At 40.6% G+C, this 60,948-nt stretch overlaps 4 protein-coding genes and 1 long non-coding RNA gene across 5 annotated transcripts; 3 read left to right on the plus strand and 2 right to left on the minus strand.

Moving 5' to 3' along the window:
• Positions 1-1,428: 1,428 nt before the first annotated feature.
• LOC124280925 (SAFB-like transcription modulator) lies at positions 1,429-16,054 on the minus strand. Its single transcript, XM_046716918.1, has 10 exons — positions 15,944-16,054; positions 14,184-14,372; positions 13,037-13,187; positions 6,750-6,913; positions 6,463-6,573; positions 5,891-6,019; positions 5,568-5,726; positions 3,382-3,530; positions 2,496-2,609; positions 1,429-2,382 (listed from the first exon to the last, which is right to left on the minus strand). Exons 4-10 carry the CDS (start codon positions 6,800-6,802, stop codon positions 2,054-2,056), a joined length of 1,044 nt encoding a protein of 347 aa, XP_046572874.1. The 5' UTR covers positions 6,803-6,913; positions 13,037-13,187; positions 14,184-14,372; positions 15,944-16,054; the 3' UTR covers positions 1,429-2,053.
• LOC124280926 lies at positions 3,684-4,289 on the plus strand. The gene is made up of 3 exons (XR_006899797.1): positions 3,684-3,820; positions 3,914-4,049; positions 4,235-4,289. It is a non-coding gene; the product is annotated as an uncharacterized LOC124280926 (long non-coding RNA).
• A 783-nt stretch (positions 16,055-16,837) lies between the features above and the next one.
• On the minus strand, positions 16,838-32,393 carry LOC124280924 (nucleolar protein dao-5-like). Its single transcript, XM_046716917.1, has 6 exons — positions 32,188-32,393; positions 25,654-25,738; positions 20,582-20,607; positions 20,026-20,145; positions 19,145-19,199; positions 16,838-18,267 (listed from the first exon to the last, which is right to left on the minus strand). Exons 1-6 carry the CDS (start codon positions 32,371-32,373, stop codon positions 16,991-16,993), a joined length of 1,749 nt encoding a protein of 582 aa, XP_046572873.1. The 5' UTR covers positions 32,374-32,393; the 3' UTR covers positions 16,838-16,990.
• A 5,425-nt stretch (positions 32,394-37,818) lies between these two features.
• Positions 37,819-41,631, plus strand: LOC124280928 (enoyl-CoA delta isomerase 1, peroxisomal-like). Its single transcript, XM_046716919.1, has 4 exons — positions 37,819-38,152; positions 39,630-39,808; positions 39,987-40,122; positions 40,978-41,631. Exons 1-4 carry the CDS (start codon positions 38,022-38,024, stop codon positions 41,228-41,230), a joined length of 699 nt encoding a protein of 232 aa, XP_046572875.1. The 5' UTR covers positions 37,819-38,021; the 3' UTR covers positions 41,231-41,631.
• Positions 41,632-47,018: 5,387 nt separating this feature from the next.
• LOC124280929 (lysophospholipid acyltransferase 7-like) lies at positions 47,019-56,276 on the plus strand. The gene is made up of 8 exons (XM_046716920.1): positions 47,019-47,250; positions 49,054-49,180; positions 50,426-50,585; positions 51,271-51,422; positions 51,881-52,089; positions 52,457-52,639; positions 54,218-55,761; positions 55,944-56,276. The coding sequence occupies exons 1-7, from the start codon at positions 47,039-47,041 to the stop codon at positions 54,561-54,563; spliced, it is 1,389 nt and encodes a 462-aa protein (XP_046572876.1). The 5' UTR covers positions 47,019-47,038; the 3' UTR covers positions 54,564-55,761; positions 55,944-56,276.
• Positions 56,277-60,948: the final 4,672 nt, after the last annotated feature.

A 60,948-nucleotide genomic window follows, 5' to 3' on the forward strand; every position in this document is an offset into this window, starting at 1 on the left:
GACTACCATGTTTGTGGAATCCTGGGTGGCAGTCTGGGTTGAGCATGCACTTTGTGGTGACAATCTGAGAGGGTAAGCAGCACTCCACTTCTGTGTCCATGAACTTACATCCGTACCCTGTATTTTTACCAATTAATTTTTTCTGAAGTGAAATTTTAAACTAAAAAATAATAACCTTTATAACTTGATAGAGTAAACATTTAACATTGAATATCATTGAAATTACCATGTACTTTAATTACGATAATTGCCTATATTTAAAACAGGTGTTTTTCTGTCCTAAAACAAGTTACCTTATTTTGAAAAGTGAAAGTAATAATTGATTGTTATGTGGCCTATAAATTCGTTACTTATTGTGAAAGGATGAAAGTTTGTAAACTAAGATTCAGGAAAAGTTAGTCAAACTAAAATGCAGTAAAAGTTGCTTTACAAACAAAACATACAGATTTTAGCTGTAATTATCAGTATCCGGCAAGGAGAAGTGTTTATTCAATACAATAAACTCAAAATAATAAAGATTTATTCCAAAATCATATTAATGTTGCCTTTTCAGCTTTTGTCAATTAGCAATCTGAATTGTTGGAAAAAGGTCTGAATCTTTGTGATTTGGGTTCTTCCTGATTATGCATAATTAAAGCTTACTTGATGTGTCAATGTCATCTTGCTATATAACAGAATTGGTATTTTAAGTCAAAACTTAATTTAATTGTGTAGTTTCAGCAGGAGAGGAATAGTTATTTTGGTTAAAAATTCCGTCACATCACATTGTCATCAACATATTCTTTCCTAACGAATAGAAAAGGTTATGGTACTTGTAAAACTGTCAATGGATAAAGCTTCCTTAACTATAGGTTGATTAAATTGATGGCTATACCCTAACCTTTTCTGTAGTATCACATCTTATTTTCAAAATAGGGTGGTTCTTAATTAATGCACAGGTGTATGTATGAAAAGCGGAATATGTGCTGGACATGTGATTCAAAAGGAATCAGGAATTGTTGCTCAGTTGAATACATGCAATAACTACATGAACTAGCATAGCCAGACGTTTGCTGTTTTATAAACCATCCACACAAATGCAGTGTACTGACTTCAAGCCTCAAAATACCAAAGGCCAGAATGGATAACAACATGTAGTCTGTGTTTTAATGTCTGATGCTGCTAGGGCCTCAAAATACTGACATTCTCCAGGCAGAAACTCTTTCCTAGACCCCAATGGCAGCCCATAGGTGGTTACTAGCGAGGAGGTCAGTTCTACCACCTACAATGTTAGTTTAAACAGTCTGAACAAGTACTTCAGTCACATTGCATCTTGTCAACTGGGTATGGTGCACAGAGCGTCATTAGCAATCAGAATCCATCTTCTAATGTATCATATCATTCCTCACCTTGTGGAGATATGTATGATTCCCACAACAAACAAGGAAATACAATGGGATCATTTAATGACTGTCAATGATTGGAAATAAGCTGATCATGGCAACAAACTTAACATTTATAAAATATGACTTTCCTTGAAGACTGAAAAAACCCAACCAAACAGCTGTGACGTGTTGTTCATACAGCTGTTTGTTGGACATGGGAATGAACTAATGTTGACTCAGTTCATACATAAAAGCTGTGAAATATCTCGTACAAAGAATAGAAATTATTTTATACAAAATTCTGTCCAACAGAATCTAAGTGCATTGAGACTTTGTGCTTCAGATGGACATTACAAGTCGTTACAGCACCTTTACATGTTTTTCAGCATGTTCTTGGAGAATAAACTAAGGGCAAGTTTTGAAAGCCCATCATTGTTCAGCTGGCAACAAACAACATACACAATATTGTGAGAACATACAAGGCTGTTCGTGTAAGAAGTTGCAACACACTTGTCATCTGCTCAACTTATGTTCCCTGCGATTCACCTGGTCACATTATCAACAAGTTAGGACATCAATATCATTGTATCATTCCATGATTCTCAGATTATCATATTAAAAAACAACATGTCAGTAACAGTTCAGCAACACCACCTGCTCAGACCATCCATAGGACTACAACACTGCATCTAGAATCTGCGGACCGTTGCTTGTTGCAAATAGCGTGCCTCTGGTTGTCTTGTTATTCCGCCCATCATCATAAGGTTTGTGTTTTGTGGAGTGGAAGCCATGTACAGTCCTGTCCCCCCGATGGTATTGATCATATTTCCACTACCCTCCAGGTTAAACCCTCCCCCTCGGTTACTGTGTGTATCCTGCATTCCACCCATCCACCGGTCACCGCTGCCGCCTCCCCGAGCCCCTGAGTTGCTCACAACACCATGGCCCCAGGAGGGGTCCATCTTGCTACGGTCACTGTTATTTCCCCATGACTCACGTTGACTGGAATTAGCACCATCTGCAAAGTAATTCACAAATACAATGAAATGTTTCGAATATTGGAGGGAATGAGCTAAGTTTGGTCCACATTCAATATTGCAAATTGACAGTCAAATCTAATATGAAACTCACTTGACATTATACCCGATCCATCATCATAATGTTTTGCACGTCTGTCATCTTGCACCCCAGAGCTGCTCTGTCCCAGCCAGACGTCACGTCCACTTGCCACAACCATCCTGGTGTCTGCAACAGCAAGGACTCTGTTAGACAATGCTGTGAGACCACCAGAAATCAGCTCAGATACTGACGACTGAACTTTTACATGGCTCCAACTCCTACACTATAACATTCAACTACAGCTCCGTTTGATACTGGAACAAAAGCTGTCTAAAAAATATAAGTGGTAAATAAGAATGGACAGTCACATTCATGCATGATTTCAAGTCCATAAACATGTGTGCCAGAATATGCTCACAACAGTCTACGACTGACTGCCTGAGTTTGGTTTTACGCCGCTTTTAGCAATATTCCAGCAACATCGAGGCTGGGGACACCAGAAATGGTCTTCACACATTGTACCCATGTGGGGATTCGAACCCGGGTCTTCGGCGTGACGAGCCAACGCTTTAACCACTAGGCTACCCCACCGAGCCAACGCTTTAACCACTAGGCTACCCCACCGCCCCAACAGTCTACGAGTCTACACCACTGTCATATCTTGGTAGATCCCACTTCAAGCTTCGGTATTGAAGCCATACTAACATGCAATCAAGACCGACAACTTGAATGTTTGTACTAATGTAAACATGGAAAATCAAAATATATTGAACTGAATTTATAAAGTTATGCAAACTGATTGTGCCAACTTGTTAATATACACCACACCACATGCACAAAAGAAAAGAAAGAGTTAATGCTTGTGGAATCCTCATTAAACTGGGAAATGGGCTTTTATACTCTATATATGGGGCGCACACTAAAATGTTTTGAAAATACTTCCCATTCCCATTCTTACCTCTATCTGATTTCCAGTCAATCCGAGAACCCTGACGTTGAGGCGATCTATTGTTCCGTCTGTCATCATCTCGACTTCTGTTTAAGTCTCGTCTGTTCTCCTGCGAGCGGTTGAGTGTCCGCGTGTTTCGTCTATCATCTCTTGTGTTTCTAGTTCAGAATAATGCAAAATGGGTAGATGCTCACATATCTACATTAATCATAGCAGCCACATACACTATGTTAACCCTGGATCCGAAATGCACATGGATCTATGTTAATCCCAAAAAGCAGGTGCGCAAGGACCTACGTTAATCGCAACAAGGAGCACAAGGATCTACGTTAATCCCAACAAGCAGACGCACAAGGATCTATGTTAATCCCAATAAGCAGGTGCACAAAGATCTACGTTAATCCCAACAAGCAGGTGCACAAAGATCCACGTTAATCCCAGCAAGCAGGTCAAAAAGGAGTGAGTTATTATTTAACGTCACATCAGCAATATTGCAGCCATATCGTGGTGCACAAGGATCTACATTAATCCCAACAAGTAGGTGCACAAGTATCTACGTTATTCCCAACAAGCAGACGCACAAAGATCCACGTTAATCCCAGCAAGCAGGTGCACAAGTATCTACGTTAATCCCAACAAGCAGGTGCACAAGGATCTATGTTAATCCCAACAAGCAGGTGCACAAAGATCTACGTGCACATGGATCTCGTTAATCCCAACAAGCAGGTGCATAAAGATGTTTGTTAACCCCAACAAGCAGGTGCACAAGGATCCACGTTAACCCCAACAAGCAGGTGCACAAGGATCCACGTTAACCCCAACAAGCAGGTGCACAAGGATCCACTTTAATCCCAACAAGCAGGTGCACAAGGATCCACGTTAATCCCAACAAGCAGGTGCACAAGGATCCACGTTAACCCCAACAAGCAGGTGCACAAGGATCCACGTTAACCCCAACAAGCAGGTGCACAAGGATCCACGTTAATCCCAACAAGCAGGTGCACATAGATCTACGTTAATTCCAACAAGCAGGTGCACAAGGATCTATGTGCACATGGATGTACGTTAATCCAAACTAAAAATTTCATTAATTAAATTAATGAAAGTGAAGGTTGTAGTTTAAGATGATTTAAATGTCAACCTCTCTTGATATCTTGCTCTGTAGTTGTTCAAACACACAAGTATTTTCAAGACTTACTTTGACCTTGACATGAATGTCATGGTGTATGAAATATGCCAAAATATTAATAAGGACAACTCTTGAAAGTCGATGAAGAAACTTCAGTGAACTGTTCTTGAGATATCTTGCTGACAAGCTTAACGTGCAATTTAACATGCTGAAATCTTCAAAGTGTCGCTGTGACCTTGAAAAGGTCACCAAAATCGGTGGGCCCTGCACCTTCCCTAGATAAAGCTTGGTGTCGAATATGAAGAAAATCCAGTGAATGGTACTTGAGATATCTTGCTGACAAGGGTAATATGTAAAGTCCCTTGTGACCTTGAAATGAAGGTCAAGGTCACCAAACCTGACTGGGGCCTTTCTTATACTGTGATGAAACTAGGTACCAGATATGAAAAAAATCTTGTCAACGGTTCTTAAGATATTCCAATTCGTATGTACACACGGAGCTTAATACTATATCCCCCGCTTCGCACTAAACGCGAGGCGGGGGATAACAAGCAGGTGCACAAGGACCTACACAACCCAAACAGAAAGATACACATTGATCAATGTCAATCCCAGAGGCGGACACACATGGATCTACGTTAACCCGAGCAGCCACAAGCATATGTCTGTCAACAAACCCAGCATACACATGGGTACATGGATGTATGTTAATCCAGCCTGCCTATCATGATCACAACATTCCTGAGCATTGTAGAGTACATTTTATAATATTCATAATTCATAATTAGTAAATGGTATACTGTTTCAGAGCAGTGAGTGAGTGAGTTTAGATTTATGCTGTTTTTAGTAGTTTTCCAGCAGTATCACGGTGGGGGACACAAGAAATGGGCTTCACACATTGTACCCATGTGGGGAATTGAGCCCGGGTCTTTGGCGTGACGAGCAAACGCTTTAACCATTAGGTTACCCCACCGCCCCGTTTTAGAGCAGACTGACATGTGTTATTTACTGTTATCAAGTGATTTAGTTTGTAGTTACTGGAAGATTATGCAGCAGTCCCCAATACCTCTGATTATCTGTAAAGCTGTCACCACGTCTTTCTTCTCGACGTTCATTTCTGTCTTCGATGTGTCCTCTGTTAGAACCACGAGTATCTGTATTACGATTATCTCGCCTATCATATCGCCCCACCTTCCTGTCTCCATTGTCAAAGCGACTATCCCTTCTGAAAAAGAGCAAACAGTTTTACTGTTGAGCATGAATTCATTCATCAGCATAAAACTTTAAGGTTGATAGTGTTTTTACCCCGACACTTTCTATATTCACTCAGTAACATTATGCTTAAAACACATCATAACTCTAATGTACACCGAGTGACCAGTTCCTCACCTAGAACCACCATAGTTATCATGTCGATCAGATGTTGGTCGTTTAATGGGTCCACTCCAGTAGTCGTCGTCATGACGACTGGCAAATTTCTCAAATGGTCTCTTAGCTGCCCTGACCTGCTCCTGGAGTCTGAAAATTTGGATGAAATTGTCTTCATTGCATCAATGTACCTAGTTTACTATCAGTGATACATTTATCATGTCAGACTGTTTTATGTCAGGTTTCAAAAACAAAATCCATCGTCTACTGATTATGGAAACAGAGAAGACATCTTAATCCAGATCCCAAGATGTGAACATTACGTTGTACCCATGAGAGTGCCCACTCGCACAAAGCAACCACAAAATTGTACTGCACAAACTTAAAATTTACGCTAAAGTATGGAAATAAATGCTAATGACACAACATCAATCCATGGAAGTTAGACAGTTGTCATGCTACAGGAGATTTGAGCATGTAGTCCTAGATTACAGTAGTCTCACTGGATTTCAGATTTTCAAAAGTTTCCATTGAGGTGTATTTATAAAATTCCTCAATTTCACAAACACTTAAAAGTACCCCCTCCTCCTCACCTGCATTGCTCCTGTCGAAGCTGTTCGATTCTCTGTCTCTCTAGTCTTTCTCGTTCAAGGAGAAGTCTCTCTGTTTCCAAGCGATCTCGCTCAAGCCTTTCTCTCTCTTGTCTGTTTGAACAAGAAATCAGTTTACTAAGTGGAGGTGTATATACAATGTTACAGTCATTTGCAGGAAAATCTTCTGATTAATGACTACTGCCTTTCATTACTCAAGTCTTGTAGACAGTGACAGATACTGGTAGAAAGACCTGCTCATTTGTGAATCATGCTCTATCTATACATACCTCAGTTTCATTTTCTCTTGTTCAAGTCGAAAAGCTTCATCTCGCTGACGCATATGAATTTGCTGCTGTCGTGATCGTTGTCTCTCAAGTTCAGACAGTCTCCTCTGCTCTTCATCACGTAGGGCATTTTCTTTTTTACGGAGGCGTTCTTTTTCCCTCTCAGTCTGAAATACAAACAATGAAAGACAATATACATGTCGATGGTCCTGAATGAAAACCATATTTAGAAACTAGCACATGTATTTACTAATCATGGAATTTCATTGTCAGTAAATTAACAATCCATTTTATTTTCTGAATGTAGTTGTGCACATCATGTACTATAAAACATATAAAAAACATGTCGGGAAACATAACTTCAGAGAACACCTCTCCAGTTGGGTCTAACCTGGGATGTGACAGTAAAAACATCACACTTCTGTTTCAAGGAAGCATCAACAAGAACTAAAGATAAAGTGGTCCTATTCCTCATATAAGGCAGGAAAATTAGTAAAAATATCAAATATGTAATGTTTTAAGTAAAATTGATATTTTATACTTATCCTGACTCATGATCTTTTGCTTATCTCCTTCTTCTATCCGAATGTTAGTGGAACACTTGAATCCCCTGTAGTCCCTAAAGCGGACGTAAAAGTTCACTCACCCACGAGTTACCTCCCTTTTCCCGCGCAAACAGTCATGTGACCAGCCATACTTGTCACTCTCTTCTGAATTTAGTCCATGCACTTGGATCTACTGTGAAATCTGAAGTGTCTTCAGCGGGGAGGTTGGGAGGGCTTGACCTCATGAGTCAGGATAAGTATAAAATATCAATTTTACTGAAAAAATTACACATTTTTCCTTATCCTGACTCATGATCTTTTGCTTATGGAATCCGACGGATTTGTGGTGGGTCCTTAGATACGTCCTGTTGGAAGTTCTTGGAGGTTCTAATCCTGCTGCTTTATAGGCTCTTAGTTACACGGCTCTCATCCAAAACAATATTGTCATTCTTGAGACCTCCACTGAGGTCTCTGTCGACAAGGGGATGAAAATGCACTTGAATTTTCTTCTCCTTGTTTTAGTCTTTTGAAGATATATTTCCAAAGCTCTGACAGGACACAAGGATAAGTCCTGGGTGTCCTCTGGACCGTGGATCGTAGAAAGCGCTGGTACATGGAACTGTCTATCCGGTTGGCCAGATAGTTGATTTTTTGCAATAAAATCCCATCTAAGTCCTAGATGTACTGCAGCACGGTGCCCCGTGTCGAATCTAGTTCATCCAAAATCCAGCGCATGTATCTCTGACATTCGAGCTGCTGTGGCTAGGGCAAGGAGGAACAGAGTTTTCTGTGTAAGTAGCTCAAAGGTAGTATGCTCTAGAGGTTCGTAGGCATCACTCATGAGATGTCGTAGAATTACGTTCAGATCCCAAGCTGGTGCTCTGAATTTCTTTTGCTGGTCTTCCAGTTTAAAAGAGCGTAGCAGAGCAAGTAATTCAGGTACTTTCGTCAGTTTGATGCCAGTCTTCATAGTGATGACTGTACTAATCGCTGCCAGATATGTAGATAACTTCGAACCTTTCAAATGCCTTGTAGCAGGGGTGGAAATAACCCATTGCCCGATGCCCGAGTCCAGTGTTTTTTTCTGTCCGGCAAGCAAATTTGTATATCACACTGTACCGGTGTCCAGTTGATATTCCAATGTTAATTATGTTGTTTATTTAAAAAATCAACAAGAAAACGGCCGGTATAGTGGAAAAATTATCAGGGCAAGTGATGTTACATGTGCCACTGTACCGGAGTACACTAGCAATTTTAAAGTTATTTCCACCCCTGTTGTATATCTAAGGTGACATAGATATTCCGCCACTAGAGGATGAGATGCTTTCATAGCTGTGAAGCCTTTCTGCCTTGCACATTGTTCAAATTTCTGCCATTTGTCATACAAATTGCAAGTTGATCTGCGTAACGCTAAGGTACTGCTTTCGCTGCTCTGGCGGAGTATCCTCTTTTCTTTAGACAAGTTTTGATATGGTCCACACGTGTAACTGGAACATTAGTGGGTTCCCGTGGACTTGCTTGGTGTGCGGTGCCATTCTGGTAGTTTGAGGGTTGGACTTTCGAGTTCTTGTACTAGATCTAGAAACCAGACTCTCGCTGGCCAATAGGGCGTGACCAAAGTCAGTTGTAGCGCCGTGGTCTGTTTGATCTTCAATAGTATTTTCGGTAATAAGATCGGAGGCGGAAACTAGTATGCGTTAAAGTCCTTTTCCATGATATGCTCAGTGCATCTGTTGCCCAGGCTTGAGGATCTGGTACTGGTGAGACGAATGTCTGTAGTCGTTTGTTGAACCTCGTGGCGAACAGGTCTATGCCTGGGGATCCTATTTCCATTATGATGAGCCGAAATGCCTCTGGGTGGAGCATCCATTCCGTGGGTGACGGAGGATTAAGTGGACGAGATAGAGCATCTGCTAGTATGTTCTTAGCTCCTGGTATGTGACATGCCTTTAGCCAGATGTTTGCTTCCTCCATGATGTTGAACTGAAATGTGAGCTGAAGTAGGCTTGGTGATCTCGCTGATCCCTGCCGATTTATGAAGAATGCCACTGTTGATCGGTGAGCTCGACCAAAGTTCTAAGACGTTGATCACGGCTTTCATTTCCAGCAGATTGATGAGAAGATGCTGTTATAGTTTCGACCACTTATCTGATGCTACTTGGTTGTTGAGATGCGCACCCCATCCTTGTAGTGATGCATCTACATAAAGATATGTGTCCAAGACCGGCTCTTGTAAATAGGTCCCTCCGCAGACATTCGACCTGTGAGTCCAATTTCGTTATCAATGCCTCATTGATCGCTCTAGACCTTGCTAACCCGAAGAAAGTTCTCTTTGTTGAGGTGTCGAGTTTTATCCTCCACCTTATAGGCCTTGTTCCGTGAATCATTAACAACTTCATTTTGTCGTCTAAGTCCAGTGCTCTCATGAAGGGATCCATATGATGTAGAGGAAACTTCCTCACGTTGAATGATGGTAGATGTTGATTTTGATAACGAGTTGCTTTCTCAAAAGCTGTGCGTAGGTTCGTAGCCACCTTGGATATCGGTTCAATTGGTGGAATCGAAAGAGAGTTGAAGTCGTCGTTCCACATCTTATATGTGCATGTTTCGTCTGATTCCTTGGAGGGGGACTCTAAGTCCAATCAATTAGCTATCCAAGATGTGACCTCCGCTTCTGAGAAGACGTAGTCACCCTGTTCATCAGATAGTTCCGAGTCAGTTGAACTGTGCCTTCGCCAACCCTCCTTTCGCGGACCTTCATCTCGTGATCCATCCCTTCGCGAACCTTCTCATGATTCTTCCCTTCGTGAACCTACCCTTCGCGAATTCCTCCAAATGTCTGTGAGGGCTGCGGGATCTAGATGTGGAACGGCTGGATCTCGGAAAAGGCTTCCTAGACGTTCGCAGTGGTATCTCTCGTAGTCTCAGGGACGTTCGCGAACCTTCCATCTTCATCCATGATGACCGAGTCGTCTGAGTGTGAGGATCTTCGGGAACGTGAACGTTATCTTCAGTTGTAGACCTGTGAGGCGTAAATGTAGGTTTATCAGGTTTGCGCAGGTCCGAGGGTCTGCGAACGTTGCTTGCCCTCGTAGTGTTCTGCCGTGCCTCTGCTTCCTCGGTGAACCGACGCTCCATCATGGTCATCATCTGCATAGTAAACTGTCTCATAAAGTCGCCCGGATCAAAGTTCTGCGTTGTCTGAAAGCGATGCGGCATGGATTAAGCGTTCGCGAACGCTGAGGTGTTGTGTGTGTCTACTTCGCTGATGTTGTCTCTGATGACAGACGTCTGCGTAGTTGGTGGTTGATCGTCAAACAGCTGAGCAGCTGTCGTAGTTGCAGAAGACGATGGTGTCGTCGTGGAGGTCGATTGCGTCGCCGTTCTGGCAGGTCTAATAGGTAGAAGTATCTAAGGGTCAGCAAACACGTCTGCTTCGTCAGGCAGGACAATCTCTTCATTAAACGACCTCTGATGTGTTGTCTTACTGGGACGAGTTGATTTCGACGACGATCAAGTTGCAGAGGACTTCTTCTGCGTCGCAGATGATGAAGACGTCTTCTTATTCTGTTTTGTTCTCAACTCGGGCGTAGCAGACCACTTCTTAGACCGAGTAACAGACGACTGCCCCTGCAACGTACTCGACAAAGCACCTGAATTATGTATTTCGGCAGTAGCAAACAACATACGGTTACCGGCTTGATCTCCGGATTTATCAACAGTGACTTGTGATGACTTCCTCACCCGATCCATCGCACGTCTATAGATGGAAGACAAATATTGATTAAATTGCAAATTTGATAAATCAATGCAATATCTTCAATGCAAGGTGGAAGAACATGGATTAATGCATGACGGGTATTGGGTGTGTGGATCAGCCACTGATAGTCGGAACCTGCAAACACTGCAAGATTTCATCAAATGTAAACAATAACATAACGATGAAATAAGTCACAAAATACAAATAATTTCTTAATTCTTTTACATATAATGCAAGCTGGTTATAACCGAAAACCATACACAGCGTAATTTGGATAAAAGGATCTAAATGTAAACGATATAATGCCGTATACGGGACTCCAGTGCTCGCCCAACCACCCGCGTGGGCGATGAAGGAGAGAGTGACAAGTATGGCTGGTCACATGACTGTTTGCGGGGGAAAAGGGAGGTAACTCATCGGTGAGTGAACTTTTACGCCGCTTTAGGGAACTACAAGGGATTTAAGTGTTCCACTAACATTTGCATAGAAGGAGATAAGCAAAAGATCATGAGTCAGGATAAGGAAAAATATTAATAATTTGTCTTTTTATTCATAACTTATTGCATTTTTTCCCGATGTGTGATGAGGGTTTACTTTCAGTATTGACTGGTTTATCCTACCATAGTTTGTGGGTAACTGTAGCATTATGTTCAGGTCACATGGGACACTTTGGCGGGAAAGGGGAGGCAACCCACAGGTGAGTGATTTTACGTTTGTTTCAGGGAACAACGGGACTCAAGTTTTCACGTAACCGTCGAAAGGGAAAGGGGCCATAAGCATATAGCATGAGTCACGATAAGGAAAAATTGTAACTTTAAACAAGACAAAGTATATATATGTATCTTTTTTGTGTCAACTACAGTTAGTTTTGTGGCCAGAGTAGTGGCATTATAAGTTTGTTGCTTTGAATAATGTAAATAGAAGTTGTAGGCATTGGAGGTTCATGTAATTTTGCTGCATTTAACAAACCTTATTGAATGACGTTTTGAGTAAAATAAATAAACATAAATCCAGATAAGAAAAGAAACAGTTTTTTATGAGATAGTGTAACAACAGCATTAACTTGCATAATTCAGTACAGATGACCTATCATGACAAGAGGTATGGAGGTTGGAGGTTGGCTTCTGTACTGGGCATACCATTTTGATGCCGATATTAAGATAAGTAGATTGATGCCTATGATATGGATCACTGGATAGTCTGGTCCCGACTCAATTATTTACAGACTGCCGCCATATAGCTGCAATATTGCTGAGTGCGGCGTAAAACTAAACTCACTCACACACTTCTCACTAGTGTTTGGAATTGGTTAAAATCTCATAATTGATGATTGGTTCATTAAACCGATCAATCATCAAAAATAATTGGTTAGCGTCATTTATGAAATTTGTTAATGCACATAAAAATAAGGAAAAAAACATGTAGTTCTTTTGGGGCTTTTGGGCAAAATTTCACATCTTTAAAGATTGACTAGTATGTTAGGAACATAAATTTCTTGGAGCCTTTAAGATAAATTCAGTCATGACTTGAAACAAGCTTGTAGTGCTTACAAAATGTAACAGACAAAACCAACCATGTGAAAAATATTGTTAATGAAAACAAGTGTTCCAAAATTGGTTGTGTTCAATTATGAGAAATTATGATCGATTGCTTGGTCGTTTAGTCACTACGACCAATCTTCGATTATTTCAATTAATTGGACCACCACTACTCCTCACCAGGACTTCGGCTTATCTATGAGACCGGCTTATCCAGTCATAAATGGTAACTCCATGGGTTTTTATCGCACAACTGCCTTTGATTGCATAAACATGCGGAGATTTTACAGGATGTGGGAGAGTGAGTAACAGGATAGGTCTTTGTTTGGGAACAGTTCTGTCAATTTATATTTCCATTCATGCTTCAATGTGTAACAAGAGAGTGCAACATGTAATGCTGGAAAAAATACACAGAAACAGAAATAAAGTTACGAAAAGAGGATGTACCTTGATTTTCTCAAATGAAAGTATATTATCTTAGACTTCCTGGACTGGGAATTGCCCGATTCAGATTTCTTCTTATCCTCTTCTCCACCTTCCTCCCCCATCTCTATTCCCTCCTCTGGCTTTTCAGTCTTCTCTTCTGGTTTCGCCTTCTCTGATGACAGATATTTTGGAATAAGAGTAAAGTGAGCCTTTCACTGCCAGTCTAGTGTAAGTGTGTTTTCAATGTGTCTGCAATTTTCCAAGATACATCAATATGAACAAGTGTTTGCCACTAATATGGCAATGTCCCCCGCCGCTAAAGAAGAATGAAATATTTATAACATATTTACTACTTTATATTTTTGGGTCACATACAAGAAATGACTGGTGTCTGCAAAATCACCCAATGTAGGCTGTTGACATAATGGAAGACACTGGGTGCAATGCTTTATGAGACATCGCGTTTACATAAATTTGAAAAGTGGTCAAAGGTCACCCAAATCAACTGGTGTCTGCATAATCCCCTAATGTAGGCTGTCACCAAATTTGAAGACATTGGGTACAACAAACCATGAAATATCGCATTAACAAGAGTTTCAAAAGTGGTCAAAGTGTCGTGGTGACCTTGAAAATAAGGTCAAGGACACCAAAATCGACTGGTGTCTGCGTAATCCCCCAATGTAGGCTGTCACCAAATTTGAAGACATTATCAAGAATCGTGACGAACGTACATACGGCTGCTGCTGAATACATAGTCCCCCGTTCCGTCCGGGGACAACAAATGAGGATGTAATTCCATAAGAAACAGGTAAGCGTAAATTGCAACTTTCCGGTTTATTATAAAGATGCACATAACTTGCAATCTTGACAGCTATTCATGTTTTGTTTTCCTAAAATGAGATAATGATGACCATTGACTTGTGCATGTAATCAACCAAGTCGATAAGTCTTATACTGAAGCAATGCTTTTCACAACCAGCATAGACGCTGAATCAAGAACTAAGACCAAGAATCCACACAGGCTGAGGTGTGTGACCAATATGATTGAGAGAACAATATTGGTTGCCATGACACTGGATAAACATTAAACTGTTCAATGATAGTGTGTAACCAAACATTTGCCTGGCCCAATGGGAACATGTGCATTAATATCTGATATAGAACACACCTGCAGATTTTGGTGATGTTGATGTCTTAGTACTTGTCGATCGTTTGTCATGTTTCTTTTCTGGGCGCCTATCATCTCTTCTATTGCGGTCATCATGATGTGGAGACCTCCCTGCTGGGCGTCTACTGGATCGACTATCATGGCTTACAGACTTCTTTTCCACCTCTTTCTTCTCTCCATCCTTCTTGACTGCAAAAATGCACATCAATGTTTTAAAGGCACAATGTTATTTTTGACAATTTTTAGGCCTATCTTACTGTTGCATATGCACTCATTTTAGCTTCTTATTGATGCAATAAAAGACTAATTATCCCTTACAACTTGCCTGAAATCGATAATTGAAACTTTGAGGCGAACAGCTTGCCATATATGGAATGTAAACAATTGCTCTGTACAGCGAAAACTGTCGCATGTGGTATTGTCAGTGTTTGCCGAACAGGTTTCAATCACATGTTGACTTATAGGATATTTGTAAAGAGCACTCCAAGGGACATAACTCTATGGGGTTTGCTTGAAATAATGTTTGGCTGGTAGACTGACTGACTGAGTTTGGTTTTACGCCGCTTTTAGCAATATTCCAGCAATATCACGGCGGGGGACACCAGAAATGGGCTTCACTCATTGTACCCATGTGGGGATTTGAACCCGGGTCTTCGGCGTGACGAGCCAACGCTTTAACCACTAGACTACCCCACCGCTCCTTGGCTGGTAGAGGGCACCAGAGTCGATTTAATGCAAGGTTGCATTAATTCAATCGAACTTTATAATTTGATATTGCAACCTTAATACATAGTTTGTGGGGGAATGAATAATATATATTTTTTAATTATCTTTTCATTTAAAAAAACCCTGTTACAAATTGGGGCTCCAGCCCCGGGAAGCAGCAACCCCACCGAAGAGAAAAGAGATTGAAGCAACAGGCTTCCGTTTATTGTTTTTTTTCTTAAAGACATTAGCCAAGCACATTGCATTCACTCACACATTCACACTGACAGAATAGGTAGCAAATAACATGAAGTATATAGTATATAAGGAAAAATGACTAGCACATGATGGATGAAATGACACTTTGGTGTTATGTACTGTGATATAGATTTGGGTGAGAAGTTTAATATGGTGTTATACCGATGGCTTGGTGTGTACTACTGGTCTACAACAGCATTATACAACATTTTTGATAGAATTTAATGTTTTCACTTTTAGAGAAATATCTTGTTTTCTCAATTTAGTATCTATAACTCAACAGTCTCTTAAAACAAGTATTATTTGGAGTGGAAGAAGCAAGTTTGCATTCATAAACATGGAACTTTGCTAGTAATAAAATGCGGTCAGACACCAAATCAGAGATAAAGGGAATACATTATATGGTAGCTTCCCTGAGAGCTGATAGTATTATTGAGAGAAATGCATTATTTATTTTTAGAGAAGTGTGGAGTGATATAGTGCCTTTAAGAAATGGGACAACTAACACCATTCAAACTACACAATACAGTAGATTTGGTTTGCTGATGCTGATAACCTGAGTCACAGATGTATCAGTCATCAAACGACCACATATTAAGTTCAATTTCCAATATTATCTGAAGTAAGCATTCCATCTGAGCATATTTCTATATTACTCAAAACAAGTTAAGGAACAACTACTTTTACAATACCCACAAGTTAAGAAAGATAAACTACAGAAAAAGTGTGTATTCTGTTGAGAAGAATATTTTGGGCCAGTTATTGACTAAGACTGTTAGTTAATTACCAACACGTACCTGATGGTATCTTGTCTTCAGGTTTTTTCACTGCAGCTGCCTTACTGGGCCCACCTGGTTCATTCTTGGCCTAGTCAAACAAGTGAGATACAGCATCAGGAAGGAGGATTCACAAATATACTACTCAGCTCTTTTTAGGGATATTGCGACACTTCAGACAACATGGATACTCCATTCAATGTCCTGAGTGAACTTATAATCCTTCCCAGGGCTCCAGATAAGGGCCGTATCGGCGTATGTACGGCTAAGAAATATGCATGATACGGTAGGAAATAATTTAGAAAACGTAGCAGCTAAGCACCACAGCAATGGTGTTCGGTCTCAGAATCATTTACAGACGTATTTATCTGAAAACGTATTATCTTATTGTTTATTGCCCCATTTATACAAGAGTAGCAATGTTGTGGTGCATATATGAAACGAAACACAAGATTACTGATACTGCATTAAATTCCATTCAGTACTCGAAATGTACTCTTAAGGATTTCCAGTACTCCTATATTGCAAAAATATGGAGTACATACTACTGATGTTGGAAAATTATCTGAAGCGCTGCTTCCTATATCTTCTTATTCAGCTGTTAATGTCCAGTGACAGGCAGGTAACAAGGACAGTCTCTGGTAAGATGAGGCCAGGGATGAAACCACCAAGACACTATCTCTCTTGGCTGACACTGTATCCACTGAGACAGTGGAATACAGCGTGGTGCTATTCAGAGTAATACGAATGCCACTATCAAAACTTGAGTTGAATAGATTCTTTCATAAATTGCCAGAATTTGATTGCTCTGAATTAATTTCTGTTGAAATCAACATTTTTCTTACTTGGGGATCTATTCTAACCAGGAAGTGCAGCTTCTTTACGTCCTGGTTTGAATGAAAGGGGGACATAAGAAAGCATCTAAAAGACAGCAAACGCCAAAGAATACTTAACTCATTGGTGTAAGCCAACTTCAATATGACTGAAGCAGCCATCTACAATGAGAATCTCTTTCACCTGGTCGTAATAGCCAGTGAAAACTCAGCAACCTTGAAGATGTTAGCATGATCAAGAAGACATCAATACAAACCAAACCAACCTCTTGGCAGGTTTTGCATCTTCTTTCTTCTCATTTTTTGCATCCTCTTCTGCTGTGATACTTATGTCCTCTGTCTTCACTTCGATATTCTCTCCAGCACCTCCCACAGCCTTGTCATTTGTTGCTGTTGTGTCAGCATCACCAGTCTTTCCTTCTCCATTGTTCTCCTTCAGATCTGCATCAATCTCATTCACCTGAGTGTCATCAACACTCACATCAAAAGAATCATCTGTTGCTTCGAACAAAGTGACCTGATCCTTTGGAATGTCCTTCTTTGCTGTTGCTACCTTCGCTGCTGTTGCTTCTGCAGGTTTTCCTGTTACAGTTGATGCTGCCTTAGCTGCTACTCTAGGTGAGGATGATCGAGTAGCAGTCTTGGCAGGAGCTTTCTGTGCAGCCTGTGTCTTTGCTGCTGTAACAGTTTTGGCTGCTGGTGCACTCTTAGGTGTGCCTGCTGGTTTTGCTGCAGGTGTTTTTGCAGCTGTTGGTTTAACAGGTGTTTTCACGGGTGCTGTCTTAGACTGAGTAACTTTGGGTGCACTTTTTGCAGGTGCTGCTTTAGCTGCTGGTGCAAGTGTCACTTTAGCAGCTGGAGAAGGTGTCACTTTAGCAGCTGGAGAAGGTGTCACTTTAGCAGCTGGAGAAGGTGTCACTTTAGCAGCTGAAGAAGGTGTCACTTTAGCAGCTGGAGAAGGTGTCACTTTAGCAGCTGGAGAAGGTGTCGCTTTAGCTGCTGGAGAAGGTGTCACTTTAGCGGCTGGAGAAGGTGTCACTTTAGCAGCTGGAGAAGGTGTCACTTTAGCAGCTGGAGAAGGTGTCACTTTAGCAGCTGGAGAAGGTGTCACTTTAGCAGCTGGAGAAGGTGTCGCTTTAGCTCCTGGAGAAGGTGTTGCTTTAGCTCCTGAAGAAGGTGCCGCTTTAGCTGCTGGTGCAGGTGTTGATTTAACTGCTGGAGCAGCAGCCTTGGTGTTTGCTGGTGTAGTGGGTTTATTTGGGGCTGGAACTGAGGGGACTTCAGGAACAGTCACAACCTCAGTCACTTCTTCATCAGCCTCTTGTTCCTCTGCCTCATCTATAAATTCAGTCTCCATTTCCAGCTCGGCATCTTCTTTGAGTCCCGGGTCAACATCTTCCATGTCCTCTTCTGCTGGCACTTCTTCATCACCTTCAAGATCCTCCTCACCCAAGTCTACTAAACCATCATCCTCCCTGACAACCATCTCCATTTCATCATCATCTTGAGGGGCTAAAGAAATTTTCAAGTTAAAAGAAATTTAGACCACATTACACAATGTCCATTTGACAGCAAAACTCATACTTACCTTGTAATATCAATTCAATATTAGTTCAGTATAAGGCAACAGACATAATGAGATAGGAAAAATTCAACTCATGATGGCCTTGAAGAAGTTCATATGAAGTCCAAGGAATGTTCATTCATGCAGCTTGCACTCGTTGGATCAAATGTACTGAGCTGGTACAAGAAATACTGTCATCCAACAACTGCCCAATTCACAGACACTATCTTCCTCTGTTGACTCCCAGAACTGTTGCAAGATCACCAGTCTTCATTACAAAGTTTGTTTCTCTACAAGGGAAGTGTCCATGATCTTTTTGTCTGTTAGTGTCAGCTCCTCAACAAACAACACAGTGGCAGGAAAGTCACATCATGTCTGTTCCAGACCATGACCGAAATATCTGTCCAAGCCATGTCTCAGCTACTGTTTCTCCATGCACAGAAATACCAACAAGATTGGTCACATGACAATATACTGCCGAGATGTCCATCAAGTCATGTCCTGGCTTCCCAATGAACAGTGATTAAATGAAATACCAGCGTCAGTCCTTGTCATTTGCCAATGTTGCCTTGGCTCCATCGATAGCCAATACCGAATAATATATGTAAATATATTTACATCTGCAAGTTATAACTTCTCTCAAATTTAAGACTACAATATCATATTAAAGATGGTGGTATTAATATATGACCTACTTATGAAAGAACATGATGAAATTTATTCTGCAATCATATGTAAAGAAAAGTCAAATGCTATTGATTTGTCATATGTAGACTGCCATTCTACTCTCTGAAACTGAACAGTGTCTACTTGGCATAATCTTACCTTCCCCTCCATCAGCCTCAGGCACATCAACCTCAAATGCCTCCTCATCGGTACCCTGGAAAACAGGTCTCGTTGTTCATGGTATATGTCAAAACAAAAAAATATTCCTCAGTAATTTTTTCATCTAATTTGGCAGAAACTGTTCAATTTGTGTTGGCAGAGGAATGTGTAAATGAAAGTTGAGTACAAGTAAACATGTTGACCACTGTCATCATCATGGTCATAACAAAACACCATTGTGAAACATAAATAAATACCAACCTAGTTTGAAAATATTGTATCTTACTTCGACTCTTTGACTAAAATGTTACCTTTCAAAATAAATACATGTAACTTGATTCCAAAAAGTGTAACTCAATGAGGAACCCTAAAAGTATGAGCTAAGGCAGACCTTTCATGTCATAAAATATGACAATAAGCTGCTAGTACATAACATAATTCAAGAAAGTCTCGAGATAGTAGTACTTTTCTGTAGTGGATCAGTTTTGCAAATGAGTGAAAACACTAACTTCTATCAATGTTCCTGCACTACCAGTGTATTTTCTACATATACTCACATGATTCTTATTACCTGGCACAACAATCATATCCGTATATATATGAAAAATGAGCCATATCTTCATCAGGTATAATGTTGATGAAGCGGGTTATTGAATAGGAATGCAACATATTTTTGTCATGAACGATGAATATATGTATTATGAGCCTAAAATCACAACACTGCAGCATTTCCTAAATGCAAACCTCTACACTTGATAGTACATACACGGATGAAGCCTATATATTGAGACAAATGAATATGATAGTTATGCGCTATAATAACAATGCTGCTGCATTTCCTAAACACAACCATCACAGCACATGCAGAATTCGATGCTAACCTGTTCTTCTGCTTCAACATCCTCCCCGAGGTCAAGGATTGCATCATCCAGAATGTCTTCACCCTCCTCATCAAGTTCACCCTCAATGTCTTCTTCTAACATCTCATTTTCTTCTCCTTCCTAATGCCAGTGAATACACAATGTTATCACTCTAAAATGGCTTCTTTTGGAGATATCACCCCACAGGTATCATATCACACATGAATGCAGAACAGTATGATGTCACAATCAAATAAAATATACCTCTATGCCATTGGTGATTACTCTTTGTAAACTGGAAATGTTGAAAGAATGATTTTGGATGATAAATAGAATCCAAACCTCATGACTTTGATATAAAAAATATTGACTCAGCATTATTAACTTTTAATCAGATTGTGTTCACATATTTGATATCAAAAGACACAAGGGTGAGGTTCACTATCTACACATCAAACAATCATTCTACCCAAAGCCCTCTATACCAGTAGGACGGTATTCACCATGATGTCTAGTATTATGAGTGACAATTTTATTGTGTATCTTACTTAAAAAAGAAAAAAGAAGAAAATCTTACCTCTCCTTTTGATATTTCTCTCAATCCTGAAACAAGATAACAGAATACTGAAATGGTCATGTTTGGCAAAATAATGTAATTTTCTGACTAAAATTGATATTTTATACTTATCCTGACTCATGCTAATTATGCTTATCTCCTTCTTCTTGCGAATGATAGTGGAACACTTGAAATCCCTTGAAGTTCCCTTTAAAAAAGCGGACGTAAAATCACTCACCAAGAGTAGCGTCCCTTTCCTCCCTTTGGCGCCCAAATGGTCACATGATCAGCCATATTTGTCACTCTCCGTATGTAAGCCCGACACCCGGATTTACAGGGAAATCCAGTGCCATAAGAGGGGAGGTTGGGAGGGCTAACCTCATGAGTCAGGATAAGTATAAAATATCAATTTTAGTCAGAAAATTACATATTTTTCCTTATACTGACTCATGCTAATTATGCTTGCAGAATCTGTCGGAAATTGTGGTGGGTCAAGCCACTTCTGGATTCACTGGTTGAAGATTTACGTCCTGTTCTACCCCCCTTGGGAACTTATAACAGCACTTGTTGAAGATTCTTCCAACTTCTCTCTGATGAGTCTGGGGGGACCACAACTTGTCAGATTTCTTCTGAAATTTCTCCTGACATTTTCTCATGCATTTTAGATATACATTGTACTAATATTCCATTAGTTATCTATTGCAACTCCATTTCTTGATGCGCGCATCAAGTGGAGATGCGACCCTTCTTCATGTACAAGTATGTCCTATACAAGTACAGGGTCTATCACTCATGCTAGTCTGTCCTAGACATGTGCATGGACTTTAACCATTTGCTCTCCAGAGCGTTGGTTTTCACAAGTCACGTGATAAAAAGGGTGAGATTTTCTCAGTGCCTTTGTGGAACCGTTAGTTGTTGTGCTACAACAAGTGGCCCAAACTGGTGAATGCCTGAGACGTCTTCGGTGGCAATGTCTCTGAGGTAGTGGTTGGCAAACACTGTGTTCGATCTCCAAAAGCAGCCCTCCATTATAGTTGTAATCGAGCAGTTTCCATGCAGAGCAAGTGTTGACGCCAGGGCTCTGACTTCATGTGGATTGGAGGCTCAAGTCCTGCTGCTTTATAGGCCCTTAGTATAACGGCTCTCATCCAGATCGATATTGTTGTCCGAGAGACTTCGGTGAGCGTCTCAGTGGATAAGGGGATGAATAGGCGCTTGAATTTTCGTCTCCTTATTTTGGCCTTTGTAGGTAGACTTTTAGTGCTCTGACAAGGCATAAGGATAGATCCTGTGTATCCTGTGGCCCAAGGACTGTAGAGAGTGCTGGGATGTGGAACTGTCTGTCAGGTTGGCCGGGCAGTTGGTTCTTGGCAATAAAATCTCATCTCAGTCCTAGATGTACGATGTCACGATGTGATGATTCAAATTGAGTTCGTTCGAAGTCCAGAGCATGTATTTCTGACATCGGTGCTGCTGTTGCTAGGGCGATCAGAAACAGGGTTTTCTGAGTCAGTAGTTCAAAGGATGTCCGTTCTAGAGGCTCATAGACATTACTTGTGAGATGTTGTAGAACTATGTTAAGATCCCAGGCAGGAGCCTTGAATTTCTTTGTTGGTCTTCCAACATGAACGAACGTAGTAGTGCCAGTATCTCTGGTACTTTGGTCAGCTTAAGACCCATCTTCATGGTGATAACTGCGCTGAGAGCAGCCAAGTACGTTGAGTGTTGAACCTTTTAAGTGTCTCGTCTGTCGCAGATGACACAGGTATTCCGCCACTTGAGGAAGGGTTGCTTTTGCTGCTGTGAAGCCTTTCCTCGTTGCATACTGTTCAAATATCTGCCACTTAGTGTTACTCTGGCGGAGTACCCTCTAGTCTTCAGGCAAGCTTTGATACGCTCCACGCTTGTAGCTGGAACAATGCTGGATTCCCGTGAGCTTGCTTGGTGTGTGGATGGACGAGCAGGTTCGACCACTGTGGTAGTTTCAGGGTTGGTCTTCCAAGCTCTTGTATGAGAACGGGAAACCATACCCTCGCTGGCCAATAGGGTGCGACCAAAATCAGTTGCAGCGTTGTCGTCTGCTTGATTTTCTGTATTACTTGTGGTAGTAATGCTGGAGGTGGAAACGCATAAGCGTTTAGTCCTTCACACGAGATGCTTAAAGCGTCTGTTGCCCATGCCTGAAGATCCGGAATCGGAGAGACGAATGTTGGTAGTTGCTTGTTGAACTTTGTTGCAATGAGGTCTACCAGTGGAGATCCTATTGTCTGTATTGAAGATCCTGTATTGGTTCCAACTGCGATTAGGAGATTACTAGCCATCTACTGCAATCATGTCTACGTTCATTGCTTGAAGTTTGTCTCATCAATCTTCCGGTATTATGTAAAGAATATGTTGTCACCAGAATCCGAACAATGTGCAGCGATGATGCATAATACGTCGTCTCTAGATCAGCAAAAATCTATGATGTACTGGGACTGCCATCGATGTGAAATCTATTTATAGCCGATCGGCTGCCGTAAGCAGAAATCGTCTCACGCTTGTCGCTGCAAGTCCCCAGATAACCAATATTAAATCTGCTGACAGGGGAAGTCCTCTATGACCCGTGAAGACAGTCGAACCACGCTGTACCCTGCTAACTGGACTGTAAATGGAGCCTTTGCCACGTTTGAAAGAGTTGTTTACAACTGTAGACGACTTCCTGACACGTGACTGACATCACCGGTGTTGCAGGTAAGTGATCCTCGTAGAATTTTGTGCAGTCGTTGATTTCTTCAACACTCGGCCTTGTCCGCAACCTTCCTGTTCGGCTTCTGCCGGAGTTATACGAGTGAACACGTGTCTTGATGGCTGAGTGGAAGCGCGCGCGCGAAAACTTCGCCGCGTAGTATCGATGTAAGCAGACTGTTCCCTGTCTGTTGTGACCGTATTCTTCAACTTATAATCTTTACTGCAGTCATCTTATACAGATGTTCTGTAAAGTTGACCGTAACCGATGTCTCGCTGAGGAACTGCGACAATGCTGCTAAATGTCCCCTTGAAATCTTGTAAGCCCATGTGATGAAAATTCATCTTCAGTGTTTCATCGGATGTTATCTGACATCGTTACTTCAGGTGTGCGTCTCTTCCTTCAGCCACGCGTTGATCCAACACAGCCATCATCTAGTTGTAGTGTCCAGTTGCGTTATCTTCCATCTTGAAGATCTATTACAGGATTCACTGATCTTGTAATCTCAAACCCTGATGTATCATGAACGGCTCCGTATGATAAAGGGGAAATCTGCTATCGGCGGGACGTGCTGACTGTGATTATAATCCTCCCCGTAAGTGCCTGGGCGCACGTTTATGAAGGTCCAAGTTGGAATATCCGTATCTGCGCAGTCTGTAGAATCCTGGAGAACGACGCTGAAACTGCGTGGAGGCTCCATTGTGGACTGCTAACGCTAAGCTGGCGTTTGTTGAATCCTCCAGGCTTCTAACTGCTGATACTTCTGACAGTAAGGATCTTCGTGAACATAACCGTTCGTGCAGGCCTTCATCCGAGAGAGCTTGTATAGCTAATATTCCTTCTGTAGAAGTGCCTTCGCACAGGCTCTTGATGGTCGTCAGAGTCCGATGGAGATGACGACTCATATCTGCGACGTATGTAGGGTTCGGGAGAACACCTTGATTCCTTCCTGCGTGAAGACTTCTTAGCAGCACTCTCTGGGGCGTCTACTTCAGATGGGGAAGATCGTCGTGTTCGTGAGCCTTCGCGCAGGCTTCCCTCTTCATCCAGATGTGGTGGGGAGACTGTAGAGCCTTCACACAGGCTATTAGACGTTGTAGCGGTCTTCATAGCAACCTGATCTGTAAACTGTTGCATGAACAGTCCCGGGTTGAAGTTCTCCATTGTCTGAAGAGACTGCTGCAGGGATGATGCATCCGATACTGAAGAGACGTCATCTAAGGCTCGCTGCACTCGTGACGAGTTGACGCTGCTGCTATCTCTGGTACCCAATGTCTGCGTTGATAGGTCTTCTTCGTCTTCTTACTGACTTCATGTATGATGGGTGGATCATCATTAACATCTGCTTCTTCCGGAAGAACAATTTGGCTGAGAAAGACCTTGTCTTCTGTGTAGAGCTGATCTTAGACTTCGCTGAAGTCTTCATGGTAGTAGCCTTCTTCTTCTGCGCAGATGAAGATTTGGCCTTCCTCATCTGCAATGAGGTCAGTTCAGTAGAGCGATCTCTTATGGCCTACGGCGTTCACCTCTGGTACATCGACCTGCTCCTGAGAAACGTTCAGCAATTCACTAGAATTATGAATATCTGCAGCAGTGGTTAACACACGGTTATCAGCGTAATCCCTCGATTTAGACATGACTTGTGAATACCTACGTACCCAGTCCTTAGCACGTCTATGGATGGAAAAAAGGTAATTATTAAATTCAACAGAATCTAAATGTACACAACACTCACAGCGAGAGCTGAAAGAACATGAAACAGTGCAATTAGGACATAATAAATGAGGGTCAGCCGCAGACACTCGGTACCTACAATGAATACAAGCTTTCATCACTTGTAAACATGAAGAAAACACATGTCAAATAACAGAAATTTTTAGATGAAATTTCAAATCGTAATGTAGAATATAATCTTAAAAACGATATACAGCAATAATTTTGATGTAAGGTCCGAAAATTATAAGGGGATATGTGCCGTATAGGGACCCAGGTGCTCTCACAACTGTCTTCAAGGGCGAAGGAAGAGAGAGTGACAAAAATTGCCGATCATGTGACCATATGGGCACCAAAGGGAGGAAAGGGACGCTACTCTGGGGGAGTGATTTTAGGTCTGCTTTTTAAAGGGAACTTCAAGTGTTCCACTATCATTCGCAAGAGGAAGGAGACAAGCATAATTAGCATGAGTCAGGATAAGGAAAAATTATGATAGTGAAGTCCTGCTTATTTACCAAGATTACTGATTACATTACATACATATAGTGAGAGAGTGAGTATGGTTTTACATCAATTTTAGTAACATTCCAGCAATATCACGGCGGGGGACACCAGAAATGGGTTCTAACTACAGACATATACTTATGATTACTTTTCTTTTCTTCTGTCTTCTTGGGTGTAGCATCTGATACTGCAAATGTGTATTCATCCGGGTCATGTCCCTCATCCTCTAATGCCTGGAACAGGGTGTCACAAGTGTCAGTTCAGAGAAGTGCGAAAGGACTACTTGTTTTCTCACGATATATCATATAAACCATGTTTTTGCATTTATCTATCCTGGAAAGGTTAGTGAGAGAATTATTGACCGATTCTTCCCACTTGTGACACATGATAAAAGCGAGTGGCAAATTTGAGTATTGTTACATGTGATTGTTGTTTGGCAGTTTAATGCTGCAAATTAGCTTGCATCCTTGATCTGAGAGGAGTGGGTAATGGTTGTTTTGAAACATTCAGAAATATTTCATAACATAGATACAGCAAAGCTATGCCAAACTAAGCCACGATGAAGTGATGTGATGATTTTATTTTGTTCATACCAATCAGACCTGAAGATGAACAGAACAGAAGACACTGCATGCTGTTGATTTATATGTATACAGTTTAATACCAGTTGAGGGTGTATAGTTCTTTTTGCATTACTAATATTACATTAATATTATCATCCATGCAACACTACAGTTTATTTTAAATCATGACTAACTCAATTTCCTCACTTTGTTTTGGTTTTGTATGACCTTAAGGCATTCATGAATGACATGAGAACAGTCTCTACACATGGTAAATACTACAGACCTGACAGGAAACCTAGACTGGTCACGTGTTACTAGTGGTACAGAAGCAAATGCAAGCGAGAACTGTGTTAGTCTCAACAAACGTCATTCTCACTGTAAAGAAGATGCTGTATATTAGAGCTTGCTAAAAATATATATCAATTTTTGGAAATACCATAATGTATTAACTCACTCAGACAATAGATAAAGTGATCTCTTATTGATGGGCTGCATCTAAATTATGTTCAAGATGCTGTCTTGTTAGCAAACCAAATTCAAATGTCACCATTCACCAGTGATGTGAAGCATGTTGATATCTTTCAATAATGTTTTCATTTTTCTTCAAAGTTACACAATCATATATTTATTGATAATTGATCAATATTCAGTTAATTATTATTGATCTTGATCAATATCGATAGCCAGCGCTACTGTCTTGTTTAAAAGTAATCAAAATCAAAACCAGGTAGGAAACACAAACTGGATAGCTTTGATAAGGGTGTCATACGCCATGCAGTTTACAAACTGTATGAACGCAAAATCCTACTGACGTGTGCTAAGTACAAGATGAGATCAAAGATACAATAAATGTCTCGAAAACAAGACTTATTGTAGCTAGAGCAGAAATTGGGTTCAGGTACACTAAAAGGGGAGATGACAGAGCTGTGTCTAGAGAAAAGTACTCAATCCTGTCCATGCGATCAGCTAATCTCAGAACAGTTGAAGAATACCGCAATTTTGGGTTTCAAATTATATACCTTGATGAAACCGTGCATAATAAAAATCAATCAATCCAATCATGTATATCCAATCCTTTACATTCTGTACACCCTTTGCATAAACATCTCTTTGAACTCTGTACATCTCATCTAAACACATCGCTTAATCTCTGTACATCTCATCTGTAATACTATCTCACTGGCTTCCTGTACATACTATATATTTTGCTTGTATCATATTCTGTCATTCACCTGATGAAGGGGCAAGAAGTAGCCCAGAAACGTCGTGTTGTAAATATTAAAGAAGTTGTAAATCCATACCATACGTTATCATTTTGGATAACGCCAGTTACCATAACTTGCGTGTCCCTGGTACCATCACACCCACCATGAGCAATCTCAAGGCTCAGTTTTAGGATTTTCTCACTTCCTGTAACGTGCCTTACAGGTAATCAGAAACGAAGCCCCAGCTCATGAAAAAATCTGGCAGCACAAAAAGCCAATCCAGTACATCACTGACGAACTAGCTGCAAAACAAGGCCACATAGTTCTGCGTACACCAGTACGGCACTGTGAGCTCAATACCATCGAGGTGGAACGGCGTTAACGTCAGCCAAGTTGCACCTGTTGTAATTCCGCTAGAGTCCTCAACCAGCAGCGATACAGACACTTGATATTTTGAGATGGTCCCTGACATGCACTGCCCCTGCGTTACATTAAAGCTGTCACCCTGTCTGCCTGCCAGGTGGGTCACAGTATAGTTTGTTTCTTAGAAGTGTTTCTACCATGGATTTTTTTTCTAAGTTTTTTGATATTTTACAAGTGATCATTATGATTAAGGAATGGTACATCGTGATTACTCATATGCCATATTAGGTCGAGGTGGTATGAATGATTATATATGAGTTTTGAATCTGAAATAGGCCTAAAAAAACAGAAAGCTTGTGGTTCCGATTTCCCGACCGACCCTAAATATTCCCGCTGAGCCTAACAATTTTACTCACCACATAATAAATTAAATATATTTTCTGACACATGAGTAATGTAAAAATATTTTGCAAAAAAACCCAAAACCCTACCTACCTACCCTAGTTCTGAAATGTAGGAAATCGGAACCACAACATTTATTTTTTTGGGCCATATCAACCATGATCAAATAATTGCCAAAAAAGCATTTTCCAAGCATTTCTGGCTTTACTTTAGGTGTTTGTTATAACTAGCATTATGGCAAGTGCAATGGGCCTTACATGACCATGAACTAAATGTCCAGCTAATAATCCATCAAATTCAGGGTATAAAACTGTACATCAACCAAAATCAACTTGATGTATCATTTTGTACCAGGTTATATTTCCATGGTAAACCAATCAAGAGTGACCTGTCAGCCTGAATGTTTTCCGGTGTCCTCCCATTTGTGAGAACTCCCAGTTGTGAGACACATTAGTTAATGGTTCAGTGCACACAGGTGGTGCTTCCCCATCCCTACGATGAAAGTGGGAACAGCCCTGTTGCTGAAGAGTACCCGCAGGAGGCATACTGGTAGTTCATTAATGAGTTAATTAACACAGAAGACATTGTTCGTTGAAGAGCATTTATTGTTTTCATTAGATACTGAAATACTGAAAAAGATTCTCGTGAACTGGTGATATATTCTACTTGTTGAAGGCCTGCCATAATGGTGATCAGAAAGAGCAGTCAAAGGTTAATAAATACATTTGGATTAATTATAGTTGCAACAGTTATTGCTAGATTTTTCAAACACGTAAATCTGAGTAGGTAAATTAATTTCTCTTTCAAATGATCACGAAGTTACCTACACAAAGTGTTTATTTTTTAAAACCATTTACCTGAGTAGGTTAATTACTTTATCTTTTAGAGTTTCATTAGATTCCACAAGATTCAGTTAAATAGCTAATCCATAATTAGCTGGGGTTACTCCATTCTATCAGATAGGGGAGTAAGGTGTGTTTTCTTTGCTAATTACCTACTCCATTGTCTCACAACTGGGAGGTCTCACAAATGGGAGTAAACCTGTTTTCCAGTTGCCATTTTCGTCCCTAAGGATAATAAATGTGAGTCATCTCCCTACTGCATGAACAACATGCCCACGCTGCTGACAGTGGCTCTTGCTTCACAGATCCAGAATTTCTCTCCCATCCTTCAGGCTTAGCACCCCTGTAGGATCCTTTGGATTCAGGCATGGGTCAGCTGCCTGAAGAAATCTGCCCAGTAAAGTGTGCTATTCATGCCTGGACACAGGAGTGCTTTGAGTGTGAACTACACCAAAACATATACATAGCAGGACAGCAGTAGCTCTACAAAGCAGTCATTTCTGTGACATTTGAACTAGTGATACCTGTCTGTTAAGACTGCCAATCATTCCTGCCACATAAATCAAAACATATATGTTACTTTCATTTAAAAAAACCCAAACATACACTCTAAATTGGATTTCTAGTATAAACAACCTTGACCAGCTATCAAGTGCTTGGTTTCATTCATGAGAGACAACTCCGTTAATTTTTTTTTCATTAGTTTGTGAAGAGTTACCCCCCTTTGTTTACTTGCTAGCAGACGACATTTTCACTGATCCTCAGTATGGATGATTTAGAGAAGAGGAAGTTGATTTTAGATTATTATAACAAGGACATCAGATCAGCTAAAGTGATTTCAAGTAGAACAGGCATCCCTTTGTCCACTGTTTATCATGTTTTGAAAAATATTGAAATTGGATATGGCATTGAGCACCAGGGAGGCGCAGGTAGGCCCAGAAAATTGACTCTCGGTGATAGGAGGCGGATTGGTATTCTTGTTTCTAAAAACGAACGAAGGAGTTTAGAAAACGTAAGGCTGGATATGATTGATAGAGGAACTGTCGCTGTCTGTAAGAAGAAAATTAGAACTTGGCTGCATGCAATGGGTTGGCAGAAAAGTCGAGGAATTCCATCACCGATCATGAAACCTGAACAAAAGGAGTGATGGTTGAACTGGTGCTTACAGCATAGAAATTTTAACTGGGACGTGATTTTCTCAGATGAAAATTCTGTGTGGCTGTTTCCTAATACACTGAAATCCTGGACCAAACAAACTGAAAAATCTTTGTATCAGCACCCAAAGTACAGTCCGAAATTTAACGTGTGGGGTGGCATATCTGTGTTAGGGGCAACGCCCCTCTGTGTATTTGAAGGGAATATGAACAGTGAGCGGTACACAGATATTCTCGAGGGACATTTATTTCCATCTGCTCACGTGTTCTATGGAAATGTTTGGATTTTCCAGCAGGACAATGACCCAAAACATCGTTCAAAGCAATCACAGGCCTGGTTTCGGACCCAAAATATGACATTATTAGATTGGCCAAGCTATAGCCCTGACCTAAATCCAATAGAAAATGTTAGGGGACTTATGAAGGAGTGTCAATAACAAAAATCTGACAAATATTGCTGAAATGAAAGAAGAGGCGGTCCGATATTGGGACAGCATGGACCACGACTTTCTAACTTCTTTGATCAGTAGTATGCCCCGCCGCATTGAAGCCTGCATTGCTGCCCATGGTGACTTGACAAAATACTAACTGTTCACCTGTCTTTGAATCTGGAGTTATGTTCTGCTAATATTCACATTTATCATGGGACCCTCTATTATCGCGATAGTTAATGTTGTTGCCATCGGGATTATGAATGGCTACTGACATTTAGCATTTTATATATATTTTCAGTTGACTGATGTTTAATCTCCATTTCTGTCACAAGTAATGTGACACATGGTCGCAACTCGTTTAATACCATTGCGGCAATTCCGATTGTCTCGTTTGACCCGGAAATTGAAGCAACTCTCTATTATCGCGGTGTTGCTATTTTCTTACTATGGCACACGGTACAAGCAGATGACACTGTGAAACGTTTACTAAGACAAGTAACGAATCTAAATTACTAAATAGTTTGATCATTTAAAAATATTTAGGAATTTCATTCACATTAGTAATATGTTTTAACCCAAACATCAGAAACTTCTATTCATTTGAATACAAGGTAACAATAACGTTACAAAATATTGTTTTTCCGGCTTAAAACATACCATACAAGTTGCTGCCGTGTGCAGAGTGAAGTTGCATACATACGTCACTTCCTGTTATATTTTTAGCACGGAAAATACGCAAATGACCTTATAGTTGTCGCAGGATTGCTTTTGATGAAGTAAGTTTTGATTCATGCTAGATGTAATGGCAATAGGGGTCATGCTAGTTTCAAAATGTTCTAGAACTTACTGAATAAATGAATGCTTTAATATTTCTCCGATTACAAAAAACATTCAAATGAAATAGATGACTTTTTCAAGAGCGCTGAATATATTTTACGTAATTTGCATATGTAAACAGCAGATGCGGGGCGTGGTGTTTCTGCTTTCCCGATGTTTTCGCGTGCCACGATAATAGAGAGCCCACGATAATAGAGAGTCCCAGTATAATATGTGAGTAATGAGTGAAATTTCTTTTACAATCTTTAAATTCTCAATAATTTCTGGTTGTATTGTAAAAGTGAATTAGCCATGAATTAAATCAAGGGTTAGGGTTTAGGTTAAGCTAAAGTCCACCTGAAAAGGTTGTCAGGAATGATCGCAACTCCCATGGTTGTTGTAATGGTTCCCAAATTGGAGGTTGTCAATGAAGTTGTCGTGTGCCTTATGTTAATGTCAAATATTTGCGTCATTTATAGATTACTTTTACTGTGAATGCCAAAGTCTCACCAATCCCCACATGAAGCAAGTGGGGCATTCTACGTGTGAGCTTCATGGTCCTACTCGTAAAACAGTCCTATTATACTATAACAGATATCCTATTAGTAACGCTGTCACGTGTAACTGACAGCGTCGCACAAACATCACCACCGATATTGTCCGGTGAATTGTATCATTTATTGTCTTGGAATGATCAGGTCAAAATTAGGCAAGGCAATGTAGCTTGGATTCAAAACATCACCAGCATGTGTGATCATACACACAGTGACGTACATATCAGCAGTGACCTTGTTCACGGTAATTTAGGTCGGGGCGAATTATTCGCGGGCGACCGATTTGATGGTTCTAGATGTTGCGTCCGCACATGGTCAACTTCCAATAAACTTTTTAAAAAATCACCTTTGCAAGCCTTTCGTGTAACACAGCTTTTACACCAGCTTTATCTAAACCACGTGTCTCCAATTCCTGGCGTAAATCAACAACACGCAACTCCGATATCTTCTTTTCGCCTTGTACCGCCATCTTGTTACAGTGTGAACGAAATGCCCGGATGTTGCAGGTACACTCTCCTACCCAGAGTCCCATGCGGCATCGCTGTGCCGGAGTGTTGTTGCAGGTGACATGTCCAGACTGGGCTCCCACCCTTATTCGCCTCAGGGCGGAAAGCTGCACGCACTGCAGGGGCGGGGACCAGTCTACGATTCCCCAAACAACATAGGCACAAAATGGACATGACCTAAAACCTGCCACTTGTTTGGACAAAGCGGACATTACATGCATGTCTCCATCCATACATAATGATTTCTTTATCTTTGATTACTACAACTTCTATTTATATATATGGTCTCTGGTAGAAGCATGCGTGTGTACCAGCAGAAAATTCTAGAAACGTGAAAGAAGTACACAGTACGTACATTGACACAAGTACATTCACCAGAATATAAGAAAACAGGATATAATCTGCTGCTGCTGCTAAAGTTCGCAACATCTCATCACTAATCCTGACCACGATATCTCGACAACGAAGGTGAACGAACCAAAATTTTCCACTCCAACATCGTGAATACACAACAATTTCTTTGTGTATTCACGACGTTGGAGTGGACAATTTTGGTTTGTTCACCTTCGTTGCCGAGATATGTCAATACCATTTAGAAAGTGGTCAAATGTAACAAGGTATATTTGGGATTACACTTTCTCAGTAAATAACAGATTCTAGTATTTTCGTCGGGTTGAGTCCCATCCAGTATTCGAACCCACACCCTCAGAGGCAGGGACCCAGTCGCCAGCACACAAAGTCAGGCCCTGCGGCTTCCACTTGTGATAATAATAAACTTAACAAATATCTAGAAAGACAGCCACCAACAGAGACCAAGACATCTATACATACACCTAGTGTACATTCTACTGTCCTATAGTCAGTCAATATATGCAACTGACAATCTTTGTTAACCAGATTCGATTATGTAGGCTGCCACATATAGCTGGTAAATTGCTGAGTGAGGCGTTAAACAACAATCAAACAAACACTCGGTAATCTCCTGATGAAGAGTAAAGAAATAACCCTGAAACGTCGTTACAAAAATTTAAGTAGTTAAAAGTTTCATGTCCATTGCTAGGAAACATATTACAGGTATATCTAAGCATGCCTGAGTGAATGCTGCGCGTTCCACGGGGCAGATATACTACCCATCCAATATAATTTCTTCACTAACTTGGGGGAACCAACTGCAAACCTCATGCAGATGAATTAAACGAGGATCATGCATCAAATTGCTGAAAGGCATGTGAAAATTATTGTGCATGTGAACAGCTGCGTTGTGGTGTAAAGATGTTTTAAGAATTCGCCAATTTTCACTGAGTTTAATCATTTATTAAACTTATAACAATAATCTTTTCGACGTTACGAATTTGTTTTACAATACATCAGTTCATTGGTAAACATTACCATTTAACAGTATGAAATATTTTGCAAAATCTAGTTTAGAACAGTTGACTCAAGTAAGTGGCTACATGTACACTAGTGAGTCTAAATTTTGGATGGGTAGTATAGATCGATTTTCATGATGTCAATCACGGGATTGTATGGTCCAGACTCGATTACATACAGACTGCCGCCACATGGTTGGAATATTGCCTAACTTCAACTTTGTTAACAATCGTAATTTTGATTGGATATGTTTATTCTATGGAAGTCGATAGATACATTACATTCTCTTCTCTTCACAGATTGTTTTCTGTAAAGCAACAGAAATGTTTAGAACAATCAAATTTGGGTAAAACACCATCGGGAAGGGAGCGAAGGAGTCTGTGTTGAAATATGGATGGTGTGCATTGTCCCCAAGATGAAATCACAAACCGTCACCAACAACAACCCGAAGTGTGTTATTTGTAAGATAAACTGTGATTGTGGACAGAGCTACGTCAAAAATATCCCGACTCATCAACACCCGAGTGGAAGAACGTGTACATCCGTTACCAAGTCCGATCGAGAGAAAATCCGCCATCTCGGATCAAACCAAACCCCAATCGCCAGGGGCGTAGCTACCATTATTAGAAAAAGCCCGGCTTACACATGATTGTTGTTAAAAAGGGAAAGCCCTCAATACTGTCTAAATGTAAAGCTTTGCAGCCTATCGGGCTTACATGGAAAATTTGCTTCCTACGCGCCTGATCGCCACTATATAAGTTTGTTCATGTTTGCATTTTGAAATAATCAGCCTTTTGGCGTTTAAATTGTCCTCCCCGTAACGCCTGGAGGTCCTTCCCAGTACATCCACAGTACTCCTCAACCAAGCCCAAGCTACTGTGTAAACATCTCTTCCTTTCTGAACTACCTCCTTAATTTGTACATCTTATCTCACTGGCTTTAATCAACTTACTGCCAAACCAATTCAGTTGTTTTCTTTGTTACACTCAGTATACTAACGTAAAAAGTAACTACATAACATACAATTACATAAAAAAGTTATAAAAATAACCCAAAATAAACGTGTAGCAAAGCACTTTGCATGAAATTTGATGTCACGTATCGAGCGTGGCACGTGTACTTTGTGCACAATGAAATTTCCCATTTTTGCATGCTTTTTGACACCTGAAGTTCATACACCTGATTTTGAACATTGAAGAACAGTTGATTATTCTCTTGCTTCTGAATGTTGTGGAACATTCATTTCAGCCTAAACTGCGCGTACGTGATGTCACAGCTTACAGACATTCAGCGTCTCCGCACCGTGGGTATGCTGGAGACTGGAATGGCCCCAAATGAAGTGGCCAGACTTTTGGTGTCCATCGGAACACGATCTCATCTCTATGGAAACGTTTTCAACATAATGGGAAGACGAGAGGTTTGCCTCGGGCCGACCATCCACGCGTGACGTCACGCCACGTCATCAACCACATGCGGCTGGAATCAATTCCAAACTGCTAAGCCTAAGACCAATCAGTCCAGAACTGTACGGAATCGACTGAGGGAGCATCACATCCGGCTCCGGCGACCTGCAATATGTCAAAACTTGCTCCAACGTCACCGACAGGCACTTCTTGCCTGGTGCAGACAGCATCTACAGCACACGAGACAAGATTGGGACGGTGTTTTGCTCACTGATGTGTCGAGATTTCATCTGGACAGCTCAGATGGAAAGGCAAGGGTGTACAGACGACGAAGTGAACATATGTTGTTCAACGTCGACAGTTTGGTGGCGAGAGCGTTATGGTATACATCCCATTTACGGACAAAACTTGTTATTGTCAAAGGCAATCTGACAGGTCTGCGATACAGGGATGAAAGCATTGGGCCTCATGTCCAGCCGTTCATTCAAGACGTAACTTCACGCTTCAGTAAGATAATGTCCATCCCACTATCATGTCGATCGTGTTGTAATTCCTGAGACAGCTGAACATACCGATACACCCGTGGCCAGACTTTTCTCCGGACCTGTTCCCTATCGAGCACGCTTGGAGTGAAATGGAGAGACGTTTACGTCAAGCCCAGTTGGTTCAGACATTGACCAACATACACCTAGCTTTCTCTAATAGCTTAATGTCGTCTATGCGTCGTCATTGTCAAGCCTGCGTCAAAGCCAGTGGTAGGCACATTCGACACTGAATTTATGAACTGACTTTGACACATCTCTTCAAGGTTGTGTCACGATGCCTTGTGTCAAATCATACAGATATTATCCTGTCAACAGTTAAACGTTAATGAAAGAAAACACCACAAATCATGTTATTGTCTTGTTTTGCATTAAACAATGGTAAAACATCAATTAATACACAGTTACTTTGTTCCACCTGTATATTACAGTTTTCGTCCTCTTTAAGTTCCACCTGTATATTACAGTTTCCGTCCAACGTGACGCCATGACTGACCGCACACTGAAGCAGTTACTTTGTTCCACCTGTATATTACAGTTTCCGTCCAACGTGACGCCATGACTGACCGCACACTGAAGCAGTTACTTTGTTCCACCTGTATATTACAGTTTCCGTCCATTGTGACGCCATTTGCAGTTTTTGTTCCACCAACAATACAGTTTCCGTCCAACGTGACACCATGACTGACCGCACACTGAAGCAGTTACTTTGTTCCACCTGTATATTACAGTTTCCGTCCAACGTGACGCCATGACTGACCGCACACTGAAGCAGTTACTTTGTTCCACCTGTATATTACAGTTTCCGTACGTGACGTTTCCGTCCAACTGAACAGTTATTTTGCCTATATGTTACAGTTTCCGTGACTGACCGCACACTGAAGCAGTTGTTTTGTTCCACCTGTATATTACAGTTTCCGTCCAACGTGACGTCATGACTGACCGCACACTGAAGCAGTTACTTTGTCCCACCTGTATATTACAGTTTCCGTCCAACGTGACGTCATGACTGACCGCACACTGAAATTAATTAGTTCCACCTGTATACTACAGTTTCCGTCCAACGTGACGCCATGACTGACCGCACACTGAAGCACAACGTTAACGGTTCTTCTCCTCATTTCTGACTAGAAAGAAACTAACAAAACGCAGATTGTCAGAAGTTTTTTTTATTACTTTCAGGTCACATTTATGCGAAATCAACGAATGTCTCCTTCCTAATATATACTGCGTACTCGTATCGGTGAACAGGCTATCATGCCCGACGTCGCTTACCGATAGTGATGTCATACGTGCGTAGTGCGTACAAGTCAACATTATGATGCATGCATATTTAGTATTTTCACTGAAGTGAGATTTATGAAAGGAAATACACACTATCAATCCATCCTGCTACGTACAGCTTCAAGTAAAATGAATGCGATGTCATGTGTAGATCAATGTGCATGCTGTTGATCACTGGAATATCTGGTCCAGACTCGACTACTTTCAGACGGCCGCCATATAGCTGGAATATTGCTAAGTGCATTGTAAAAAAATATACATAAAATATATAAAATTATACAACTAAATAAAAACAAATAAGGTAAAATGCACATTCCGTATTTCTTACATGCCTTTTCATTCAAAATTCCACTGGGGTATCGTCTGCTTTGGGACTAGACAGAGACAAGTCTAAATGAACTGACACCAATGACGTCATAACCTAAGGGGGATAAGTCTGGCCTGTTTCACTCGGAAAACAAGGGCCTCCTGGCATGACATTTCAACACTTAAATTAAACGTTCTGCTTAAAGTATGACAAGTATGGATGTGTATTTACAAACATTCATATTAACTAATTCTAACATTCCGTTTGGTTTCACTTAAGAATTGTTTCGCGTACACTTCCCCTTTCAAACTGACTCTCACTCATTCTATCACTCACTCTATGCCAACAGCAAGATCTGAGATATTTAGATGTTTGTTTGAACAAAGTATTCCGATTAAGAAATGGCCGAATTGAACCGATGTGTGTGGTGAGACTTAGAGAAATACACATAAAAGTGGTCACTATTCTTTCACTTTCGGGGCTGAGGCGTAGCTCAGTTGTTAGCGCGTTCGCTCGTAACGCCGATCTCGAAGATCCGGGTTCTATTTCCCACATGGGTACAATGTGTGAAGCCCATTTTTGGTGTTCCCCGATGTGATATCGCTGGAATATTGCTAAAATCGGCGTAAAACTAAACTCATTCACTATTTTCACTCCCACGTGTCTTGCAGTAGTTCTTGCAAGGTCATTGTTTCCCCTCACGTGACATGCGCCATGCCGTGACCTGAAGAGCTGGAGCAGGCTCAAAGTCCGCATTTCCACCGACAATGTCTGGCTCTTTGGTCGAAGTGGAGTTCACTCCAGATAACATTGCCGTCATTCACATGAAGGGAGAGCACAACCGTTTTAATGCAGAATTCATTGACGCTTACTGTGGTGCTCTTGACACGATTGAGAGGTATGCCGAGTAAGATGCCGATTATAATGGGATTTCAGAATACCAATGTCTGCCCTGTTAACAATTGTTATTGTGTATTGACCGTGGATATCCCTTTATGACACAGGTTCCTGGTAACTAAAGAATTGTCTTGGTGATATTATGTCCCTAATCTTGTCTGAAGTAAGCTGGAATATTTCTGAGGGCACTTCTGGTCGTTGCAAATGCGTGTCGTGGAGAGAAATCGGGTCGTGGTCCAAGGGAGGCAACTCTGCATGGAATGTGATCACATGCACGTTTCCACTTTACATGTAAAAACGGAGCCACACCAAAAGTTACTGGTCAATGAGTGCCAGAACGGCCTAACCATTTCTTCAAATGTGATTACACTTAGAGCTATTTTTCAAAATAAAATAAAAATAGTTCTTCAGTTCAGGCTGAAATTAAAGATGTTAGAACCGTGCCTGTTGTCCACCAAACTTTTTTTTCAACATTTATATATTCCCACTAGAAATTTAAATGGTGATAATTTTTACATGAGGGTATACGTACCGTTCAAAACTTTGTAAACAATAGTCACCATACACAATCAAGGCAATTAACACACAATCTCAAACAAGTGATAAATCGTCAAAACATAGTGACCATCTTCCTTTGTGTTTTTCAAAATATAGTTAACATCTGTTCCTTTGTATTATGTTAGAATTTGTCTTCAGCAACGCATGCTTGTCGTAAGAGGCGACTAACGGGATTGGGTGGTCAGGCTCGTTGATTTGGTTGACACATGTCATCGTATCCCAATTGCGTAGATAAATGCTCATGCTGTTGATCATTGGATTGCCTGGTCCAGACTCAATTATTTACAGACCGCCGCCATATAGCTGGAATATTGCTGAGCTCGGCGTAAAACTAAACTCACTCACTTTGTCCATATGGATTGAACCGCCTCCGTGGTGTAGTGGTTAGAGAGTCCGCTCGGAGAGCGAAAGGTCGCGGGTTCGATCCCCGACAGCGTCATACCAAAAGACATTAAAATATGGTACTTGTTGGTCCCTGCCTGGCGCTCGGCATTAATGGGTACACGGACTGGTCGGCTCGGAGTCAGTATAATGTGTCTCAGTGGGGTATTCATGCTTCACTGCGGCATGGTATCTCAGTGGGCTAGCACTATAAAACCAGCTTCAGTCTGGGCTAATACAAGCAGCCGCACATACACATACACACGCATGCACGTCGTCATATGAGCGAAATATTCTCAAGCACGACGTTAAAACCCAATTTCACCTCACCATATGGATTGAATTTTAGTGATTATCAAACTTGACCTGTGTTTGTTTATGACTTGCTTGGTTAAATACATTTTAAATATCAATTTTTTCAAATTCAGCCATTGACCAGATCCAGTTGCCAACATATTCCCTGGCAACGAACGAATTTTAAGAGATTAATTATTGTTCGGAGGACACGCATGAATGACGTCGAATGCGTTCTCTTGCAGTAATCCGTCATGTCGGGCACTGATAACAACGGGGAAAGGACGTTTCTTTAGTAATGGCCTTGACCTCGAGTATATGATGTCTTTAGAGGGAAGTGAGACGTCAAAATGGATGACCAGAGTCCAGGGCTTCCTCTACAGAGTCATGACATTTCCTATGCCAACAGTTGCTGCCATCAACGGTAACCCAAAAACTTTACGTTGAAAACATGAGTTGAATTGTTGTAGCTCACCTCGAAAACGTCATAAAACGCGGATATTTCAGATTAATATCTACATGGACAGATATAGATATGTTAAGATGCCAATTTACAAGACAAAGTTTCGAGGTCCACAATGACGGCGTCACATCTTTTGCAGGTCATGCGTTTGCAGGTGGTGGGTTTCTGGCTATGTCGCACGACTTCAGGGTGATGAAGAAAGGCCAAGGCTGGATCAGCTGGAACGAGATTTTCCTCAAGATAAGGTTCTCTGAATTCCTTCTGGAAATAATCAGGTATGAATACAAGGCTATATGGTTCATAAAGACCCCAGAAATCAAGAGGACTACGTGTTTTCTCCTCACCAAATCCCAATCTCGGTTAAAGAAAGTCAGATTGGTCTTAGTTGAAGACTGATCATGCGCATTCATAATGAACGCCTGCAGCTGTTTCAGTGGAAGCCAGTCAATAGTTTTCAATTAAAGTCCATTAACCCCCTCTCTCTCTCTTTCGAAAATGACTAAAGACCACATTGAAATTGATGTTTTGCATTGGCAAAATTCGAAATTCATGGATCCGCCTATATGCATCCTCCAGTGGATTCACTGTTCTGCATTAGAGCCATGTCTCTCACAATCGACCGTTGGTAGTCGTGCAATGATTCTATTAAAACAAGAGACCCTGTGATGTACACATTGTAATGAGGATGTAATTGTGGATGCACATGATCACAAACTCTAGTGACTCCTTTTGACCGGTGAACAAAATCACGAACGACCCTTCACTGTCTATACACTTGCATCTTGGGTTCATATTATTTTATCAAGTATTTTGTGGGACTTTAGGACCATAGCCAACTTACATCCCTCACTAATGAAACTTATTTTGTAACGCGGGGTTTGTGCAAAACTATAACCAGTTAATGTGGTAGCTGAGTGGTGTTACCCTGCCTGGTGCTTGAGTTGGATATCTCTGTTAAACTGCGACAAAATCTCATAGTGCGGGGACTATATATATCAGGTATTAATCTGGATGAATACAAGCAGCACCACAAAACACACACACGCACACAAGTCCAAACAAAGCTAACAGAACCAGTTCAAGACGTGGTTTATAACACTCAATTTGACTCCATGTGTATTTCACTGCAGGTGCAAGATACCCCAGGGATCTGCCCAGTTACAGGCTGCAGTTCTAGGCACAAGGTTCACTGCTGAAGAGGCGGCTAGGTACGGCATCATCGACCTCGCAACTGCACCGGAGACGCTGATGCAAGATGCAATGACACTGGCGAAGAAAACATTGGGACGTCAACCGTACGACCGCGTGACGCTTGGGCAGTTTAAAGCGGATATGTACAGTTCACTGAAAGATAAAGTAACCGTTAGAAGACCTCGATTGTAAACACAGAAATGTTAGTCGCTCGGGACCAAAGAGGAAAAACTGTTGTAAACTTGGAAAACCGCTAAATACACCCTTTATATCTATTTTGTGTGTAGATTGTTTGCCGTTTTGTTTTGTTGAGTGTGTGTGCACTTGTTTGGTCGGGACCATAGAGGAACATCTGTTGTAAACTTGAAAAACCGCTAACTTCACATTTTTATTTGTATTGTGTGTATGTATGTGTGTACTTTTTGTTTTCTGTGCATGGGTGTGAGTGTTTGGCCGGGAACTTAGAAAACTGGGTTGTAAACTTAGAAGATCGATTAATACACACTTTCTGTTTATATGTGTGTGCGTGAACATGTATTCGGATTATTGTCTGGATTTTGTATATATGAAATATATCGCAGTCAAGCAGTGAATACGCATGTTTGTTGTAACTTGAAGTCAAGATTGGAGACGAAGTCCGAACATTATCACCGACATATAGGACAGATACGCATGATAGCCGACACCTGGCTCCAATCTGAACAACAATGTCGTGTATGATTACATGGGTCTCCTCCAATTCCCATAAGAAGACTTCGTCTGTTATAGGTCTGTTATAGGTCTCTAACACGGATTTATTTGTCAAAACATGCCTTCATGAAATGATATATCTTCCTTACCAGAATAATTCCTCTCAAAATAGTCAAAATTATTTTAAATAAAATATTTTAGGAAAAGAGGTTGACCATATTTTCTTGCATTTTGAAAAGGCAACAAACTTGAAATGGCCTAAAGAAGAATGGACAATGACATTGCAACGTGGCCATGTTTATTAAAATTATGATGTGCAAAAGGCCTTAAATCGGTCTGTTGCTAGGGTTACATCCAGTATCTGAAATGAACATATGTTACAGCAAAAGTTCATTTTAATAAAATATCATGAAAAGGGAGCCCAGAGACATTCTTCATTTTCCTGAAAGTGCAGAAATGTAGATTTGACACATATGATAGACTTGAAAGGCTGCGCTGAATTTATTACTTTCAGTGTGTGTATAGGCTACACTCTTGTCTACAGGTACTTGTCTAATACAGGTATTGCCAGGTTCCTAGAAACTGTTCTAACTACATACGCCTCGATTGTATACAAGGACATATAGTTCTAATCACAGTCTATAGCCATTCTCGAAAAGTCCATTCGCTGCCGAGTCTCTGAAATTATTTAAGTTTGACGGAACCAAAAAAGAAGACGGGGACAATCGGAGGCCATTAACCTCTCTGCATTGGGGACTTGGACCTGAGGGGAATTCAGACTTATTCTATTCCATTTAAAGGATTTTGGCATTACGGATGGTCTGGGTTGTCCCAATCTGGCCACGACATGGCTTCATATTTCCTTTACTCGTATTTCACCCATGACACCTTGACTGACCGCTGTTTTGATTCAGACACTACTGGCTGCTCGCAATACACATTTACAGGAACTAGCGATGTCGATCTTACAGGTTTCAGGGTAGCCACACAGTAGTGAGTCAGTTTAGTTTTACGCCGCACTCATCAATATTCCAGTTATATGGCGGCGGTCTGTAAATAATCGAGTCTGGACCAGACAATCGACCGATCAACAATTTTAACATCATGAGCATCGTTTACGCATTTGGGAAGGGATGGCATGTGTCAACCAATTCAGCGAGCCTGACCACCCGATCCCGTTAGTCGCCTCTCACGACAAGCATGGGTTACTGAAGACCGGATCTTCACGGGTAGCCACACGTACAGTAGACACGTCAGACATAAATAAATAAATGCTTGTTGACACATCCCCCTCAAAGATTGTACGTTCTTGACTGTTTAGTTTATCTCATGGCCTACATGTATAGTCAATGCTTTGATTGTCTTTATGATAAACATAACTTACATTGCTGTAAGTTTTCGTACCTTGTTCTGTGAAGTCACTGACTTGCCCTCTTATGAAAGTCTCCGCTTCGTATACATACGCTGTCCTCGTGCTTTTGTTTTGTTTTTTGTTTGTTTGGCCCAGTGTCCTGGCTATATGTGGTGGACAGTTAACAATCAAACTGGTCCCTGACAAAGCAGCACGCTGTCTGAGATGGCAGTCAATCAAGCAGGACATTTACCATGCTGCATTGCACCCATGTTTACGGGATGTCCTCAAGCACAAAGGGTTGTTACATCATCCTGTCCACATTCATGGCGCAGAGCCGTTATGTCCATGCTGGCTTTAGGCTAGTCTCTCGTACAGACCCTGAAGCAAATATATCCAAGAAAGCCCACACAAGTCTAGAAAATGTGGCAAGTCTAGATTTCCTCAGCTTCTGAAAATGAAGAAAGTCTCAGGGCCCCTTTTCATTATATATTTTTTTTTTACTATGAACTTTTTTCAGTAAAATATGTTCATTTCAGAGACTAGTTGTTAGTCTAGCTTTAGGCCTACACCCCATTTCTCCTACACCACTATCAAAACAAATTTAAGGATGAGTGCACATAACACAACCACCTTCAAGCCATAAGGATAATGAACTCTTCCAACAAGACAACAACAATGAAGATGACTTTGCATACTTTGATATGTTTCAGCATTTTATACATGCAGCAACAATAGAAAATATTGTATACTTTGATATACATGATTTGTATATTTTGATATACTATATTTTAACACTTCAAAATCATTGCAGTTTAATTAAATGTCCAAAGGCATCCAGAAACTGGATCACAAATCTTCTGCCAGTGGCAAGCTGCAGCTTCAGTCTCTCAATTCTGGGATCATTCACGGTCTCTGTCCGCACGAGCACGATGACTCATGGCACCACCAAGACCAATCTGCCTTCTGAATCGTCTGTCAGCTGTTCGAAGGCTAGACACGCATCATGGGATTGTATCGCTTATCGGAACATCCCAGATACAGTATTCAGTTAAATTACAAAAGGTTTCATCTGCAGTGATCTCCCGAAAAGATGTTCCATTAGTTATTGAGAAATTATAAGTTCCCGTTAACTAATATGTCAAAAGAGATAACTCATGCTTCAACACCCAAACATTCACTGTGTCTTAATTTGTGATGACGGGTTAGACACGATGGTAATGTCAATTCCTGGACACATCAAAAGCGACCGGTCCGGATGGGATAGGAAATAAAGTACTTAGATATACCGCAAATAGTCTAACATCCATACTTACGAAATTATTCAATTTGTCCCTTAGCCTGTCAATTTTTCCCAGTCCATGGAAAGAAGCATCGGTAATACCTATTCACAAGAAAGATAGCGTACATGAATGTCCTAACTACCGCCCTGTCGCACTCACATCTTGTTTATCGAAAGTCTTTGAGAAATGTGTATTTAAATATGTATTCAATTTCTTAAGAGATAACGACTTAATGACAAATTTACAATCAGTATTCATGCCAGGAGACTCCACAACAAATCAATTAACCTTTTTGTACAACTTTATAGCCAAAGCTCTTGACGAAGGAAAAGAGGTTAGAGCAGTCTTCTGCGATATAAGTAAAGCCTTTGATAAGGTCTGGCATAGAGGAATTATTTATAAACTGAAAACCTATGGTATCCAAGGCGAACTATTACAATGGTTTGAAAGTTATTAAGAAAATAGAGTACAACGGGTCGCAATTAACGGCTATAAATCTGACAAGAAAACTGTACTAGCTGGAGTACCTCAGGGCTCTGTCCTTGGACCACCTCTTTTTCTGATATACATCAATGATATTGTATGTGATGTTGACAGTAACATTCGTCTCTTTGCGGATGACACCTCATTATATGTTATCATAGACGATCCATCAGTTGCTGCTACCTGTCTTAACAAAGATCTAGATAGAATTTCACAATGGGCCCGTAAGTGGCAGGTTACATTTCATCCAAATAAAACCGAAACTACTCAGTTCTCACGTAAAACGAAACCGTCTCTAAAACCGAACCTATTCATGGACGGAACAATCATAAAAGAAGTCAAAAGTCATAAACATTTAGGATTAACACTCCAAAGCGATTGTACGTGGAATGATCACACTAATGATATTGTACGTAAAGTTCGCCCTATGATCAGTTGTCTGAGGAGTTTTAAATACCGATTATCACGTAAAACGTTGGATATTATGTATAAATCCTATATCTTGCCAATTTTTGACTATTGTTCGCATATTTGGGATAACTGTACTTCTGAGCAATCGCGTACATTAGAAAATTTACATCTTGATGCTCTGAGAACTATATGTGGTGCCGTTCGTGGCACAAGTCATAACAAACTTTATAATGAAACCAAATCTCAGTCCATGCAAGATAGAAGGAATTGCCAGAAGTTAACTTTTTTCTATAAGATGTACAACAACCTGTTGCCAAAATATCTTTGTGACCTGATCCCAAACTCCGTCTCCGGGACTACAAACTACAGCTTGAGGAATAACTCTGAAATACAAGGAATTTACAGTTAGCCTCTTATGCTAAATCCTTTTTACCTGCCACAATAAATTTATGGAATGCCCTACAAAATTCCAAAGCGTCATGTAATCTCACAGAATTTAAAAACCTAAATACAAAAACTGAAAATAAGATTTACTTTGACCTTAATTATGGCACTCGTTTTTGCCAAATCGTTCACTGCCGCCTTAGGCTCGGATGTAGCGACCTAAACGCCGATAAGTATAACAGACATTTAATAGACAGCCCTTGTTGTTCTTGTGGACATCAGAGTGAAAACGCCCTACACTATTTCCTCACTTGCCGTAACTATACTCGGATAAGACTTAATATGTATTTTTTACACTACCGGTTATAACCTGGATACCATTCTTAAAGGGAAACAAAGAACTTACTCCCTGTGTAAACCAGAAAATAGTTGAATCCGTCCACGATTATATAACCAAGACACAACGCTTTAAATTTTCTCAGGAAAATAATTAAATTTACTCAACAACCTTCTCATGATTGATTTATATTTCCACAATGGCTTGTGAGACACACACAACTGTAACTCTCTAACTTATGACTACTTAGAGAATAGTTGTATTTCATGTAATCTGTATATATTTATATATTTTAAAAATATTATATTTATGCAATGGTCAGTATCGATGACGTCAAATCCTCCATTTTCATGTTGTATTATATGTGCATGGGAGCGGTGTTAATATAAGCAGTAATGCTTGTTCACCAATCCCAATTCATCTTCATGAATAAAAATATGTTTAAATCATGTCAATTCCTAATTCTGGATTAAACTTTGGAGGATGTTTGGTTTAATTAGGAGTTTGAACAAGTTTCTGTATTGTGGAGAGCATGCCGAAAAGAGGGGTCAAATCGAGAGTAAGAATTAATTTCATTTAAAGCGCATTTATATAGCTTTACCGTTGATAGTATACACTCCCTTTACACCTAGTTATATAATTCTCTAACACTTTGACAACCGCTTGTCACTTGCTATTTATTTAGAGGGTCAAACGAACGTTATTTATTCACAAACAAATTACAATAATATAAACCGTCAAAGCTAACTTTAGCTCAAAACAGTTTACAGTGTAAAAATTCACTCAAAGTAATTCAGGGTTCGGCTATCCTCTGTGTGTTATAATTGCATTTAAAGCTCACCCAATCAATAATGCAATGTATTGGGTACTAGCACTTGTCGTGGACACCTACGCAACATTACATGCAAAGTGACGTAGAGACCATCCTATCTCGGCAACACGTGTTCTCCCAGCAGTGCGAGGCACTAACTTCTATGAAAGGAGCTTCGATGCGGATGTCATTTTCCTCACAGCGATAACTGTGTTGGCAGTGCCAAGAGTTTGAGCGGAAATTAGCGAAAATGGTGTCGGATGATACCGTCTACGGGGTTCTTTTAGTATTTTCGGTCGCGTTTGGACTGTACACGAAGAATCTTAAAGGGGCTGATACTAGACAAACCGTATCTAGCATAGCCGGATTTTGTACAATCCTGATTATATGCCATTTACACGTTTTCCACTCAATTATCACCGTAATTGGAACTTGTGTCGTGCTGAAATGTGTGCCTCACCGGTAAGTTAATGTTGCATCACGGTCATTTGTTATATCCGTGTATGTGTACTGTAATATGTTAATGTTCTCTAGTGATGATTACACGCTGTCGGCGAGGCGCTGTCACGAGCTTATAGCCGCTGCCGCTGTATCACTATCACAGTATCAGCCTTGCCATTGCACCGACATAAGACTTGGTAAAGCAGATAAGAGGATCTCAATCAACGCTTGAGCAGGGGTTTTCCGGATTCAGGAAACATTGTTATAGTGACATCAGTAGATAACAATGCAGACATGGTGGAAATCATCAAGCAGAGATATGTGGAAAACATCAAGCAGAGATGTGTCAACAGTCGGTTTCCATACTGTGCTGTGACATGACACCCCAACTCCCACCATACCCCAGACTCTAATTGATTCCATATTTACATGTATATTTTCGTATCATGAGTTTTCAGGACACTTAAGAAACATTCGTTGTTATCTTTCCAATCAAACATCTCAGTAACGTATAAAAAACTAACTTTTTCCTTGTTTGTGTGGCATTTTAGAAGTTGAAACGTACAATATAGGACAAGTTTTGTGTCGATAACAACTTCTTTATTAAACACAAGCCATTATTCAAGAACTTAAATGTCTGTGTGACACAAATATCCCTGCCGTGGGAAAATGTAGGAGGTCCAATCGAACCCATTATCCGAAGATATTTCATGTGTTTATTTTATCAAATGCAATGATTTTGAGAAGAATGAATTTAGAGAGTGATTACACAATGACATTTAGAAAGTGTAATCCCATATATAACATATGTTACAATGAATTTAGAGGACACAGCCTATACTGCTAATTGGCTCACAGAGGCTCCTGACCGTTGCCATTGCTTCACTGATCTTGCAGCATCTTTGATTGTTGGATCAGTTAATTGTGTTAGGGTAGGTTACCAGGGACTTTATTGTTAGCTGTTGGATCCGTTAATTGTGTTAGGGTAGGTTACCAGGGACTTTATTGTTAGCTGTTGGATCCGTTTTCCAATCTAACATCCATTCACAATCCTCTGGGTAAGTGATTAGTTGGGGCATGTGCTAGGTGTTCAATTAATCTAATGTAATTTGAGGTGGTAACTTGGGGAGGGCTGCCATGATGCCGATGTCATAGAGTTAGAACATACACTATACTTCAGTGCTGCATATGCATATGTGTTTTACTGTTATGTACGATTTGATCTGTGATAGTGTCTCGTAGGCCATATATGGCCGGATGGTATACTTTTTAACTGTTTTATCTGTGTGACACTTGTTTAGCAATATATACCATGTGACACTTAAATAAAATATTATTTTATCTTATCTTATCTGTAATTTGTTGTAAATCCATTCCATTGTTGTGAAGTCTTTTAGCGGCATTTAGAAGTTGTATATAGATGTCCAAGATATTTTTTTATGGATTTAAGCTTCTTTATTCTTTCCCACACAACATTTCGACAGTTCACCTGATGAAGGGATCTGTAATGGTCCCAAAATGTTGTGTGCTAAAGAATGAAGAAGCTTGAATCTATAAAAAATATCTTGGACATTTTTATGAAGTTTAAAAAATAAAATGGCTACTTTGCATAAAGGTAAACAATTGCTTTGTAAAAGAGATCTGTCTTTTTGTGATAGTGGCAAGTTGTTGATTAGTTACATTAACTTACTTAACAGCAAGCTAACATTGATCCTTTGCATTGTGCTAACTGAAATCACCAAAAGTGTGCTTGGAAAACTGCTATGTTTCTAGAATAAATATTCATAAATCTCGACATTTTTGATAATCTTTCTTTTTTTTCAGGAAATGTCATATTGCATGTTTCATTTGGAGTTTTGGATATCTGGCAGTATTTCGCACTGTTCATCTTCTGGGAATTCCTGCACCACCTCCTCTTTGTAATGCTGTGCAACTGTTCCTGACTTTGAGGGTTTGTCTTTAGTTATCCTCCGTGTTACAGGGTATAGTATGATAGCTTTATGGTTTAGCTGTCAACTCTTTGTTCCCAAGATTTGTTACCATGAATACAATGTGTTGAGTCCATTTCTGGTGTCACCCAGTGGTGGTATGGCAGAAATAATGTAAAAAGTGGTATAAACCTCATTAACATTCTCACTTACATTTGAAAAAGAAATATGAAACATATTGCAACGTAAAGTGTTGTCTGGTTATTTTAGATATCACGGTGACAAAAAGAGTGTCACACAATAAACATGCTCTATGATTCCAATTATATTGATTTGTAAACAGTTTGCCAAATTTTAAAGCCATTTATTAAACTTTGGACATCTTGCACATTTTCAACATTTTAACATTTTAGCCATAAAGCCCATTGAAATTGTTGCTGTTTGAGAGAGTATGTATCATCAGGTCTTTGACAGTCATCTAATTTCGATCCCAGGTCATTCAAAACCAACTTTACAGCACAGATTGTCTAACCTTGATCGATCTAGCAATTTTAACTATTATCCATCTGCCTTTATTACACAGAATCATATTTTCTTCTCTTCTCTTGGTTACTTAGAATAGTCACCAACAACACTTATTGAAATAAAGACTTAACGCATAGACTGGTCAGGCTTGTTGACATGGTTGGGCTTTACTGTACATTCTGCCCTCATGTAGCTGGAATAGTGTTGAGTGAGACATCAAATATCAGCCAAAAAACCAATACAAATCAGTTTTACTCACTGTACTAGTGTCAATATCAAAGACAGGGAAAGAACATGTGAGAACATATAGCTTTCATTTTTCACAACAGTTGTCACAATTTCAGGTTTATACAAACCTGTAAACAAGATAATTTACCCCCTGAAATGTACATGAATTCTGCATCGGCCCTCATTTCTATTCCTCATATGACGTCACAGAGACGCCCCGCTCTGATTGATTGAAATTTTGTTCGCGGGTGAGATTTGTGCACCGTTGTCAAAAAGGTCGATTTAAGTTAATTAAAGATCGAAATGAGTATTTTTAATGACAGGGTTTCATTTGTAACGATACCAATTAGTGATTTATGTATTTGTACCCCCCTAGAGTATATGTGATCTATAAAACAAAGCATTGACCTTCCAAGATTTACTGACAGTTATAGCTAAGGGTAACTGAAAACTTGTAAAGACATTGAAACTGTTGAAGAATGTCTTCCTATCATCTTATCAAGATTTGGTTGCAGATGATTGGGCTGGCCTTTGAAATCCATGACAGCAGGATGGCTGTGTTCAAGGAGGATGCCACACAGGAGGAAAAGAGACTTATAAAGAAGTATGTACATATCGATCCAGACTTCTCAGACATCTTCTCCTATGCCTACTGCTACATTGGAATGATGACAGGTTGGTATTTCCCATAGCCCTCGGAATTTTTGGGGAGTATTGGTGCGTTGTGATTGATATTGTGTGGTCATGTGACGATACAAACATGTAATTTAGGAGGCCAATTTATCATGTCATGATACAAGAAGATTTGTTTTAATATATTAGGTCATGTTATGTTGTTTGGACAGCATGTGAGCCCACTTGTCTATGACAATGCTTTCACGTTGTAGAGTTGTGTCCCTTGGGAGGGCCAGGATGTTATGTTGTGGTTGTAAAACCCTGTTCACCCTGATCATGTTTATGTGTTTTTTCTCAACGTAGTCATGCTCATGGATTTCTTCAAATTAGTTAAGGGTCTGAGACTTGCGTCACTTCTGCCCTTTTTGCCAGATTCGGCGGACATGCTGTGATATAACTGGAATACTGCTAAGAAAAGTGTTGAACTCACTCACTCATGAAATATGTTATAAGTATTAGTTATGACAAACTATGTTTTGACTGTAGTTTTGACATGGGTCTGTTGTGATTCACTTTGATGATAGAATAAGTGTTTCATGTCAAGTGTCAATGTTACCTTTATCACAAATACAAACTGAAGTATAAGGTGAATTATGAATCTAAGGCATTATTTATTAGCCTTGTTTTCACAGTTTTGGACTGTCACTAATGTTTTTGTGACCGTGTTATTGGCTGGCTATTGCAGGACCGTACTACAAGTATCGGACATATCAGGACTGGCTAGAGGAAACTAATATGGAAAACATTGCCACACATACACCGTTCTGGAAGAAAGTCAAGCCAGTTCCCATCATTCTGGCATGCTTCTTGGCCTTCTCTCACTATTTCAATATCCAGGTATGATATTTCTTTGTGACGGTAACCATGCATATGAAACCTCTTTGTCTTGTGCTTGTTGGAGCTGGAATATGAAGATAAGGACCCATTCCATAAATTGATTGGGCACTAAGAAGACCATAAGTCATCATCGACTTACGATAATCGTAGCTGTATGATCACTTTGTGGAAAGGGGCACAGATAGTTAGGACTGATTGTATGTCATTGATGATGCAGAGCATTTTCTAAGTTTTCTTGCTGATTTGCCTGACTGGGATTCAATTATTTGCTGGACACAAAGTTTTGAATATAGCAGACTGCACTGTAAAACAATATTCACTCACTCATTCAGCTTAATTGATTTGATATCATATTTGAGATAATATAATCATGGATTAGTATTAGATATTGATTGTCATTTTCCAGTCTTTTATCCACGTGTCATTCCATTTTTCATTTTGTCGTGAATTTCTTGCAGTATGTGGAATCAGATGAGTTCTCTGACCACCCTTTCTGGTTTCGATTGTTCTACATGGTGCCGATGTTCATCATCTTCCGAACCCGCCTGTACATCGCATGGCTGCTGTCAGAGTGTATGTGTATCACCTCAGCTCTCGGAGCATACCCAGTCAAATCAAAACCCAAGTGTGGACAAGGCCCAACCGATCTCAAGGCTCTCGAAGAAATGTAAGTGTAATGTTTTTGCCCTAAATAAGCTAAAGGAGAGATAATGTGTATATTTATCATGCAGGAAAGTCTGGCATAATTTCCCAAATCAAACCATGAATATTCCAACTGCGGGTGTAAATGATGTATATTGATGATATATCACTGCATACCCCAATGTATCATTGTTATATGTGTCATGTATGTGATATTAATCATGATTTATACCTTGCATAGGAGTTGTATTGTTGTCTGTATTTGTGTATAGACTTTGTTGTAAACTTGAGTAAAGCACATGTGTCATGAGTTCATACATATTATCTTATCTCATTTCCTTAAAAAAATAGATTAAAAGTTCCTTGATGGAAATGTATTTATGTGACTTCAGACAGAATGAACCTGACAAGAAATCTATTGAGTACAACTTCCAGTCTGTGTACAATCTTGACATCTATGGTTGTGAGTTGGCAACAACTACCAGAGAGGGTCTTCGCAGCTGGAACATGACTGTACAGTACTGGTTGGCTACATACATCCATCGTCGCATCCCGGCCAGTCTCAAGGCCTACAGGTACTACAGCCATGTTACAGACCCTCATCATGTCATGGATTACATGACATCTGTTACATGTTGATTCCCATGATGAAACAAAAATATTGTAATAGTCATAAGAACGAGGGTGCTGATGCCGCGCAATACTCCCCACCACAAAGGGGCATGCTCAGAAGGCACACAAACAACACAACATTATTACCCTGGATAACCCGCGCTTCATGTTAGGCGCCAGAAGGTTATTGTCACATGATTTATCCCACCGGGTACCCATTTTTCTGCTGGGTGAACAGAGGCAATTTTGAACAAACTCACTTGACTAAGGTGAGACCACATGTATCACATGTGTTTCATTGTGGGGCAGGACTGAAGTCCTAGAAACTCTCAGGAGTCAAGCTGCCAAACACAGTCCCCATCCAAGGACTGTCTGTGCTCAACGTTGCTTAACTTCAACTGATTTGTAACCTGAGCTGTATGCACATGACACAACACCACCACCGTGACGAGAACTATGCATAAATTAAAGACATATGCCGGCATCAGTCTGTAAAAGAACACGTTGTGTAACCAATAACAACACGGTGTGTAACCAATAACAACACGGTGTGTAACCAGGTGTGTTACCAATAACAACACGGTGTGTTACCAATAACAACACGGTGTGTAACAAATAACAACAATGACATGTAATTGACAATTGTATTCTAAAATTAACTAAGTTCATAAATCATTACAATCACTACATAGGTATTACTTTGACAGTACAACATTGTGGTAGTACAAATTAATATAATACCAGATCAGTGATTATATAGCAGTAAAGAGTAAAGGCAATGATGGTAACAGTAATCCAACTTGGAAGAAAGGGCAAAGCACAGAGTATCCAGGGTGTGATCCTCACATATAATACTGATATTCCTGTGACATTAGATGAGAGATAAGAGGCAATAACTCACTCCCCTAATATACCCAAGAAAAGAAAAATGGTAGAAATTTCCATAATATTCTCTGCATGAGAGGAGGTATATAGTATATAGTACAAGTCTAATTATAGAACACCATTGCCTTCATCACTGACAGGTACAATGGATAACAGGTTAAACATTGTAGCAGAATGTATAAAACTGCCTCATAACACTTCACAATCAAATGACATCACAATCTCTCTGCCTGTGAAGCTAGTTTTCTGTGCATTGCCTTCAAATGACACTTGGTTGCTTCTGTTTACAAATGATAAAGTTATAATACTGAGTGTTGATGATAAAAATCTGTGCCCGGTGTCTTTTACATAATGTGACATAAGCTCTCAAAATAACAGTGCTGGGCAGGGTTAGAAATATTCTGTTTTCTGCGTCCATCGTAGGGTAAGTAAACAATTCACCCTGAAAGATTTGACATGATTAGATAACAATTCATTACAAGCTTTTAGAATAGTAAATTCACAATTTTTCTGAGAACTATAATATCAAATTGTTACCTTTTATGGTGTTCTTGTAGCAACTAGGACTGTGAGGATGCAGGTGGGCATCAGTACTGTTGGTGTGGTTGTTTAAGGTTGACACATAGATTCTACTGTTTCCATTATAATCCTTTCAGGGTGTCTATCACGATGGGCGTGAGTGCATTCTGGCATGGCATCCACCCTGGCTATTACCTCAGCTTCTTGACGGTACCACCGATTCTCATGGCAGAGGCAGCTATGTCCAACGCATTCCGCCGAGAAGCGTCTCCACGACAATTGTGGCTGTTCGACTGGGGATGCTGGTTCTTCAAGATGAGGGGGTTTGACTACATGTGTATGGGTTTCCTCCTGCTGCGGTTGAACTCGACACTAAACTATTGGTGGTCCATCTACTTTGCTGGACATGTGGTGGTGGTTTTGTTTTTGGTTATTGGAAATGTTTTTATGAAAAAGAAAGGGAGTGAAGTGAAGAAGGATTAGATTTGATTGAATACAGAGATTATGTAATTCCAATGAACTGGTCCAGTATGACATGCCAAAAAGTTCTAAACGTGATATTTGAAATATGGCCACTGTTAAACTCAGGGAACAAGACAGTAATTAATGAAGTTGGAAAATTAACTTTCTTTATCCTGTTATCATAACATGATAAAATGATTGGACTTTTGGCTCTAAAACTGTGGAGGTAACTTTTCAGAATAAATGTAGGTAATTAAACTTTCCAAGGTTACAGTGACACAATAGAAATTAATGTTGAAAAACATATGTAATTGGGCATAAGTAGAGAAATAGCAGGTCTTATTTTACAGTTTGATTGTGACTGTTGCTAATCAAATTATTGGGTTCTTAAGATAGAGCTATTGTTATGTTACACATGTTAGAGTGATTTGTAGTATATTGTGTAAACAATACTTGTTAATTTTTTCCAGTCGGTTTATTAACAGGTACCATTATGACATATATATATATGTATGTGATTTCCATATTTTTTACATTTTTAAGCTTTTGAAAGTTTTCTTTGATACATATCTATTCATTTATGTGTGAGTTGCATTTCAAACATAATTCTTGTTTTCAGTTGAAAGTGATTTAGGAGTACCTGTACTTTTACATTTGACTCTCTTCTAGTTGGAGTTGATTACAGAGCTAGTAAGCCATGAAGCAGATTGAAACAGATACTTGTAAAGTTATGTGTTTATAAACATGCTTTAATCTTAAATAGTGTACAGAACAATTAACACTTTAAGGGCCTTGACTCTGTTCAATAATGTGATATGTGATTGCAACACCACACTTTCACATAATGAGATGTTAGCAGCCTTGTAGAATGGGGACCAGGTCTTATTGGCCTGGATGTATTTGGTATTCAGTGGTTTGGTGTGTGGTGCTGATGTGAAGAGATTGAAGCTAGAATTATGGAAACTGAAATATGTTCAGTGTATGTGATGAGCTCGTAAATTGTTGCTTCCTCTGATTAATTGTGTTCATTGGGAAATGAAGAAATCGTATGATTTAATAACATTGTAACACATCTGAAATTTTCACTAATTACTAAATGAATAGAAATGTATCTTTTCTTATTATTTATATGGCATTTAGTAAAGTTTTGACTTAACAAGTCATTTCTGTTTTGCCAGTTTTATCTAATGGTGAACAAAGTTATCTCCCCCCTGAACAGGTAACACTGACTGTCTGACTGAGTTTGGTTTTACGCCGCTTTTAGCAATATTCCAGCAACATCACGGCGGGGGACACCAGAAATGGGCTTCACACATTGTGCCCATGTGGGGACTCGAACCCGGGTCTTCGGCGTGACGAGCCAACGCTTTAACCATTAGGCTACCCCACCGCCCCGAACAGGTAACAGGAATCTACTCATACAGACAGATAACTGAAGGATATATATTAATTGAACACATGATCTGGCATACATCAGTTACATGTTTTTAAGATAAATAATTTCCTATCCAGTCGTACAGCCAGTTTGTCGATTAATAATGCCTGTCAAAGACGCTAGTCATTTATGTTTCTGATTACTCAAACCTCCTTTCAGGAGCTGATTTTGAGCACTGCCATAACACTTCCTCCTTCATATACTGACTGTACAAGCATCTCAGCCCTACTTCAGCATCATACAACACAAATACTGTAAGATAACTCACAGGAGCTGTAAATAAAATATACCCCATCTAATTGCTAGCACTTTTCAATGTGGGGTTGGCCAAGGTCATCAATGGCAAACAGGCATAACACGGGCTTGATGGCAATGAACAAATGTGGGTAAACTCATTATAGCACTTAGGTGTAAGTGTCTGGAAATGAATGAGGATTAGCATGCTGACAAGTGCACTCAGTTCCAATTCTGAACAGGGATTTAAGCATCGAATCCCCCCCCTTGACTTTTACAGCTATCAAAGACTCTAGCTCCCAAAATATGGTTTTAATTTTTGTGATCTGTGTCTCATTTTGTAGCTAAGTCTTGGCTTGAAATGCGTGTGTAGTTTTATAGGGATATTTACAGAGAGTCTTGTTCAATTCATCCTTTTATATAGTACTAACACCCTGCCAGTGACAACATATAACTTGATGCCAGTTTTGGTGTTACAAGCCCCTGGGAGATATCTGAAAGTCTTTGAGAAGCCGTGTCTTTGTCTGGCAGTCTGTGTTGGTGGAGTCGGGATGCCGGTATTCCTTACAGTTTAAATGTACATCAGGAGGACCTGCTCCGTGATGAGCCCCATGCTGGCTCTCTGTATCTGCATAATTTAGGAAATGAGGCATTATTGTAGAATTGTTATGAAACTTGTCACATGATTGTGTGAATGAGATAATATGGTACCATTACCATGTCATTGCCAAAGAGTAGCTATTCAGTAGAAGGACCTTCACAATATCATCCACAGCCCTGACTAAGGTAACAATGGAAGTAACATAGTACTGAGGGCTCCAGGTTTTACTTCAGGTAAGAAATGGCAAACATTAGAAAACATAAGAATATGTAGGTGTGAAAGTATTACGAGGTACTGTGATGTGTATTGGAACCATTCATCAGTACCACATTGTATTTGTAGACTCCTACTGTACATTGTGTATATGTCAGACTGTTCTGTCATGACATTAATCAACTATTTTACAAATTAATTTTTTTTAAACTTATCCTAACTCACGACTTGCACCTCTCTCTCTCACTTCGACTTTTAGTGGAACGACTGTAAACATTTTTCCATAGGCCTCCTTGTCCATTCGCCCATGCACTCCATGCTGCTCTCCTTAATTAGCTTCCTAGTTCCTAATGAAGCTTGCAGCATGCTCCACTAATTGCCCACGTGACTACCTTGAATGATCATTCTCTTTCTTGTCGCACGACTGTGTGGACGTGCTGTATATTAGGGACATTATTTCACCCTAACACCATGGGGATAATCAGTCAAGGAAAAGGAAAGTTTGTGCTCAATGCAAGACGAATTATTCGTCCCTCGACCCTCACTCGTCTTGCAGTGACTGTATTGGACAATGTAACTGGAACAAACGATGTGGCAAGTGTAATTCACGAAAAGATGAGGATTTTAAGGCCTACCTTTGTGTTTGCTCCCGGAGAATCGCCGATAGGGACAGGAAATCAACAGAATCTGATCCCACTCCTGCCAAGCGTATCAAGTTACAGCGACAGAAAATCATACCTTCATGCAAGAGAAGCGACGTCTGTGGTTCAAGAGGATTTTATGGACGCTTCATCAGATTCTTACTTATTTGAGGACATTCGGCACCTATTACGTACGCATCAATCACCTCCTTCCATAGCGTCAGATCACTCGCGGGTGGTTGTGATCGATAATTCATCATTGCCTGTCCCATCTACACTACCAGGGGACCTTAGATCGACACTATCATCATCCAGATCATCGGTACATATCTCCTCGACTGTCTCAGTTTGTTTGGAGCCTGGCCAACAGCGTTCAACCAGCCAACTGTCCCCCCACAGTTCATTGAACCGGACGGAGCTGGCTACAACAGCGTTGCTGGGGGACGTTCATCTTGAATCAACACTTCAGGTTTCGTCACCTAATCGCCGATCCAGATCACCACATCATTCTAGATCACCACTACGATCTAGATCACCATGCCGATCCAGATCACCAGATCGATCCAGAGCACAACTACGATCCACATCACCTGATCAATCCAGATCACCAAACCGATCCAGATCACAACATCGAAGTAGATCATCGGACCGATCCAGATCACCGAATGGATCCAGATCACAACTTCGAATCAGATCACCGGACTGATCCAGGTCACCGAATGGATCCAGATCATAACTTTGAATCAGATCACTGGACTGATCTAGGTCGCCTAACTGATCCAGATCACAACATCGAAGTAGATCTCCAGACTGATCCAGATCACCGGACCGATCCAGATCACCAAATCAAGCCAGATCGCAACTGCAAACCAGATCACTTGATCGATCCAGATCACTTTATAGATACAGATCACAATCACAGTTTCCTGTTAGTGCATCGAATCGATCCAGATCACTTTACAAATCCAGATCATCTTACCAACCCAGGTCACCTATACGATCTAGATCACCTTACAGAGCCATTGACCGATCGGGATCACAGTACAGATCCACATCTCATGGCCGATCCTATTCAGATGGTCAAACCAGAGCTCCAATCAGAATCAGATCACCAACTAGAACTACAGTGCCCCGGACTAGTTCTTTATATCATACCGGATCACCTAGCCATACTAGGGAATCGAGATCACCGGCTCACCAACCTACTTCGGTACTTACCATGTCGAGATCTCGATGTTCGGGTGATCATTGCTCTGATACCACTAATAGGCCTACAGTCTCTTACGATGTTCCGCCTACATGCTCTGAGAATCCTTCGACTCTAGGATCATCACTGAGTCATGGGAACCTGATAACAATCCCACTCCTACAGCGACTCAGGATCGAAATATGATGATCAGGGCCATAACCTCAGCCTGGACCAAATACAGCCTTCTACTCCAGCCTGGACCAAATACAGCTTTCTACTCCAGCCCATCTGGCTTAGGTAGCACCTGGCTCTTCATCTGGTCCACCTCCTGAGATTGATCAAGTCCAAATAGCCATGCCTGCATCTCCCGCTCACTCTGAGTTATCTACCCCTGGGGGTAGCTTTGCAGAAGTTGAGACACCTCAGGTACTCGTTTGGATTGTTGAGAAGCTCCAACTTCCCTTGAGTACTTCAGCAGATCCTGTGGACCAGCTTCAGACTCTGCAATCCACAATAGGTACGCTATTAGACAAACTCGCGATAGAGCTCCTAGGTCCATCACCCGTCACTCCAGGATTCTACTCCCCAATCTTCTTGGTTCCAAAGAAAAATTCCAACAAACTCCGGCGCATCTTCAATGCCCTATTCCTGCTTCCACCACCTCACTTCAGTATGGTGTCGATCAACCTTTTACGCACCATCCTGAAGAAGGGAGACTTCCTCATCAGCCTAGATCTTCAGGATGCTTATCTTCACGTTCCGATACATCCAGAACACCGGAAGTACCTTTGCTCCGTGTTCAACTGGAATCACTACCAATGGAAAGTCCTACCATTTGGAATTTCCACGGCCCCGTGGCTTTTTTACCCGAATTACCAAGCCCATAACAAGCTTCCTCCACTTTCAAGGGATCACCTTCGAAAGCTACATAGACGATTGCATCCAGGCTCAACAGGATCCGATCGTATTGCTTCACCAGCTACAGTTCACCACCACGCTGCTCAGACAGTTAGGGTGGCTGTTGAACATCGCGAAATCGGAACTAATACCGATTCAGAGACTCCAATTCATCGGAGCACTGTTCGACACTCATCAGGGGATGATGTTCGTCCCTCACGACAGGTGGATAGAGATTAAGCGATGCATTCCTCCAGTGCTGTCTCAGGCGAGAACCTTACGGCAGTGGCAGGAGCTACTTCTGACGTCAGCTCAAACCTTAACGTACAGAGGCCAGCTCCAACTTCGTCCGATACAGCGATTTCTACGCCCGTACCTTCAGGCCAACAACCCCAAGGAACTGATTTGCCTTCCAGAACCACTTCGTCCAGTCCTTCAATGATGGCTCGATGAACGGAATGTCTGCGCCGGAGTCTCTATGATGCCCTTTGCACCGAATCATCACCTATTCGTCGATGCATCCCTCATGGGTTGGGGAGCTCACTTCCTCGACCACCAAGTGGCCAGGTTGTGGTCATCCGACGAACGGGTATTTCATATAAACGAGCTGGAATTCAAGGCAGTAATTCAAGCCATCACACATTGAGCAGCAGACCTTCAATCAACCAGTCTGTTGATCCAATCAGACAATTTGACAGTGGTTTGGTATATAAATCATCTAGGCTCGACAGGCTCGGCGAATCTGCTACAATGGGCGATCTGCTACAATGGGCGATCAGGTTCTTCCATCTCATCGACTCACTCAACATCGTAGCTAGAGCCAGACACATTCCCGGGGTAAAAACTGTGATCGCCGATGCCGTGTCCCGATCCAACCGACCGTCCTCGACAGAGTGGAAGTTACTGCCCCAGATCTTTCAGTCGATAATCTACCCATTATCAAGGCCTCAAATAGATCTGTTAGCCACAAGGTTCAACAACCAACTTCCAAAGTTCGTATCACCAATCCCGCTGTATCGGCCGAAGTTGGCTTGGGACCTCGACGCGTTGGCATTATCATGGGAGGATGCAAGAGAGAGGTGCAAGTCATGAGATAGGATAAGTATATAAATATACAATTTATATTAAAATTTCCAAACTTTTCTCTTTAACTTCTTTTGAATATTTACTCAAATTTCACCATTTTTTTCACAAAT

Source organism: Haliotis rubra, unplaced genomic scaffold (assembly GCF_003918875.1).
Source record: "Haliotis rubra isolate DU_JTF1 unplaced genomic scaffold, ASM391887v1 Scf276, whole genome shotgun sequence".
In the NCBI taxonomy this organism is placed as follows: Eukaryota; Metazoa; Mollusca; class Gastropoda; order Lepetellida; family Haliotidae; genus Haliotis; species Haliotis rubra.

Coding starts and splice junctions, on each gene's coding strand:
- LOC124280925 (XM_046716918.1), bottom strand. CDS start 6,802: ATGCGTCAGCGAGATGAAGCTTTTCGACTTGAACAAGAGAAAATGAAA. Junction 6,574..6,749: donor CAAGAGAAAATGAAACTGAG/GTATGTATAGAT, acceptor TTGTTCAAACAG/ACAAGAGAGAGAAAGGCTTG. Junction 2,610..3,381: donor TGACTGGAAATCAGATAGAG/GTAAGAATGGGA, acceptor TTGCTGTTGCAG/ACACCAGGATGGTTGTGGCA.
- LOC124280924 (XM_046716917.1), bottom strand. CDS start 32,373: ATGGGACTCTGGGTAGGAGAGTGTACCTGCAACATCCGGGCATTTCGT. Junction 25,739..32,187: donor TACACGAAAGGCTTGCAAAG/GTGATTTTTTAA, acceptor ACCCTGTTCCAG/GCATTAGAGGATGAGGGACA. Junction 18,268..19,144: donor TGAGGCTGATGGAGGGGAAG/GTAAGATTATGC, acceptor AAATTTCTTTAG/CCCCTCAAGATGATGATGAA.
- LOC124280928 (XM_046716919.1), top strand. CDS start 38,022: ATGTCTGGCTCTTTGGTCGAAGTGGAGTTCACTCCAGATAACATTGCC. Junction 38,153..39,629: donor GCTCTTGACACGATTGAGAG/GTATGCCGAGTA, acceptor GTTCTCTTGCAG/TAATCCGTCATGTCGGGCAC. Junction 39,809..39,986: donor AACAGTTGCTGCCATCAACG/GTAACCCAAAAA, acceptor CATCTTTTGCAG/GTCATGCGTTTGCAGGTGGT.
- LOC124280929 (XM_046716920.1), top strand. CDS start 47,039: ATGGTGTCGGATGATACCGTCTACGGGGTTCTTTTAGTATTTTCGGTC. Junction 47,251..49,053: donor CTGAAATGTGTGCCTCACCG/GTAAGTTAATGT, acceptor CTTTTTTTTCAG/GAAATGTCATATTGCATGTT. Junction 50,586..51,270: donor CTACATTGGAATGATGACAG/GTTGGTATTTCC, acceptor TGGCTATTGCAG/GACCGTACTACAAGTATCGG.